This window comes from Protopterus annectens, chromosome 2.part0 (genome assembly GCF_019279795.1).
Source record: "Protopterus annectens isolate FY-2018-M chromosome 2.part0, PAN1.0, whole genome shotgun sequence".
In the NCBI taxonomy this organism is placed as follows: domain Eukaryota; kingdom Metazoa; phylum Chordata; order Ceratodontiformes; family Protopteridae; genus Protopterus; species Protopterus annectens.
Genome location: NC_056728.1, coordinates 54,644,989 through 54,717,077, shown reverse-complemented (window position 1 = coordinate 54,717,077; position 72,089 = coordinate 54,644,989).

Below are 72,089 nucleotides of genomic sequence, written 5' to 3'. Positions count from 1 at the left end.
TCTTTCCCACTTACTGGGTCCCTCACCATTGGTTCCCCACCTTGCCTCCATGGACATCTGTATGCCATATGGCCCCACTGGTTGCATTCAAAACATTTAACCCTAGCTCCTGGATGTGTACCTGGACTAGTGGCTTAATCTGCTACTGGTGGATTCTGTTGGGGCAGTCTGTGCTGCCCACCATGGGTTCCTTTAGTCCCATGAGCAGTACTGGGAGTCTCCTTCCTGTGCGGGGCTGCCCTGCTGGCCAGGTATAGGTCTCCCTTCTTCCACAACTCCTCTGAAGTAGCACACTGTCTATCAGCTAACCAGATCCTCACGTCCTCAGGCAAAGTGCTAAGGGCTTGTTCCCTTACCAAAAGGTCTGCCAGCCCTTCAAAAGTGGTGACCTGACATCCACTCACCCAGCTATGAAAATAAGTGCTCAGTTCAACAACATATTCACATACATTTTCATCTGCCTTGCGTCTATGCTCACGAAACATTTTCCTGTACATTTCAGGTATTAACTTAAAACATTCTAATAAATGTCTTTTTACAGCAGTATAATCAAAACAGTCAGTGTCATTCATTTTTGCTAAAGAAGTTACAGCTTTACCATGGAGTAAGGGGGTAAGGAACCGTACCCAGAGCCTTTGGTCAACTTCATACTGTTTACATACCCGCTCAAACATATGGATGAAGCTATCAAAATTATCTCCCTCTTTAAACTGTAGAAGAAATTTACTGACCTTTTGTGCTTCTGGGGTCCAGTTACTCCCTTCCCCATTACCTCCATGACTCTGGCAAAGAGTCAGCATTTCCCTCTCATGCCTCCTCTACCGTTCATTTTCCTCAGCTTGTAGACTCCTCATTTTCTCGGCTGCTTCTAGTTCCATACACCTGGCCTCCAACTCAAGTCTCTTTAGCTCCAGCTGGATTTTTAAGTCCACTGCAGAAAGGTTGAGCTGTCCATTCTCCGAGGATATTGTATCTCCACTGTCAGTCTGATTGTCCTCCAGGCTGCTGTTTTCTGATGCAGCTGTAACCAAGGCTGCAATCAGGTCTGCTTTAGTCAGCCCCCCTAGCCTGGCACATCTCCGCCAGCTGGCTCCTTGTCAGCTTTCCATACTCTTCTGCTGACATGCTGCCTGCTCACCCTAGCACTAAGCTAACAAAAGAAATAAAACAATTGTGATCTGAATTCTGAGTATACACTGCATGGCTGTTTTAGAGTACAAAACACTTTTGAGATCACTGTAAATAATCTACAGGAATTCGCTCTACCCCACACCACTACAAGCCAATTAGTATGTGAAGTAGATCCCACCACTGCCACCACGTGTGATGACCATGCCCTGGCCCAGTAATCAAGGAGCCTCAATCCTCACCACTAACACTAGGGAGGTTGTCTCCTAGAAGAAAGGAAAGGATAACTAATACACACAATAAAGTACAATTTCCCTTAAGTGCACACAGAGACCACAGTCAGTCTGGGGCTGGTTGCTCCTTTGCTCACCAGGTTCCCAATAAGACTCCCCACTGGCACAGCTATAGGGTCCAGGTCTCAGCCTAGCCGGGCAAGCTAGAACCTCCAGTACCCTTTCTCACCAACTAGTGCTTCGTGTCCCTGCCAAGTAGTTGACACAACACACACACACTTTGAGATAAGTATTTATACAACTTCACAGACACTCCTGGGAAAGGCTGACACCGATTCTCCAGCTGTGCCCCTTTACCCAGATACAGGTAGTAATCCCTGCCACAACCCAGTTAATAATATCAGCTATTAAAAGGCCCTTAAAAGGGTGTACAATTGTTACTGTGTAATATTATAATCCAATGGTAGTATGACTAACAGTCAAGGCTTACTTTAAAGTGGCCTATTACAATAACCTCTATAAATATGCAATGTACTCTAGAGCTTATCTCTACACAAACCAGCCACAGGTAGAAGGTTTTAAAATATTTAATAATAAATAATTAAAACACAAGACAAAACTACTAAACCACAGAGATATCTAAGAGTTCAGACACACACACACAGAAACTTAAAATACAGTAGGACATGTCTGATTTCAAAGAAAAATACCTAATTAATCTTTACTAGCTTTAACTATTCCTACAAGAAATCACAGTGCTAAAACTTACATGTGAGCATAAGACAGAGTGCTGAGTTAGATGTCCAAAGTCAAAATGCCTTTCAGTCTCTTATGCAAAATAGTAGTTAAACATTACTAACAAACATGTCTCTAAGGCCCTCCCAAATCACATCATTTTTGACACTTAGGTTTTCCCAGTACTCATATTGCATCATCTTAACACCTGGTCTGAGACTTACAGCAATACAAGGCATTTCACATGTATATGCTAGCAGAAACCAGAGCAATAAAGTACCTTCCACATCTAAATTCTGGTCATAAACTTTAGCCTTAAACAATGGGCATGAAACCTTCATTCAGCCACACTGGAGCCGAATTCTAACATGAAAGGGCCACAACATCCTTCACTGGGCCAGTAGAGTGCAATGTTGTCACATATTTTGCAGTTCCACATTTCACAGTATTCTTTACACTCAAGAAACATGCCTGTATTTTACATTTATTATTAAGAAAACTTGCCTGTATTTTACATTTATTTACAAATGCCAGAATTATATATCAAATTCTATTTGTCTAGGCTGGCAGCCTTCGCCCATCTCTCCCCAGTCGTCACAGTCTGTAAAGCAATATGTTTATGACAGGAAACTTTGAGTAATAATATATGCATATATGGGAACTTTCAGTTCAAATATTGAGAAAAGTTTATTTTATATAGCTAGATATGTTCATATGCGTATATATTTTTGTATATATGATGAAACCTTGTATGATACACACTTATATGCACAAATACATTTTTTATATGTGACTTTATGCTGCTAGGGAGATGCATAGGAATCTACATGTTGTTTCAGTAAGTATAGGTAGAATTGAAGGTGTGTATCTTTTTAAATCTGAATAAATGTGAACACCATTTCAAATGAATGCAATTAAGTTGTACACATTTTGATTGGATGAGGAATACTATTTAAATGGAATGTAGGTTGAAGGATTTTTTGGTCTGAAGAAGCTCTTATGTGAAAGCGGTTACCTCCTTCATTAAAGTTTTTATTTCTTATTATATGTTCTATGGTTATATCTTTATTTGAACTGCCTGGCTCATATATTGCCATACTCATTGCTGCAATTGGAATATTATTTTTATTTGCTGGCAATATTATGTTTGTTCTTTGAGGTGTGGCCCTTTATTTTACTTATCTTCCATTACTGTCTTTTTAACATTTTCTGTCATTATTGGAGCACTTCTAGCAATCTGAATTTTACTCCCTTTTTCCTTTGTCCCTGATATTCTGCTAAATGTCCACCCTGAAATACTTTCCTTGTCAAATTCGTATCCTCATTTATATCCAAATATTGCTATTTGCACCTTGCATTTCTTAATATAACTCAATACTCTTTGCTTTTTGTCTAAAATTGTAAGGTTATTTACATTCCATGGTAATATAGACAGAGTAGCCATTATGCTGGAAATCTATTATTCCCAACTATTGTACACAACAGTTATTTTGAATGTGCATTTCCAACTTTTAGCTTATTTCCCCAGAGTAAGGTTTGGCAAGCTGATCACTTATGCAATTGCTTCCTCCCCTCTCCATTTGAACCTATATGACATATCTCAAGGCATTTGTCTTCATTGAAAACATTCAGAAAAATCCTGCTATGGAACACGAGTGCAGTTGCTTATTTGTACTTTCATAAAATTAATACAATCGGTTCCTTCAGATTTCACTTTTTTGTGACATAATACATATATCTAGGTTGGCTACTAATCCTACAGTTTAAAAAGGATAGTTTATATTGCTTTTTTTAACTCAGGCTTTCGAAAGTGTCATATTTATTTCTGCTTAGCTGATGCACCAAGTAGTAATAAAAATAACATGAATGTAAATTGATTGTTTTATTGCACTACATCAGTTTAAAATTATGTCAGAGCTTAAAATTTGCTTTATTAATATGTACTAAAGTTAGAGTTTACAGCCACAGTGGTGCAGCAGTAGCGTTGCTGCCTCACAGCAAGAGGTTCTCCTGTTCGATTCTCAGCTGGAGCGCCTTCTGTGTGGAGTCTGCATGTCCTTCCTGCAGTCAATTGGCGTTCAAAAGACATGCGTAGAATGGGCGTGCCTTCGTTGAAGGTTGGGCATGGAGCTGGCACCTCGGCATTGTAAAAATCTACTGCCAATCATTAGCGGACTGGCATTCCGTTGTGGCGACCCTAACCAGAAAAAGCCGAAAGAAGTACGCACTTAACTTACAGTTTAAGCTGCCTAAATAATATCTAATGGCAATATTGCTATAATGTGTTATTCAAGTTAGGTTTATGGTATTGCTACCGAATGACTGCTTTGTTGTATCTAAATCACATTAGAAATGCTATTTTATGTGCACTGACGTTATACAAATATAATAACTGGTGAGGTAAATCATTGTTTTACATTACTGCTTACAGATGTAAAATTATGTATTTTACAACAAACCGATATAAATTATGTTATGATTTACTCTTGTGGTGAGTATTCTCAAACCATCATACATCTCTGTTCAGCAAAAAATCTTTTACTAAACTTTATGCCAAGTCAAATGAAAAGTGCAATACTAAAATGTAATATTTTTTTTCTGGTGGGCCAAGGCACCAAAACAAAACTGCTTAAATTAACAACACAGATGGAACCACATGTTGCCACAAAGTAAAAATGTCAATGTTAATAACATTGCCATTTACCTAAAGATTAGTCACTGGAACGCTACCTTGATAGAAGCAAAAATGCATGTTTAATTTATGTGTTTCTAAACTATACATCAACAAAAACTAAAATATATCTTTTCAAAGTAAAGCATAATGGGTGTTCTGCTTATGCAAATATTACCACACTTATTACTTGTCCTCTTGTCATTGGGCCCTGAAAACATGTTGATAGTCTAAAAATGACTATTAGTATTTATTTGCTATTGTTACACCATACATTTGCCACTGAAATAAGAAGTGATTATGCCACAGTGTTGTTAAAGCTTCCATAATGACTCATCAGGTTGCAACACACACAAAAAAAGAAAACTTGTTGACCTTAACAAGTCATAAACTAATCAGATAAAAAAAATAATTGTAAGCATTTTGCAGACCCCAGCTTGTATATGCCAATTCCATGAGTACATAAACACAAAGACAAGAGATAGCTTCCAAAAGAAGGGATTGCTGCAATTGGAGCTTAGAAACTGCACCAGTAGGGATTTCCTATGGAAAACAGTGATCAGGGATTTATTTTTTGCAGTGTTGAACTTAAAGAGACATAACCTCAATCAGTTTGCACTCAAACAGCAGTAGTAGGGAAAGGGTTGTAAAATGTGGATATCTTCTTTTAGATGATGCTGCCAGTTTGCTTGCTGGCAATTCATATTATATTAAGCCTGCTAATATAAGTGATCAGAACTGTCTGCAGTTTTCAATGTCATTTTAAACTGAATTGGCTTTGATTGCTGTATGGTTGCAGTGACATCTAATTTACTAAAAAAGTCAGATGGTAAATGATGTGCTTGAGTAGGTAGTCCAGCAGTACACAGTTCATCTAAAATGTTATTACTATTTTTGCCTTCCTAAGTAAATATTTTTTGTGCTGACAGGTTTCTGTCTCTGTCATCTAAATTTTGTGTGTATCTGTTTACTAACTGATTAACTCGTCTATTTGATATCCTATCACTTTATTATCCACAACCAGGTCACTTTATAGACAAGTTTGCCAGACTGTATTTGTAATTAGACCATCCTTATTAAGTTAGACAGCTATCATGGCAAAATCACAGATATTAAAGTGGCAAATCTGCTAAGTTTTGGTTTGAGGTATCGTACGTGAAAAATTATGATTGTTAATAAGTGATAAGCTAACAGTTAATAATAACTTAACTTCAGTGTCCCCCACTCCATTATGCCCCTGACTAATTTGGATTTGTTACTATAACAAGAAATGGTTCACTTTTCAGAAAATGTTGGTTTATTTACAATTTTCAAATGACAATAATGGCAAAACAGCTGGAAACATTTCAGAGAACATTGTAGGTGACTGTGTATCCTATACCGTCTTATTTAACTATTACAACTCCAAGGTAACAGAAGTCTGGGGAAGAGAGAAAATTACTCATCTGTGAGTTGTTTTTTTCTTCTCCAATGTTGTACAACCTTAGAGTTTTTTAATAATTTGGAAATAGAGGGCCATTTCTTCCCATGTGGAGTCACACAGGGCTTATCCAAATTAAAATGCCATCAAACTAGTATAGCATGCTTTCATTTTTTTTTTGATTTAGTGAGAACTATAGTCGTTGAATTATTTTCTTTGAATTGTGCTGCCTTGTAAAATGATTTTTTTGAATTCTAATACTCGCTAATTATGCAGTGCACATACCTTTCAACCTCTTAGCACTAGAAATCTTGATAAAAGCTTAAATTAATGGGAGGATAAAAATCTGGGCACTCTACAAAAATCTGAGCAGTTGGGAGGCATGGCAGTGTGTCATTTGCATACAACTGTGACAGGACCTTATGCATTGTTATTGTCAATAGAAATGTAATGTGCATATTTTTTATACCCTGTCATATTTGTCAGCCATCAGTCTAATGACCAGTTGACCATTCGTTCCCACATAGAGGCATAATCCTCAACCCTCTGTGCCTCCCGTTAGGTGAGAGTCAGTTTCAAGTGGCCCACTGACCAGCCCATTTACCCAATAAACAAAAATGAGAAATAAGCATACTGTTTTTGATTTAAACAAGGGATCTTGAATTTTATTTATTTATTTTTTAATTATTTTTATTTATTGGGTAAATGGGATGATCAGTGCTGGCCACCTGAAACCATAGCATGAGCTAAAGACAGAGTTCCAGCAAATACAACACTATTAGAAAAATTGACTAATATATGTTCATCAGTAAACACATCGAATAAGTTGCATAGGCAAGTATTAACTACAAGTTGTAAGACAAGTTCTTACTTCACTAGATAAGAAGTAGCGAATCAAATATCAAGATAGATGCCAGCTGAATGTAGCTAACAGAGTAATATCAGATGACAACAAAAGAGAAGCAGACAAAGTTGTAACACTACAAATACTGGGATCTCATTAATGGTACATTTATACATATTTGTGCAACAGCTGTATATCTATGAATAATTACCTAAGGAAACACCAAATGCTCAAAAGACCATACAAAAAAGATTGATGTTTTTAGAGTTAATGTAAAAATAAAGGGGAAAACAATTATTTTTGAACCACTGCACCCCATACATACAAACCATGCTAATTATATATACCCATTCCCAGAATGCACGATAGTGGGGAAAGGGCAAATTCTCAGACCAGACTGTACTGTGAACTCGCACACAAAGCTGCCAACAGGCAGAAAAGTAAGACTGTTTGCTCTTCTCAGCATTTGCTCTTAGTGATTACACCCCTACGAACATGCAGACAATACATAGGTAGCAATTAATATACAGCTAATTTAGCTACCCTTTATTCCTAAATCAATTTATTTCTGAAACACATTTGTTGTGTTAGTTCTTTTGTCATGCAATATAGAGAGAGAAAATGCTGACTACAAAACGTATGACATTTAGGAGTTCTTAAACAGTCAAAGCAAGCAGTGTCAGATATAAGGTAAGGGGGGTAGTAATGCCAGCACTTTCATTTCTGTTTCATTTCTAATCAAAAATGTTCATCATTAAATCACTGTTAAAGTAGCTTAAGCTATAAACAATATATCCTGCTTAGAATCAGACTAGTCAGTCAGCTTGCAAAGCTTTAGAGCATCGTCTATGATTCTAACCATTTTACAGCTTAAGAAGAGCAGTGTAAAGTCACTGGCTAGGGCACTAACACTTCAGAACTTTATTGCCATCAAAGTTCACTCTTCCCTGTAGGCTTTGCATGATTGATGGTCACCTAGCACTCCTGCAAGGCGGGGCAAATAAGAACCCTGTTGGGGGGTACCTTTCATGTCATTATTTTCAAAGAGAAATCTTTTTCCTTTCTGCCAAAAATGTATGTTAGATGATAGAATTTGTGTTTTTAGTAGTTGTCACAACAAATTTTACCTCATATCTTACATTTTGTGGTCATGGTTCCCTATGGGAAATACCTTTCAAATAACTAATTTTTATAAGTAAAAGTTTTACTTTTCTATCAACAGTTGTGGCTAGGGGATAGGACTTGTGGTTTCGGGGTGTCATTAAAAGTTTTATGTCAAAAATTATTTTTCAGTCAGGTTGTTTACAGTTGTTACTAACCACTTATCCGACACCTTTTTTGGTAGACAGATGGCCCTGTTTCCCTATGGTGATTCCCTTCTAATTTACCATTTCTGTGAGGAGAAGTGTTACTTTTTTGCCAAAACTGTTGGTAGGCACCTGGGCTAATGTATTAGCTTTGCTTTACACAAAAAGATTTTACCTCAAATCTTGATGTCTCAGTCAAGAGGTAAGACCAACTCTTCAAGTCTCCACTAACCACTTGTTAGACACCTTTTGCAGCAAAGACATCAGCCGATGTTCATGTAACTCAATCAGTTCCTTCCCAAGCTGCAGGAAAAGAAAAGTTATCCAGGAAGCTTCAGTCTTGACTCCAGCTTCCCTTCACTTCAGCTACTGATGGTTACTCTGCTGTGGCCATCTCAAATTCCTTAGACAGCACATCACTTTGTTTTGCTCCCTGTGGTGCTGCTCCTCAGGAAGCCACAAATGATCCTGAGGCAGGCATGTCATCTGCAGCTGCTCAGCTACCATTTTCAGGTAAAATAAAATCACTATAGCTGGCATTGGAGAAGGGACCTGGCAATACTTCTTTGCCAAGCTGCTCTGAGGCACTTCATTCTCTAGTAAAAAGGACTACCCTTCAAGCCTCTCTTTTTCTGGGGAGGGGAGTCTTCCAGAAAAAGGAAACAGAAAACTAGACATTCATTTTAACCTAATCCAGATAAAGTGGATTGGCTAGGCTTTACTAAAGGTTTATTTAGAGCCTTTCAGTCAAATTTTGATCTCCCTCAATTTCTGATTCCCATTCTGGGGGGTAGGAATTAGATTTAGACTGTTTTTCTTAAGTTCCTTCTCCACAGAATGGGGACTCTGGCTCTGAGGAAAGTTATTCTTCAGATTCCCCTTCTGAAGAGCTGCCTTTTTCTGATACTATTGCTGGATTGAAGGATTTGCTTCAGCAGGAAGAAAAAGAAAATGCCAGAATCCCATCAGTGATATTATAATCTGTTACACTTGGAGTTTCTTCAGTCTACACCTCTTCCTCCTGTAGGTTTAGAGAATGCCTTCTTTGCAGCCAGCAATTTGCCTAACAAAAGGCTGCCACTTTCTAAAAAGTCTGGTAAATTATGTCAGATGCATCAAACCCACAGATTCCTTTTTTTTCAAACCCCAGGTCAGACTCTGCAGTTAGTTCTCTGTCAAAATCAGCTTCTGCCAAAATGATTAAAGCAGCTATCACTGTTCCTTCTGACAAGCTGAAAAAAGCCTTTGATAGGGTTGGGAAGAAAATTCATACTTTTAAATTAGCCTTAAGAATAATGAGTTGTCAGGCTCATATGTCTAAGTTTCTACTGTCTTCCTTTGATAATGTGAGAAAGTTAATTGTTAACCTCCCTTCTGAGACTAAACAATCTCTGAATTCCTTAATATCATCTGTGTCTCAGGCACCAAACATTCTCTGAGATGTGTTTATGTCACTGTTGATGCTGTCTCTAGAGCAGTTGCCATGGGATGAGTGATGAAAAGATTTGCCTGGTTGTATTTTCATAAATTCCCAGAGGATGTCAAAACAGTGATCCTGAATGCTTCCCTGGATAAAGAAGTGTTATTTTGTTCTTTCTTTGCTGAGGTTTGATGAAAGTTTTGATGAAAGAGGAATGTTAATGGGGGGGCAGGTAGCCAGATTTTCAACCCTCTTTGCCAGGTTCAGGTTCCTTTTTCAAGAAATGTAATACGCACTCCCAGCAAGGCACAGGTAAACAAAATTTTCAGAAAAGTGAAGGCAGAAAGGCTCAAAGAAGAAAGGAGGGTTCTCCGAAAACCAGTGGCAATCTAAGAAAAACTGACTATGTACCCTTTCATGTATTCTATGCTCCCCATCCAGGCAATTCGGTTCAGATCTTTATGGTAAAAAGAAGGGGCAACTTTTGTCAAATAGACTATGCCCAAATGGTTGTGTTAGACTATTAGCTTTCATTATTCTCACCACAACAAAACTATTCAAGGCAGGGTCAATGCTCACTCTGCTAAGGCCTTGACTTCATGAATTGCTTTTTTGGAAATAGTTGGATTACAGAAATATTCTAATAGCAGCAACTTGATCCTCTGATATACTTTTACAAAGCACTACAAGCTTGAGTTCTTCTCTATGTCTCAATTAGGTTTTGCTAGGTCCATTCTCCAGGGTCTCCTGGACCCTTCCCCTTCCACCTTCCAGTTGTTATACGCTAGGGTAATCTACCCATACAGCTTAGTCTACTGAAGCAGCAGCAGTGATCAGTATGATGAATATAGTACAGTTGTTTCAGTAAACTTACCATAATAGTTAATGTTCACTGCTGCGGTAGCAGCTCCCTTCCTCCAACCCCTTAGTTTTTTGCTATGTTATTTTGCCAGGGTGTGGACATTTATATTTATTCTCACTCCTAGTTATGTATTGTTTGAGCTCAGCCTTCCTCTCTTATTTGGAATGAAAGCTCTGAAGGGTTTGGCTTTCAAATCTGTCTTTTGAAACAGCTCAGCGGAAGCTGCCTGACACTTTAGGCACATTGGAAACTGGCTGGCTGTTATATCCCTGGCAGGATATAACCCCCATATCCCTTAGGTTACTGCAGTGATCATTTCAATATCTTCTGTTTTGGTAAATTTACTTACACAACCGTACTTTCTTCTAAACATTAAGGACTCCCCAAGGATAATTGTAGTGACCCTCTTTTGGCGCAGCAAGAGTGGCTTTCCTTTCTTTTCAGAATTGCTGAGGTTAGTTACCACAGCATGTGCAGCAGATGGGCAAATAACCTGCTACTAGAAAATCATATAAGCATATGTGGGAAAAATGTTTAGTTAATGTCAAGACAAGAACCATGACCTTTTAAGGTACACAGTCCCTTGATTTTGTAGTATTTGTGTGCGTTATTATCCTCGGGCCTTTCTTACTCTTCTATCAAGATTCACCTCTACCATCTCTGTAAATCTGCTCTTAGAGCCCCTCTCTGTATCCTACGTCAAGTTAAACAGTTTTTGAAATAGGTTTTACATATCTGACCACATAGAATGCAGGTTGGTCTTTGTTAGGATCTTAATTTTTGTATATGTACACCATTTCCTTTTGAAGCTGCTCATAAGGCTGATTTGAAGTTTTTATCTTGAAAAACAGTGTCACTCATTCCGCTGACTTCTGCAAGAAGAATATCTGAGTTACAAACCTTAATTGTGAGTCACCCCATCTTGTTTTTCACAAGATAGGGTAACTTTGAGAACAAACCCTTCATTCATTGCCAAGGTTGTTTCAGAGTTTACAGGCAGTTCATCTCACTGTTCTCTACCCAGAACCCAAAATTAACGGAGAAATATTTTTGCACACATTGGATGTCCACAGGCATCTCATATACAACACTGACAGGTCATAAAACTTAAAGATTTTTGATAAACTGTTAAGTTTGTATAAAAGTAAGAAAATAGGAAAATAAGTGTCAAAGCAGACAATTTCTAAATGGTTGTTCATGTTATTGGTTTCTAGTTCTGTCAACATAACAAGACACTTCCAGGCAAAGTCAGGGTACATCCTGCCAGGGCCCTGGCTACTTATGTGCCTTTTAGGAAAGGGGGGGGGGTGTGGACTCTATAAATATACTAGAGGCAACAACTTGGTCATCTGTACACACCTTTTCCAAGCACTACAAAATATATTTCTTCTATACCTCCACAGCAGGTTTGCATCTTCCTTTTCCCTTTCTTCCTAAGCTCTAGCATTCTTTCCATATAAATTAGGCTACTGCAGCAGTGATTTAATGATGACATAGTGTGACTGCTTAAGTAAAACTTCCATAACAGTAGATGTTCGAATAGATCACTGTTATAGTACATTCTTGCTGTTTATGCAATGGTGTGGGATTTTTATTATTACTGTTCTGATTTGACATAGTTCTAGCCTCCCTCTTCTGAGACAAGAAAGCTTTGAAGATGTTTGAAGAGGTTACTTTGGTTATATCCTTGCCTAGGATATGGCCACTTGCCAGCTTTCAAAGTTATAGGACACCTTCTACCTTCCTAAACTGACATTGTCTTGAATAAAGTCATATAAAATGCAGTTTGAGTACCAAAACCTTCAGAGATTTCTTGCCATTGAAGTGCTGTGCCTCAATTTGTTTTGGGGAACTGACAGTTGGCTAGATATCCTTTTAGGGCTGCACAGGTAATTTATTTATTATTTATTTATTTAATATTTGTTTACCAGGAAAGTCTAACTGGGACAGAGCCCATTTTCAGCGGAGGCCTGGGGTGAAATGCTCCAAATGCATGTCTTTGGAATTTAGGAGGAAGCTAGACAACCCAGAGGAAACCCACGCAAATGCAGGGAAGACATGCAGACCCCAGACAAAAAGCACCCCAGCCAAGAATCAAACCAGAGAACCTCTTCCTGTGAGGCGACAATGCTAACAGCTGCACCACTGTGCTGCCCAAGTGAGTACCTTTCTGGGAAAAACTTTCCACTATATCATTTTCCTGACAGAAAAAAAATGAAAAAATGTGATTTTCTGTAAACATTTTAATTTTATGCTCGATTTTTTTTTTGGACTATCGCATTTGCTGAAAAGATATTTACTGATGTTTACTGCTGCCATGCCTTTGTGAAAAAATGTGTAAAAATCCATTTGCTTTGTGGGGTTTTTCTACAGCTTTGTGTAGAATAAGTTTGAGTGAAGCAAGATATTGTGATTTTGTGGACTTATAGTAAGTTTTACCTCACTACCTTCATTTTCCTGTCAGAAGATTTACAAACTCACTCATACTCCACTATGCACTTGTGAGGCTTTTTTCTTGACTTAAACATGGAGTAGCTGTCAGTCACTGTGGTTCTTGCTTCTCCCATCTGCAAGAACAAGAAAGTTACTAAGGAGTCTTTAGGTAACCAGCTGGCTCCATCACTGCCTTACCCATCAATAGGGGACTCTGCTGTGACTAAAACTATAATCCTTGAGCAACTCATGTCTTGCTCCTGGTCCCTTTGGTATAGCTTCTCAGGAAGCCACTAAAGACTGGGACATTGATACATCCTTTCCTGCTTTTGGATTGCTGACTTGCTGGTCTCTGGAGAAGGAGCTGATGAGGGCATACCCCTTTACTGGAGTAAAGTGCCTGAGTCATGGATTAGTGTTTCTGTCCTGGGTCAGTCCCCTTGTAGAGATTATCCCAGAAAAAAAGGAGAAACTTAAAAATGTTTCTCCTGTATCTTTATCAGTGGACAGGGAATATTTGCTAGGTTTCACTAAAGTATTACTCTCTCCTTTTAATGTGTTAAATCCTGTTTCCTCACAGCCTTCTATTAGAAAAAGAAAAATATTTCCTTCACAGCCTAATAATAATTCCCAGTCAGATGAGCAGGGAGGGGACAGGAGGAGAGGAGTGTGATTCTTCACTTACTTTTCCTCAAGTTGAAGATTCTGATTCTGAGGAAAGTGTTTCTTCAAATTTCCTTCCAGAATAATTATCTTTTTCTAAGATGATAAACAAAATGAAAGATTGATTTTAGTGGGAACAGAATGAAATCTATATCTCCCAGCAAAAATATTACAGTTTGTTAAAAGTGGATTTTACACCAGTTGTAGCTGTTCCTCCTGTGTTATCTGCCTTTGAGGATATTTTCTTTAACATGGTGCAGTATGTCTGACAGCCGCCCCCTGTCTCCCAAAATTCCTATAGCTTATATAAAGTATCTCAGACACAAACTTTTTTTATGTTAATCCCACATGAAATCCTGTGTTGATCTCTTTGTCTATGTCTTATAGTGCTATACATATTGTGAATGTTATCCCCATTCCCTCTAACAAGGATGGGGAAGCTTTTGACAAATTTGGGAAGAATGTTTATTCTTCTGCTACATTAACTTTCAGAATTTTGAACAGACAGGCTTGCATGTTAAAATTTTTACTGGCTTTATTTGAGAAAATGAGAAAATTAACAGTTTACTTTCCCTTTTCAGAGGTTAAAAACTTCTTTGAATTCCTTAATTGTGTCTGCTTCTCAGGTAACCAAACATTACTTATGGTGGTCTTATGACTGCTAATGCTGTATACAGAGCTGCAGATAGCGGTTCATTTATGAGAAAATGTGTTTGCTTGGTTATGTTCTCAAAACTTGCCAGATTGTATTCTAACAAACATAATTTCAAAATACAGTGTCAAGGAGACTCAAAGAAGAAAGGGGATCCTCCCAGAGCAAATAACTGTCCAAAAAATCTGAATGACTATTTCACCTTCGACCCCCCCCCCCCCAATAATTCAACAAATCTTTCCCTCAGTCTAGGCTTTCATCTTCCTCTGAGACATCATATTATCTCAGACAAATGGGTTCTGAGTGTTATCCAACAAGAATACAGATGGCAGTGGAAATATCTTTCCTCGTTTCAGTGAATTCCTCTTTGCCCTACAAACCGGACATCACTGTTTCCTCCTAATTTAGAGCAAATGTTGACTCAGAGGGCAGTAGAATGTGTTTCCTAATCTCAGATGGTCAGTGTTATTTACTCATGGATTTTTCTTGTGGCAAAGAAAGATGGGGTTTGAAGACCACTCCTAGATCTCTCATTTCTGAATCTTTTCATCAAGAATCCAAAATTCAAAATGCAAGGACTGCACCTGTTTTTTCCAAGATTGTCAGTATCTTGCTTACATTATCAGTTGCTGGCTATCTCACCCTTTGGTATATCCACTGCACCAAGGATATTTTCAAAGTGCTCGGCCCCAGTAATTGCTTACTGCAGGCTTCAAGGCATTTACATTTCTCTATATTTGGATGACTGTCTTATATTTGAAGACACTTTTTCCAGTTGCCAGGATTCCATGACATGAGTCATGAAACTTTTCATCAGTCTGGAGTTTTAACTGAACGTGTAGAAATCATTGCTCATTCCCTCCCGTTCATTATTTTTTTTCTGGGGTCTTCTGGATTTGTTGCTAGGCAGACTTTTTCTTCCATTAGATAAAGCAGAACATTGTAAGGAAATCTTCCTGAATTTCTCCAGCCAGTCTTTGGCTTCTCTAGGGAATTTCGTAGGATTCTGGATTTCATGGTTTCTAAGATTATCATGATTTCCATAACCAGACTTCACATGAGAAGAACTCAGTGGTACCTCAGATCAGTTTGGATTCAGCACCAACACCCTTTATCTTTTCACATACCAGTTCTGTGGGTTGTTAGAAGGGAGCTACTGTAATGGGTGGACCAGCTATCTCACAACCCTGGTCTGCCCTTCTGCCTTGCAGCCCCCCCATCTGTCACAACAGATGCTTCAGACTTTGCCTGGGGGGGGGTAGTTTCAAAAGGGGTAGAAGAGCAAGGTCTGCAGAAATGTTAGCAGCAATCAATGATTCAAAGACATTAAATAATCTCTGGTCTCTAGGACCTATGCAGGTTATCATAGATAATACCACAGTGATGCGGTACTTAAGTAAGGGAGTGCCAGATCTTAGCCCTTTGCAAACATATTAGCATTGCCTTGGAGACAGCAACTCAGCATAGTTTGATTCTTTGAGCTTCATAGATCCTGTTATAGCAAAATACTTTGGCAGACAAGCTGAACAGGACCAAGGCAGACTCTCACAAATGGAAATTATACCAGGGAGTCTTCAAAGAATTGATCCAGCTTTGTGGAACACTTCAATTGTGGGGAATGCCTCTTTCAAAACAGACAGTTAAAGCAATTCTGCTCCAGGATTCTTTGCTAACAGGCCTGGAAGATAGATGCTTTTTCATTCCCAGGGACAGGGATATTCCTTATGCTATTCTGCTCTTTCCAGTGATGCACATTGTCCTCCTAAAGATTCTGAGATGCTCTCCAAAGATATAGATGGTTGTTCCCTTTTTGACCAGATAACAGTGCCTCTCCATTCTTTTGAATTTGGCCAAGGCAACTACCATAAGCAAGTATGTGAATTTAATAAAGAAAATATATAAGGATGATTATTCAGCAAAATATTTGGGACAAAGGAAAAAAAGAGGAAAAAAGATAATAATGGTAGATTTGTAGTAGTAAAAGGCTACTGCCAAAGGAGGAGGATTATGCTAGCATGTATTTATATTCCACCTAAAACTGTTACACTGGAGTTTAAGAAAATTCTGAGAGAAATAATTAGCTTTCAACAGAAAACATTACTTTTAGGTGGACTGGAATTTGATTTGCAACAATAAAGATGTATCTGCTGGACCTTGAAGGAAAAATATAACAAAACAGGGTAGATCTTTGAAGAAATTTATGAAAATATTTTGTATGAAAGATGTGAATTCATTAACACATGCCCAGGGAGAACTTTCATATTATTCCCCATGGTACAAAAACTGGGCTAGGCTAGACAGAAATTATATTTCACAGGAACATGTCCATTTAACTGAAAGTTTTGATACACATCCAATAACTATTTCGGATCATGTGCCGTTAACTAAATTAAAAATGTAGGGTATTGAAATAAAAATGAGACACTGGCACTTCCCCACTTGTCTATTAAACAGAGAGGAATTTAAAGAATGGGTAGTACAAGCTATTCTGCAGTTATTAGAGAAGACAGAAATGTCTTCAGAAAATATAGCTATGGAGTGGGATAAATGAAAGTGGAGTTTAAAAATAGGGTTGAAATAAAATAAAAAGACATATGGCTAAGAAGTAACAAGAATTATTTAGACGGACTGATAAAAGTATTGCGAAATAGGGGGAATCCCGCAGAATAAAAAGAGGCACAACTGCAGTGTGCTAAAGAAAAAATAAGGGACTACCTCGATAATATGCGTGAGTTTAGAAAGATTGCTATTAAGCAATTGTTTTTGATAAAACTCCAGAGCACAAAAGCTTTAAGCACAATGGCTCAGGCAACAGAAAGTAGAAATAGTTGTTGCCAAACTTAGAGAGCCTATAACAGGAAAATAACTAGAGATCCTGTAAAGGTATTAGATATATTTTGGAAATTTTATGAAAATCTGTATAAAGTAGACAAATATGGAAATCAATAAAAAGTATAAATGAAAATGTTTATGGGAGATTTAAATATGTCAAGGTTAGAGGTAGATGGTCCTCAGTTACTAACATGGTAGGAGGTGATGAGATAAAAAATGGTGATATTTAACCAATCTACAGGAAAATCTCCAGGAATAGAGGGTATTCCTGTGGAAGTTTGGAATCTAGGCGGGAAGAAAGACCTGGAAGGTTTTGTTTAACAATATCGTAAAATGGGAAACACCAACATCCTGGAAAAAAGCTGTAATACCTAAAGATGGTAAAGGCCCATCAAATCCAGCATAATATAGGCCCATTTTTATTCTAATCCATGATTATAAAGTGTTTATGTTTATAGTTGCTAAAAAATGGGAAAGGTGATTCCAAAATTTTATACATATGGATCAATGTGGTTTTGTAGGAGGGAGGCAAACATTTGACAACATTAACAGAGTAATGATGATCCAGAGGGAAGGAGAATGTAAGAAAATACCATTGTTTGCTGGGTCTTGATGCACAGAAAGCACTCGACAGAGTATACTGGGATATCAGGAGTAGGGCAGTGGAAGAATTTCATTCCCTGATGAAGTAATAAGGTTAATTAAGAGGATATATGTGGGGTCAGAGACAAGAATTAAAGTGTGTGGGGTACCTCTCTAATAAGTTCTGTTTTTTGTACATGGAAACCAGGCAGGGGTGCCCTCTTTCTCCTTTGTTATTTGTGCTATACTTAGAACCATTGGAAAGAAAATAAGGGACTCTGAAATTCTAGAATATAATTGCTATGGTAATCAAGAGAAGTTGCCCTTATTTACAGATGATATTAGTTTATGCCTAATAAAAACAGAAAAGGCTATCTCAGTGTTGTGGAACATTTTGAGACAGTTTCAAGTCTTTTGGGAATACAAAATTAATGAAGATAAAACAAAGCAATAGCTGTAAACTATGTACCTACACGCAAATTGGTTCAGCAATACCTATATTTATGGGGACGTGACAAAATGAAGCAGTTTGGAGTATGGATTAAAAAGAAGTCTGGTTATGGCAGCAAAGATATGTCAGAAGAGACTAAACAAAAAATAATAGCTGAGAAACTGAAAACTCTTGTTTATAGATATGGATAGGAAGATACAAGCAGTGAAGCATGTTTAGGCCCTTTAATTTTATATATACTGGTCAGGTATATTTTCTTACCCAGAGGAGAAGTTGTGGACAATAATTAATAAAGAGTTTAAGGAATATATTTGTGTGATTAAGAGTGTAAGATTTAAGTGTGATAAGTTCATCCTTCCTGTAGACCAGGATGGATTACCTGATTTGAAAGGATATTTTAAAGCTACACAGTTATGGCTCTTATAAATTACACAAGGCAGAAGGCAATTATTCAAAATACAAAAGGATGATAATGAAACAGAAGGGAAGTTCAAGAAATAAAAAAAGAGTGGAGTTTTGCTTCAGATAGCATTAATTAGCTGCATTTCTCACACACTGCGCCAGTTTGTTTAATTGGTAGGTGGCTGTCATTACACATGAAACAATTACTACATTGTCTCAGGATGCCCATTTCAACCAAGCTGGCTACAGAGGCAGTTGGAAAATGCAAATCCATGGATGTCCTCCAAGGATGCATCTGCAGTCATCACATATGGGTTGTCCTGCCTCAGGCAGCCCTTCGGTCGGCCAGATTCCAAAGTCTGGGTCCGGCGTCGGCTGATGTCGCACTTTCCCCGACGTCAGAGCGCCTGGGGTATAAAAGCATCAGCCGAGGCCATCTTCCCCAGTCTTTCTTGCCGCGTGGTGCCCGAAGCAGAAGCAGTTCGCAAGTGCCGGTCGGCCAGCTCCAGTAATTCAACTACCGAAGACTTCAAAAAGCTAAGTACCCTGTTGGGGACTCTTTCTTGCCTCAGCCGATGTCAGATAAAGTTAATAATTGTTTAACTTGTGGGAAACAAATACCTCATAAGGATTTCCACTCTTACTGCCTCCCCTGCCTAGGCCCAGACCACGACGTCCCGGCCTGTTCAGACTGTGCTTCCTTCAACCGACGCACTCTTAGACGTCGGGCGGAGTTTGCAGAGGAATTTTTTGGGGCTAGTTTTTCGTATAAGATGCCATCGGAGACTCTGACTTCTCATTTAGTTAAGAAACGAAAGGACAAGGACCGACACGCGGGCAGCGGTTTCGCTGAAACCACGGCCAGGCCTACGAGTGTCTCGGTCTCGCTGAAACCGAGTCCTTGGTACTTCCAATCGAAACCGCTCAACCGACTACCTCGGTCCCGGAGGCCCGGCTGAGTCGGTTATTGAATTTCCAACAGAAACTGGTGTCCTGGAACCTTCCGACACCATTCCTTTAGACAAATCTACACCAGCACATGGTGCAGCCAGGCCTCCTGCATCCATGTCCATTAAGGCATTCTCCAGGGCTAAAGCTGCTAAACTCTCAAAAGCTTTGCCTCCCAAGGTTATCCCTCAGGGACCCTCTACTGGTTCACAGATTCTAAGCTTAGCAGAGGATCTTATCTCCTTAATTAGGGGCTCTCAACCTCATCTGGACAGGGGCTCTCAACCTCCTCCAGACAAAAGGCCCAGGGTTGAGCCCTCTGATCCCCACTCCTCAGATGAGGCTTCTGATGGCTCTATTCTCTTGGACCACCAGGAGGAGGGTTTTTCGGCCTACGAGGATTCTGATGCAGAGGAATCTATTCCCTCGGCAAGGGCGCCCGCAGGCAGGTGCAAGGGGGTGCACTTGCACCCCCCTGGAATCGGCTAGATAATTTCAAAAAAAGTTTTTTTTTTTTTTTTTTTTTCGTGCGTTCTTCTTTAAGAAGAAAGAAGTCCGTGCTAATAGTCCAGTCGCAGGCGTGCTGACATCATCGCTCTCATTTAGAAGTTGGTGAGCGGGAACTCACACAGATGGGTTTACGAGCGGGACCTGAAACGCAATAGCAAACGGGAGTACAGATGGGTTTACAAGCGGGATCTGAAATGGAATAGCAGTCGGGAGTAAACGGACAGAACACTTTCAGGTAAGCGGGATCTGAAACGGAATAGCAAGCGGGAGTAAACGGACAGAACACTTTCAGGTGTGTGTGTGTGTGTGTGTGTGTGTGTGTGTGTGTGTGTGTGTGTGTGTGTGTGCGCGTGCGTGTTTGTGTGTAGAAGTTTTTAACCCTTTTGTTTGAATCTTTAATGAAGAAATAGACTGTTTCACTTGTATGAGTCAGTCTCATAATTGTACGTTATGAAACTTCAATCCTCATACACACGCAGAAGTTGCAGGTTAAAAAGGCATTCACAGTATACCTTAGTAGTTGAGTCTCCCATTTTTTTCTTTTGGTAAGCAGGTAGATCCCATGAGGCTTATGGCCTGTCTTCAGATTACTCCCAAGACTGAATTTGTACTGACTAGGAAAATGTAGTCAAAATGCCAAAGTGATTTCCTCAGTGTTACAGGAGAGGTATATATAACTACGCTTCCCTCTGAAGAGGAAATCTTGTGGAAATAGCAATGGCAAATGATTTTTGATGAGCAACATTCCTATGACTTAAGTTGTAACAGACAACACACTATTGACACTAGATGACCTGATGGACTCACTAGCAGATATCTAGGACTCAAAAAAGTTCATAGAAGGAGATCCAGAGAAATTGGAAAAGACACAGCTGGTGTTGCAAATCAAACCTGTGGACTTTAATGATATAGAGATAACCAAAGGGAAAAAAATGAGATACAAAAGGAACAGTTTTTTTTTATTCAAACTGAAGATTGGTGTGTGTGTGTGTGTGTGTGTGTGTGTGAAATGCCCCAGGTGTACATGGTGGTGGGTAGAGAATAAGGCTTGAACCCTGTACCTTGGGCTCAAGTGGCAAGAGCGTGAATTCCCTACCCACCACCATTTGTAAAAATGTTGCAGGATTTTCCCTCATACTTTTTCTGTTCCTCAAAATCTGTGGTTTCTGCATTTGTGTCCTTGTTGCCTGGCAGCTACATGTTCTCTGGTTTTATTCTTGGCTGTCTGGAGTGTTTCTCCCTGGGCCTCTGCTAAAAATTAGCTTTTTTTTTTTCAAAGTCAGACTTTCCTGGTTAACAAAAGTTAAAAAAATGGACACACTTCAATATCAGACTTCATATTCTTCAGAAAGTGCATGGTAACAAAAGCTTTTATTCTAGCTTATTCTAGCAATTTTCTAAGTGTACAAGATGGATATTTGAAATGTATCCTTGTGTTTGGGACTGTATTCCCCCCATTATTGGCTTCGTCCAGGTTTTGTGCTAGGGTTGAGAGTTATGGTAAGAACTGAATTCACTGAATATGTTTGGGGGCTGTATTCACCCAGTATTGGCTTTGTTTAGGTAGTGTTTGGGACTGTATTCCCCCCATTGTTGGCTTCATCCAGGTTTTGTGCTAGGGTTGAGAGTTATGGTAAGAACTGAATTCATTGAATATGTTTGGGGGCTGTATTCACCCAGTATTGGCTTTGTTCAGGTATTTATTGGCTTCATCCAGGTTTTTTGCTAATGTTGAGAGCTATGGTAAGAACTGATTTCACTGAATATGTTTGGGGGCTATATTTTCCCATTACTGGCTTTGTCCGGGTGTTATTTGCTAAGAGGTTGAGAGCTATGGTGAGAAGTGAATTCACTGAATGTTTGGTGGTTGTAGTCACCCATTATTGGCTTTGTTCAGGTATTTTGTGCTAAGAGGTTGACAGCTGTGCTATGGTGAGAACTGAATTCACTAAATGGTAGCTATTTAAGTTTCAGTCTTCCTCTTTCACAAAACAGTTGATTTGGTGTAGTGGTATGTTGCTCTGACTGTTTTGCACGGGGTCTCCTGGGTTCAAGATGTGGCAGTGAAATGTATGGTGGTAACGCAGCATTTTATTCTAGCAACTTTCAAACATTATACAAGCAATGTTTAAAATGTGTCCCTGGTTTTGGCCTTTTGTCGCCCCACCCCAATAAATTTTGGCTTTTTCCAGATTTCTTGTGCTGAAAAGTTCAGAGATACAGCTGAGTGTCGAGTAGATTTTACAAGGAGCTGAGAGCTGCAGGGGAGCAAAAGTTTAGTGCTGCTTATGTTTAGTCTGCTTGCATTGCTAATAGCACAACAGATAGTGTACTTGCTTTAGATGCTGAAGGCTGTGGGTTCTACTCCCACAGTAGGTAAATGCATTGCTGATGCTGTATTGTGTTGTAAAGGGGGTGGATGCTGCAGTCTTTTTGGCAAAGATACCTAGTAACTATGAACCTGTTAACAGTTTGCTATCCATTCCCTATTGCGGTATTACTAGCTTTTCATTTTTTTATTGCATGCAACAAAAGCAATTTATTCTTCAAGGGTAACAGGCACTTTTTGTAGATTAAACAATGACATATAAAGTGTTTGCTAGCAGCAACCTCTTTATTAGTTACAAATTTTTTCAATGTGGAGTTTACTACTTCAGAGATTGTGTATATTTTTTACTGATACTGGTGGACTTGTAGAATTTTATGATGGAAATGTTCTGAATTGGGCAGTTTTGTCATTGGTGGATGCTTTTTGTTTCATTGTATACTGGAAAAATGTTCAAAACAATAAATTTAAAATGCCCTCTAACAACTGTACTGTATTGTACTAGGAATATAATGTAATACAGTCAGGAAGGTGTATCAAAGAGCATGTGTATGTTATGTTCGAGGGGCCTATGATTTTGAAGACAGCCCAGAGTTAATATTTGCCATTGGCAAAATGTATTTTCTCTGAAAGTGGGTTTCAGTGCTGTTTCAATGCATGTGAGTTTCAAGAGCAGAGAAGTTTTAATGTTAGTCTATTTTCATTGTGAGACTGCATTGCTTTAACAGATAGATGTATTAGGGTCTGTGCTGTAAAATGCAAAATAAATCTTTCAAATGAAATCCTAAATCATTGCAGAAGTAAAGCAGTATGCACATTAGTGTTTATGATAAATGGGGCAAAACAACCAAGGAATGGGACATTGGAATGGCTGCAGGGGGGAGGCTCCATTTGACCATGATTTTGTGAGGGGGGGTAGCAAACTCAGACAGCCCTGGTTGAACTATACCTCTCAGTTGTCCATATCTTTGCAGAATGAATAGATATTTGCTGCTTATTTTTGGTTTGTTCCTCAAATTTGTGGTTTTCTAGCAAATCATTTAGGAATGAAGCCATTAAATGACAGACATTGAGTTTCAGATGTCATAACCTTCAGAAAAATACATGCTAATGCAAGACTGTCTTTAAGTTTATACAAGAGCAATTTTTAGTAGTGTTTGTATGTTCCCCAATATATTTGGCCTTGTTCAGATTTCCTGCATTAAGAGGTTGAGAGGTACATGCAAATCACTTTGTAGATTAGGAATATCCAAACATCTCAATTGTCCCCAATTCTGGCTCAAAATGTTGCTCTCCCCTAATAATCCCTCCTCTAAAATGGCAATTTTGGAAGAAAATGTGGAGGGTTTACAATTATATATAACTGTAATGATCACTTATAGATTACCTTTATTTCAGAAATGCATGTGGATGCTCTTTGTTAGCTGCTTCAAGTTAACTGCTAATATTAAAAAGGTGTCCCTTTTTTGGCAGGTATTTTTGCATCACATTTTGGTCCATTTTTCATAAAATTGTGGTTTTCTGGCAAATTAGTGGCAAGTCATTAAAGACTGAAGTTAGAAAATAATGGCAGACATTTGAGTTTCAGATTTCATACCCTTCAGAAAAATTGTACTAATGCAAGATCTACCTGTTCTATTTAAGTTATAAGAGCAATATTTAAAAATTGGCCTTATTTTTGGGCTTGTGTCCCACTTCTAGTTCTATGTATGGCTTTGTCCAGATTTCTTGCTCTGAAGTTGAGAGGTATGAGTGTCAGATCCATCACTGTCAGCCAGAGACATTTCAAATTGTGACATACTTATTGCACCCCACTCCCCATTGTAGTGGCTCTGGATGTGTCCATGGAAGGCAAGGAGCAGTTATGCAGTGTAAGTGTGCAGAGTATTCCCCCATCCAAAGTAGATCACAAATACAACCGTGGCTTTTCATCTGTCCTTGATTTTGCAAAATGTTCTGGTTTTCTATCAGATTTTTATACTGTTGATTTATGCTTCTTATTCAGGAACTGTATGCTGTCACAGTGCCCTGTTGCTCTGTTTAAGTAGCCATGGTTTAATGAACATCAGGTAAGCTTGTCGGAGATTGTAAGATGCAAGTAAGCTTTAGTAAGCTTGTCGGACATTGTAAGATGCAAGTAAGCTTTAGTAAGTATATTGTTAAAGAATTACCAGCATTGAAAGCCTTTTCGTTGTTGCCATGCAGAGAATATTTACATGACTAGATAATGTATAAGCCTTGGGTATTGAAATGCATATGACAGTATTTTATTTATTTATTTTATTTGCAGTTGGTTTGCCAGGATAGTCCATTGGGCCAAATGAACCCATTTTCAATGGAGTCCTGGGGAGAAAAGCTCCAAAACCAAGTAGGTTATTAATAGATATACAAATTATACAATTACACAGAAGTTAATCATACAAGAAATAACAATTTGCAAATAATACAACAAAAACTAGAGTGAGTACAATCTAGTGATGAAATTAATAGGTAATATAGACTAAAGGGAAATTTAGCACAAAAGCACTGAGAAATAACATATTTGGAAGCATTTCATGACAATACTGATTAATAATAACATATTAGGAAGCAATGCACAAAAGTACTGAGAAGTAATAACGTATTAGGGAAGCAATACTTAGGAAGTGTGGCCTAGTATATTCTTTCCGATTATTGTAGGAATAATAATATGTATGAGTTAGGGTGGGTAATTAGGAAAGTTTCAGGAGGAAACAGAGGAAGAAAGAAGATGGAGTTTGCAAGTGTTAGTTATGTGGGGTGGGAGCAAGAGCATTCCCACTGGGATACTAGATGTGAGTGAAGAGATCTTTTAAATATAAAATGGTTGGGGGTGGTGCGAATGGAAGGTGGTAGGGAGTTCCAAAGGCATGCAAGGCCATAAGACAGAAGATTTTTGCCTGGGGGATGAGTTGGTTTATATACTTCTAATATATTTTGATTGTTGGACCTTAATACTCTAGCAGGAAGGTGCATTTTAAAGGCTGATGAAAGGGAGGGACAAAGGGAGGGGTTGAAAATGAGCTTATGTGCAAGATTTAGTTGAGTATATGTGAGATAACTGGGTAGCTCTAGCCATTTTAGTTTTTGGAGAGAGGAACAGTGGTGGGTGGAGGACTTGTGGTTGGTAGCGAACTTGGCAAGTTTGTTGTAGCAAGAGGAAAGTTGTGTTTTTAGAGAGGTCTGTAGATTAGTTAGGAGTGGAGCTCCATAGAGGAGGGAGGGGATAAGAAATGAGGTAGAGGGTGATTTTGGTAGCAGGTGTAAGGTAACGATTTTGTCGGTAAAGCATAGCTAGTTTTTGATGGGTTTTCTTGATATTTAACTGTAGGTGGGAGTTGAATTTGAGCTGGTTATCAATTTGGACCCCAAGTAACTTGGTCTCAGACACCAGTTCCAGGGGTAGATTATTTTGTCTAGAGATGTGGAATGTCTTTATATTGAAAGAAGTTGCCTTAGAGGGGGTGAATAACATTAATTTGGTTTTAGAGGCATTGAGTGCTAGGTGATTCCTTTTCATCCATTGCTCAGTTGTTGTAAAAGCATCTTGAGTCAGTTTTAGGAGTGAGGGGATAGAAGTGGCAGCGCAGATAATAGCAGAATCATCGGCATATTGGATGATGTCTGAGAATGGGATAGAGTTGCGGAAATAATTTATAAATATATTGAAGAGAAGGGGACCCAGTATAGAGCCCGGGGGTACCCCAGTAGGAGTATTTAGAAATTAGGAGGTGGCCTTTTTCCATTTGACTGCTTGAGATCTGTTAGATAAGTAGCTGGAGAACCAGTTCAAGGAGGAGGGAGATAGGTAAAGTTTAGTTAGTAGCAGGCTGTGAGAGAGTGTCAAAGGCCTTAGAGAGGTCGAGTAGTAGGGTAGAAACAATTTGGCCAGAGTCGCGGGCTTTATTTACAGTTTCAAGGAAGGAGAGGAGGGCGGTCATAGTGCTATGATGTGGTCTGAATCCATGTGTGGGAGTTAGTAGGTGATTATCTAAGAGATGTGGAAGGAGTTGTAGTTGGATACACTTTTCTAGGAGTTTAGAGATGGGGACAGAATAGCGATGGGCTGAAATTAGTAACATTGTTGTTGTTGCCACCTTTATGTAGAGGTATGATAAAGGCCCTTTTCCAGACTTGGGGTACTATACATTCTTGGATAAAGCGGTTGATTAAAATGCTAATAGGGTAAGCGATTGCTTCAGCAGCTTTGCTAAGAAAGTAAGAATTGATGTTATCAGGAGCATTGGTGCATGGCTTCAGTTTCGTAAGGAGTTTCTTTATAGTAGAAGTGGGTATAGGTTTAAATGAGAAAAAAGGAGTGTGAAGAGGGAGAATTAGGGGCAGATGAAGCTGAAGTAGTAGGAGAAGGAGGAGTGGAGGGATGGGAGTTAGTAGATGGGAATGAGGAAGTAGTAGCAGAGTAGGGTAGAGAGATGGTTGGGGATGGTAAGGGAGTTTTGGAGAATGTAGTGGTGTTAGAGAAAGATGACGTTAATTTGGAAATGGATTCAATGAAAAGAGTTAAATTGGGTAGCCAAGTCTTGGTCAGGAGCGTTTGGGTCTGGGGTAGGGGTGTCTGGTTTGCTGGCGTTAAGTAGAGTAGAAATACCTTTCCAAAATTTCTGAGGGTTTGATTTTATTATTGTTTTGAAGTGTGGAAAAGTAGTTTTGTCGGTCGAAGATTATGAGCTTTTTTACCTTATTTCAAAGTATTTTATATTCATTGTAATAAAAGGACAGGATTACAGTATTTTCAGAAGCTCATTACATTTTATTGCAGACCAGTGTCTTATACCAGTGTCTCTGTGTTAGTACACTTGTAGTTGGGTGGCTTTAATGGTATATGGTAAATAAGCATTGCTACCTTACTTAAAAGCCAAGCCCTGCAACAACTAGCTCCACACTGAAGTCAAAACACAATAGCTCTGGTGGGTAAATGTACTCTGTAGTAATCAAAAAAGGCAAGTGTTTCAAATAACTACAGCTTATGTGCAAACACAATAGGTAGTGATGAAACAATGCTCTGCTAAAAATGCTTTAATGCTCCACATTGCTGAGCTGCAGATCAGTTATCACTGGCTACCAGGATTTCACCCACTTCAGCTCAAGCACGGTGCTGTTCAGTGCAACCTTCCCAGAACTAATTCAAGTCTGACCAGAATTATTTGGTGTGTGTATAAGAGGGAGGTAGCATACCCCTCAGCTGTCCTGATTTTTGCCCCATATTCCTCCTAAAAAGGATTGAAGTTGCTAAATGAGACATTTCAGTTTTAGATGTCATGTCATTTAGAAAAATGCATACTAACACAAATCCTGTTACTCTTGCAATTTTCTAAGTTTCTGAGAGCCATATTTATAATCTGTCCCTATTTATTTTAGGCTTTGTCCAGATTTCTTGCACTAAGGTTGAGGCCTTGAGGGGTGTGGTATGTTTGTGAGAGAAAGTGAAATGCCCAAGTTAGAGTTAGCAGGTGGAATTTATTTTCAAGTGAATTTTCAAGGAACTGTGAGTTTTAAGGGAAGCTAAGTTCACTGCTGCTCATGCCAAGTCTATTTACAATGTGCAACTGTTTTGTTTAGTAAATGGTATCTCTATTGTGGTATAAAGTTTTAAAGCTATGTTAGTAGCACCACAAGTAGAATACTTGCATCTTAATGTAAAGGCTTGAGGTTCTATTCCTACAGCATATACATTTGTATGCTGCAGTCCTCAGGATGTCCTCCTTTGGATGAGATGCCTAATAGCTATGAACCTGTTTCAGCTTGTCATCCATTTTCTATTGCAATATACCAGCTTACCATTTTTTTAATTTAACATAGGCAATTTATTCTTTGACGGCAGCAGGCACTGAATTTGTAGATGAAACACTGAAATATACAGTTGTTTTCTAGCAACAACATCTTCATTAGTTTCAGATATCTTTAATGTGGAATTATTCAGATTACTTTTACTTCAGCAGAGACACTCAAGTGTTGCTGTATAATACAAGGGATATAATTCAATTATATATTATAATTAATACAATCAGGTAAATCAAATAACTTTTGCATGGCCCTAACGTGTGCAAGGAGCCTATTGCTTGAAAACAGTTCAAAGGTAAATAACCTGCCACTGGCCAGATGCATTTTCTTTGAATGTGGGTTTCAATGCTGTTTCATTGAATGTGAGTTTCAAAAGTAGAGAAGCTTTAATGCCAAGTCTGTTTTCATTGTAAGACTATTGCTTTGTTTAGGTTTAGTAAATGTCTCAGTGTTTGGGCTATAATGTTTGAAATAAAAGTTGTAAATTAAATCCAACTGCCTGTAATCATTGTAGAACTAAAGCATAAAACAGTATGCACACAGATTTGAACAGTGTCTACAGTAAATGGGGAGAAATAGCCAAGTAATGGGACACTGGAATGGCTGTGTGGGTGGGGCTTGGGGTGGGTGGACTTGGGCGGGGCTGTGGCAGGGGGCGGGGTGAGCTATGTGGGTGGGGCTCTGGGTTTGCACCCCCCCCTGCAAAAAATCCTGTGGGCTCCCTTGTCCCTCGGCCTCCCCTCCTGAAGAGTTTTCCTTTGGGGAGACACTACACACCATGAGAGAGCATTTCCAATGGCAGGGCCAGGAATTCTCTGATTCCAGGAAAAGATTAAGGACCTTTTTACATTTGCCTCAGCATAGACCTTTAGCTATTCCTCCTGTTTTGAATGTCTTTGATGATGTGTACTCTGACTCTAGCACAATTCCTGATTCTCTCCCTCCGGCTCCTGCCAAACCCAATAGGTACTACAGGGTCCCGGACTCACATCTTTACCTTTACAAGGTCCACTCTGCTGATCCAGAAACTATTTCCCAGGGCCCTAAAGGGGTTGCAGCTGCCACTGCTAAAAATCCTCTCCCCTCTGAAAGGGAGTCCAGTGCTTTAGAGAGATGGGGTAAAAAAAGTGTATACTTCTGCTACTCTTTCTATGAGGGCATTAAATTTTCAATTTCATATGATACAGTACCAAGAGTTTTTGTTAGATGAATTGCATAAAAAACTGTCTTCACCTGACCCCCTAGACCGCAAGTCATTTCAGGATCTGGTACATAACTCACAACAGGTTAGCAACCATTTCTTGCAATGTGGTTATGATGCATTGGAAGCTTCATGTAGGTCAGCTATGACTGGCGCAGTCATACGTAGGCATGCTTGGCTGAAGGAACAATCTCTGCCAGACCATGTTAAAGCAAAGCTGCTGGATGCCCCTCTGGAGAAGCAAAAGTTATTTGGCTCCACGGCTCAGGAGGTCCTAAAGAAATTTGAAGAAAAGGCAAAATCCGTACAAACAGTCAAATATTTTCTCCAAGTACAACCACCAAGATTCAGCAGGAATTGGCCTTCCAAGAATTGGTCCTTTCCAGACACAGAGAGGTTTCAGAGAGGCAAGAACAGGCATGCCAGAGGTAGAGGGCAAGCTAGAGGCTCCTACAGAGGACGTCAATGGCAGCCTCCCAACCACAGAGGTAATGCAGGACCTTCAACTGCTGCACAAGGACAGGCTCAATGACTTTACTTTGACACCGCCAACCAGGGCTCAGTTGGAAGCACCTTTGGGTGGAAAGCTTTCTTTATTCTCAGAAAATTGGCACAGTATTACAAGGGACAAATGGACACTACAAATAATAGACAAAGGATACAGGTTCCATTTCCACACATTACCAAAAAGAAAGGGCATGCCAGACCTGCCACCGAATCAAAGGGCAGAGGCTTTGAAACAAATTTCCAGCTTAATGCAAATGAAAGCTATAGAAAAGGTTCCTCTCTCAGAACAAGGCCAAGGATTTTATTCCAGACTATTCCTTGTTCCAAGAAAAGAAAAACAATGGAGGCCTATTCTCGACTTGTCCGCACTGAATACTTATCTCATTGTGCCAAAGTTCAAAATGCTGACTCTACAGCAGCTCCTTCCCATGCTGGGCAAGGGGTCTTGGCTGGTAACTCTAGACCTCAAGGAGGCATACCTGCATGTCCCTATCAGACAAAGTTGCAGAAGACACCTCAGATTTCTTGCAGGGTCAGAGCATTATCAATTCTCAGCATTGCCCTTTGGCTTATCTACTGCGCCCAGAGTATTCATGAAATGCCTGGCATCAGTAATTGCACACTGCAGACTTCAGGGGATTCAAATACACCCATATCTGGACGACTGCCTTATACAAGCGGACAGCCAACAAACTTTGGTAAAACACTTGAATTATGCCATCCACCTACTTCAGGCCTTGGGATATACAGTCAACTTTCACAAATCAAGACTTGTTCCATCCCAAAGAATAACCTTTCTGGGTGAAGATCTAGATACAACCACCCAAATGGCCTTCCTCACAGAAGAAAAACAAAATCAACTACCAGATTACTTCAAAAATCTGACAAGACAAACCCAGCTGACTGCATGGGAAATCCTGCAGGCCCTGGGTTACATGGCTTCTTGCATCCTTCTGATTCCGCAAGCAAGACTACATATGAGGAAACTACAATGGTACCTAAGGTGTTTATGGACTCAGCACAGTCACAGCCTGGAAACTTTGATACCACTCATTCCATGCCTTCAAAAGGAATTTCTGTGGTGGGCTCAAGCAAGCCAGTCAAACAGGGGTCTGCCTTTCAGCAAACCAATAGCCAGCCAAACCATTACAACAGACGCTTCAGACCACGGATGGGGAGCGCACATGGAGGGCAGATGCATTCAAGATCTATGGTCACAAAAAGAGCTACACATGCACATAAACCAAAAGGAAATGCTGGCAGTGATACATGCAGTCGAAGCCTTCAAACCCTTTCTGCATCATGGCCATCTGCTAATAAGGACAGACAACACCACGGTTATGTGGTACATAAACAAGCAAGGAGGCACCCATTCCTATCCTCTTTGCAGGCTGGCAATGAATCTATGGGAACTTTCCTTGAAGCTCAATATACAGCTACAATCCCAGTTTGTGCCAGGGAAAGACAATATACTGGCGGACAGCTTAAGCAGAAATATCATGGATGCACACGAATGGATGCTGCACCCAGACATCTTTCTACGGATAACACAATCATGGGGGAGGCCGGACTTAGATCTTTTTGCCTCCCCCCACAATCATCAACTGAAGAAATTCTGCTCAAGGACATACCACCCACAAGCATGGAAAGTGGACGCCCTCTCTTTCAGCTGGAGAACTCTAACAGTGTATGCATTTCCACCTCTCCCATTAATGACCAAGGTTTTACTGAAGATCAGGACAGAGCAGCCGAAAGTGATTCTGATAGCCCCGGACTGGCCAAGACAGCACTGGTACCCACTGTTAAAGAGCCTGTCATGCATGAAACCATGGCCTCTTCCTCTATGGCCACTTCTACTGACACAGCACAATTACAAAACTCTGCATTCCAACCTGAAAACCTTGCAACTAACAGCCTGGAAAATACCTTGACTCCTCCTCAGGACAAGCTATACCAGAGAGTGAAAGATATTATTATGGAAGCTCGCTGGCCTTCCACAAGAAAGGCATATTCAGCAAAATGGAAAAGATTTCACAATTGGAGCACCACAAAGGGCCTAGATGCGACAGTGATGAACATGGCACATATCCTGGAATACTTGGCAGAAATGTTCCACAATGGTCTGTCTTACTCTTCCATTAAAATTCATGCATCAGCAATTTCAGCAGAGTACAATACTGATCCACCTGTCTTCTCTCATCCTCTCCTAAGACAGTTTCTAAGAGGAATCAAAAACATCAATCCTCCAAGGAAACCACCTCTACCTACTTGGGACCTTAACTTTGTGTTGGAAAAACTAACACTGCCTCCCTTTGAACCAGCAGCATCTGCAGAACTACAGTTCCTGTCTTGGAAGACTGCTTTCCTTCTGGCCATAACCTCAGCAAGAAGAGTATCTGAGTTACAGGCTCTTATGGCAGTACAGCCATTTTTTATCATCTCATCAAGACAGAGTTTCATTGAGAACCAATCCTACATTTATGCCAAAGGTGGTATCCAGGGTTTCATTAAATCAAGCTATTCACTTGCCTACCTTCTTTCCAAATCCACAAAACAAAGGGGAGAAACTTCTGCACACCCTGGACATACACAGACAGTTGCGCTACTACTTGGACAGAACTAAAGGTTACAGAAAAACTGACCAGCTGTTGGTAGCATATGCTGCTGGTACACAAGGAAAAGCAATTTCCAAACAGACAATTTCAAAATGGATAGGGAATTGCATTTGGTTTTGTTACTCCTTTCATGGAAAAACTGTGCCAGCTAACATTAGACCTCATTCCACGAGAGCCACAGCCACCTCCACAGCCTTCTTAAGAGGGGTGGCTACCAAGGACATTTTAGAAGCTGCTACATGGAGCTCCGTGCATACATTTGCCAAGCATTACAATTTACCTTTATATTCCAGATCCAGAGCAGGCTTTGCTACGGCAGTCCTGCAGGGCATTTTAGCTACACCATCCTTTACATAGTTCCTCCACCCCCAGATTGGCTATGGTATTCTACTCATATGTGATGACTGCAGATGCATCCTTGAAGGACATAGTACAGTTTTGTACCTACCATAAATGTAGATGTCCGATAGGTATGCATCTGCAGTCAGGTTTACCCTCCCTCCTTCCCCTCTGTGGTATTTCTTGGGTACTTACCCCTCTTATAGCTAGCTGGGGTGATCTATTATGGTGTATTTGTTTTTATATTATTGTGCATGTTTGGATTTTTAAATGCATCTCTCCAAATTTAGCCTTCCTTAGAGGGCACCTGGCATCTGGGGCAAGAAAAACTGAGGAAGATGGCGTCGGCTGATGCCTTTATACCCCAGGCGCTCTGACGTCGAGGAAAGTGTGAGATCAGCCGACGCCGGACCCTGACTTTGGAATCCGGCTGACCGAAGGGCTGCCTGAGGCAGGACAACCCATATGTGATGACTGCAGATGCATACCTATCGGAAATCTACATTTATGGTAGGTACAAAACTGTACTTTTCAGGTGCTTACTAAAATGGGATGAATGAAGTAGTGCCTACGAGGTTTGTAATTGGCTGTTTGATAGTGGAGATAGTGCTGGTCTCTGCCCAACTGTTTGCATCTAGAAATCAGTGATCCTTAGCTGCCTGTCTTTTCAGGAGCAAAAGAATGGTATTACTCTCAAGCTTCTTCCTGAGGAGGAGTAGTATTAATCCAGATGATGCTGTGTGCAGTACATTTGCTATAGTCTTCTCTTGGTATATACCCTGGATAGAACCTGCAGCAGATGGATGTAATAGACAGCCAGGCTACACAAAGACCCTGAAAAGGTTCTCATCAAATCTGCAACCAGACAACACAGTGAAATCCCATAAACACTGCCCAGTCAGAGACCATCAGGAATGACTGTCCCTCTGATCCCTCTCTCACCAGAAGCAAAAAAGTAAGATCAATCCCAAACTGGCTCCAAAAAGCAATTTTTAGGCTTTCTGGTAATTGGTAATCTCTTCAAAGGAAGGAAACAATGTTCCCCTGCTCTTTGTCTCACCAGGAGGAAAACAGAAGCACTGTTCCCAAGCTGATTTCCAAGAAGCAGTTTTTAGGCTCTCCAGTGAATGGAACTATTACAATGAAGGGGCTTATTTTATATTTATTCCAGTCTGTCTTGGTGAGGAAAGGGCTTAGTATGATAATAATGTACTTTGATCATTGTGTTATGCAGCACTGAGGTGCAATGGATAATTAGACCTGTGCAGTATGTCTTCCAGTACTGAAGCACAGTAGGATTTAGAATCTCTACATTTTGTCAATCAGCGCTAAAGGGCATTAGGGACCCCTTATATTGAGTCATGCAGTACTGACAGTGTAACCTTAAAAACTGTGTCAAATAGAATTGCCGTGCTATAGATACTGGAATCTATGCATTGTGTCATGTGGCAGCAGGATGCAATGGGGATCTTGCACTGTATATTTATGCTGTACTGGAGTATTAGGGAGACCCTCTGCAGCACTGAGATGCAGTGGCTGCTAGGAGCTGTACAGTGTGTCATATGACAGAACCGTGTATTGACTGTTGTGACCCAATAAGCTGCACTGTAGTGTAATGAGTGGACTGCATTGTATTATAAAACACTGAAACATGGTGAGTGTTGAAATTGAGTGCATTTTGCCATGCACCATTGAAGTGCAATGTTGCTGGTATCCTGTGTATTGTGACATAACTCAATGCAGTGCAGTAAATGTTTTTATCCAAAGCATCATGACATTTAGCTGCTGTGATACTGCGGTACGAATCATTTGGGTGGGAGGGTTGCTGGTCCACCATATTGTGCTGTGTAGCACAGGGCTGTTAAGGGACCTTGTGCATTATGTCATGCATCACAGAAGAGCACATGCTGATTCAGTTTTCTGCTGTTTTATTGTACATCATAGCTATACAGTGGAGCCTGTGCATTTTACCCTGTAGCTTTGAGTTTTGCCAGCTTCTTGGATCTCTGTTTTGTGGCACATGACACTAAGATTCAGTGTCTGCTGAGATGTTGAGTCTTGTATTTCACCACCATTTTGACAGTGGATATTGAGATCCTGTGTATTGCTCCATATGACAGAAACCAAGTTAGACCACCTTGTAAATCAAACAGAGTGACTTGACACTCTTGGGAGCTGAAAATATAATTTTTACAATTGTTTCCATCATCTCCCAACCCCTGCTCAATGTAGCCTTGGACTTTTGATCAAGTGCCAGCTTTAAGGTATGCTTAAGATTTTTATCTGGTTGACTAGTTACTGTGATGACTTTCAGGTTCCTTTTGTAAAAATGTAGTTGTAAAACCTCAGATAGTATAAAGGGAGGACTGGTGGTGATGTGAAAGTGGATTCATGTGACTTTAAATTTATATACACATGAGAGCTAGAGTGAAAACAGTATGCAAATTTGTACAGACCTCTGAGAAACATAATATTATGATGGGTAGAACTTTAACCAAAATCCTATTTAGTTCCATGACTGTGACTCCGATAATCTGATTCATGGATGCTACACAAACTGTTCTGGCTTTAGCCTTCATTAAAAAATGGACCTGCCTCTACATTGGGATTCCAGCACTATACAGGGTAGCAGTCATTTCAGTTTTGCACTCATTCACTGTATCAAAAATTTTACATCAGTGTGAGCAGTGAGTTTATTCACATCCTAGGGCTGTATCTGCTGAATGAAACTTGTCATCCCCAGAGGTACAAGTGACAAAAGAATGGATTGGCACCTCACAGGCTTCAACTTCAAGCAAAATGAAAGAAGTGTCATATATCTTTAGACTGTGTAAGTCCAGTTTTCCCATCTGCAGTCAGAAAGCCACTCAGAGTGAATAGATTTACTTAACTTCTAATCTCGTGTGCCTTGAAGGAAGAGGGGAAAATGTTTCATAAACATATAAAATATTTTAAAATCACACTCAGCAGTGCTTTGACGTTATTGATTCAACTGAAGTTGTTTTATTCACAGTGGCAGAAAAAGAAAGTGAAAACCATAGGGATGATTTTTTTTGTTTACCGTGTGGCATTAACATTGCCCAGGGCAGAAGATAGAGAACAGCTTTTGGCAATAAAAGTAATTACTGAAATACAATTTAACTGCACACATATAGAAGTACAGATTAGAAGCTTGAGTTATACCTTGAGAGTGTGTGTATATATATATTCCCCCATTGTTTATGGCTTTGTCCAGATTTCTTGTTCTAAGAGGTTGGCCTCTTACCTCAACATATGTTTTTATATATTTTTGATGTAAAATGCTTCCTTCAACACTATTAACATATAGTACAAGTTTGAAACATTAGCTGGAATAACTATTTTACATCAAAAACATATAAAATAATATAGTACTTAAAAAAAGTAAGTAAAACACAACAATTTTACAGAGATCCCATTCTCTAAGCACAATATTGCCCTCCAGAGTCTGCATAAATGTGTAATTAACACCCTTCCAGGAGTGTAGAGACCTGGGTGGGTGTTAATTATGTATTAACACACACCCTGTCAGGCATTATTGCTTGTGTGTCATACATACCATAACATTCATGCAGTATGGAAACAAAAGAGTTGACAACTTGGTCTACTCTGTAGACTGGCTAGGTGTCTCACAGAGGAGCCCTAGCTATATGCGGCCAGCACTACTCGTCTTCTTAGACCATTCTGCAGAAAAGTTAACTATGGCTGAAACTTTGCTTCCTAATCATAGGATGCTGTTACAGACCACTGTAACAACATGCTGGGACAGAGAAATAAAGTGCAAGATTTGCTGCGGCATTCAATGGTTACAACTAAAACTACTGTGTGCTGACCCCCCCCCCCCCGATGAATGTGCTTACAGTAAAGAATATGCTACTTTCAGATTTGTGTGGCACATAGGATGCCTTATAATGAACTGAGCTGACATCGGTCGCAAATGATATCTTTGTATACCCCTTAATAGAAAATTCAGTTTTCTAGTCTGTAAGGATCTCTCTGCTCACCTCTCTCATCACAAACAGAAAAGATCACTGTAGGCAAAAATCAAAAACTGAAACAGTACTAATTTTATGAACTTTAATTGTACCCTGACTTAGGAATTTGATACATTCCTGTTGTGGTATATAAAAAAAAAAAAATAAGAATACTGCCTTCAAGGTCACTGTATCTACTAAGGTAGGACTGCTTTGTCAGAGATGCCCATAAATGTGGTTTCTTCACTCCTTTGAGGCTAAATTAAAATGATTGTGTAACTTATTCACAAGAATCTTTGCTGTCACTTAGTAAAGACACTTGCCTAACCTTTTTACTTTTTATTCATGTTAAGCAAGTGAGTGAACTAATGCATCTTGGAAAGTAAGTGAACTGGTCTGTCTTAGACCTGGACTGAAAAGCAAGGGTAAATTCAGTGTACATGGTTTATAGTAGCCAGTCAACCAGAATGCTTTTTTGGATGTGGCAGAAAAGTGGAGTATCAGGAGAAAACCCACCCAGAGACAGGGAGCTCATGCAGACTGCACATACACATGGACCAAAGGTCAAGATTGAACCACATACCTGGGTGCTCTGAGACAGAGAGCTTATCCTCTGAGCCACCATGCTGTTTTACCCTGTTAACTATAGGCTCACCCACCCAACACTGCAGGTAGGCTACTGTTATATGCTATAAACTTTTAATTTCTGACTTTTCCCAGTCAAAGCCTTCTCAGTTCTGTGTTTGCTGCACCCACTCTCCTTCCTCTGTTCTACAGTGTAATATGTACCACGTTCTGCTTCCCTTTTGGATCATAGCTGTGTTCTCACCAGTCATACAAATAGCACAGCATAACCGAACCAGACATTATGTAAAACTGATATGCATTTTCATCTCTAAATAACATGACTGTACTTGCAGCAGACAGTGCTAGTATTCAGTAAAAAACAAAAACAGCTAGTCGTGTAATATTTCTAGGGATAATGCCTCTGGTTTGTTGTTTATTATATTTTGCCATATAAATTTTCCATCAAATCATTGTTATGACTACAACCTCTTTTGAGCAGCAACCTTGAGCCCAAATCCAGGAGCCTTCCAAGTGTATTTTTTTCATTTGCTGATCTCATTTCCAAAACAGAGAATAACTTTTTGGTGTTACACATAAATCAGCTAGAAAATGAAAAGGTTTTTTAACTCTTCTGCACGTTATTTCAATTTATCTACCAATAGAAGGAGCTAATCTACTGCAGCCTGTTTGGCAGTTATTCTAGTGAAAGTAGGCTACTTACTGCTGTTTCTAAGTCAATGATTACTCAAGGTTCAGGGAGAGCTGTTACTGATTGGTTGTTATTGTTGCACTGGTGGAAAGGGAACATTGCTTGTACCCCCCTTAGCTCCTCAGTTACTTCTGAAACCCCTAAACACTGACATAAATGTTGTATACAAGTAGCCACTACCGTTGTATGAACTTGATCTCTCTCAGCCCCTGCTGAAGTCTTTTATATATATATATATATATATATATATATATATATATATATATATATATATATGTGTATGTATGTAAAGAGTGAGAGAGAGAGAGACAGAGAATTGAGTTAAATGTCGCCCTCCTCTTAATTCTGATATATATATATATATATATATATATATATATATATATATATAGAGAGAGAGAGAGAGAGAGAGAGAGAGAGAGAGAGAGAGAGAGCTTATATAAAGAATTATAAAGGAAGCACTGGATACTGTGGAGGGTCAGCATACCAGTCCCCTGACCATTGTGAACTTCTGATCAACCCAATAAGCTCTGTCTGTGAGAGGTGAAATTACCTAGCAAGTATGGAGGCTTTCTCTCCCTCTCCAAAACTACTGAACATTGTGAGCATCACACACACACACACACACACACACACACACACACACACACACACACACACACACACACACACACACACACACACACACACACACACTATCACTCAAATCAGTGCAACTTTAATCTACAGTTGACACTAGACTTCTATGTATTCATGCCATTAAAAATTCCTACCAAAGTCTCCAAGAACTATTACAGTTAGGTATCGGCATAATCTCATCAGTTTGTCTGCTTCACATATACCTTCTTGAGCAAGTCATTAACAGCAAAACACCCTTAAATCTAGTACTCAAAACACCAGCTTCTAGCAAAAGTATTTTAGTGACTGTTTATACAATTGTCAGACACATTGATTCCACACTCTCTTTACCTAACAAACTCTCCAGTCTTGAGGTGCTTCTGCATCTGGAGTATGTTCAGGTATGTGTAGTTACTGATGCAGAGTCATGGTTTAACTGTAAGGATGGCACTCGTTCTAAAGCCAGGTTTTGTACACATCATGCTTTGAGGCCTAGTGGGAACTGCACTGATGTCTCCATATTCGTCAGGGACCCTGCTCATGTAGCATGATACCAAGAAAACGCAATACAGAGTTCTTGAAACTTCTAACTTAGTTTGTTACCAATCCCCCTCTAGGCCCTAAGATGATCATGAGCAATTCCTAGCAGCACTTAATGAAATTTCTATAAGTAATCCAATTGTAATCCTTGGTGAGTGCATTCATCCCTCCATAGGTTGCAGCTCCTACACCTCCGAAGTGAGATATGCTCAGAGTTTCTTGGAATGAGTAGACCAAATCTGTCTGTCTCAAATTATCTGTAAACCCAAACAGCCATGATCTGGCCCTCCCTAACACAGCATCTATTTGTTCCGTTCCCTCATTCTTCCTGTCACCAGTTAAGTCAGATCACCATCTTGTGACATTTTACTCTCAGAATTTCCATTCCCTCCGTAACCAATGCCTCCCATTATTAAAGACTTCAGAAAGGTGAACCTTATAAAAATGATGTAATAAAATTTCTAAATTCACCCAAGACATTACCAAAGTTAGACCTGAATCTTCTGCTAAATCTGCTAATAATTTGTATGCACATTTGAACAGATGTACTGATTATTTCCTACTAAAGAGAACTATAATGGCAAATTTAGAAAATAAACCCCCTTGGTGGTCAGTTAAAATAAACAAATTACATAACAAAGAGAAACAAACTCCTGAAAACATGCAGTAACACCACAACGCATCATTCTGAGAATAGTGTAAAGGATATCACCAAAAACCGAAAAGAACTGTAAGGGCTAGCAAGACTGCCCATAAAAGGGCACTAGCATCCAAGGCAAAAGATTGCTACAAATCTTTCTGTAGCCATCCTAACTAAGAAATAACACTCAACATTGCTCTGAGTTTCTTCGTGATGGGACCCCTCATCACTTTTTTACCAAACTGTTAATTTAACAGGTTAGCAATTACATCACTAATTTACAATTACGTACCTATGGTAATACATCAGTATTAGAGCTGGAACCTGGAATGATGTAATCACTCCCTCCCCTTCTATGAATATTAATGGAGTAAAAGCAGCTTGCGATGCTGAATATACCCCAGGGATTACTCAGTGCTCACACTCAACAGAGGCACAGCAAAATAATGGGTATTCCCCATACTAAAAAGGGGGGGGCGCGTAAAAAAAAAAACTATGGGCTAGGCTGTGCCCTGCCCTCGAGATAGCCTGCCTATGAACCTATGAACCTATGAACCTACATTTAGTCTTCCGCGTTCGAAAAGAATATTTAAAACTTAATAATTTTTAAAAGCTTCAAATGTACTTTTCTTTTTGCACAGGAAAGTGTTTGCAAGCATAAAGACAAATGCAAACACTTTTTGTTTTAAAAGAAAAGCACGTTTTACCCCTTTAAACATGATCTTTAAGAGCGGAACTGTTAATATCAGTGCAAATATTGGCATTCATCCAGCAGCTGAGAAGAATTGCAACTGGATCCACAAAAGAAAGAAAGAAAATAAAAGTAAAGACAGAGACCAGCTCAGAAGAAAGAAAAATGTAAAAAATCTATAATTATAACAACAAATACTGGGAGTATACAGAACAAACATATGGTAGTCATCCATCTGGTACATGACAGGTAAATGAAATGTAAAAAGCTAACCAGAAGACAAAGGGCTAAAACTGTCTGCTTAATACAGTTTGCTGCATATATATGATGGTTCATAAAATCCCCAATGATGAGATACAGAGAAATGCAGCTGGTTCATCCCGATCAGAAAAAAATGCACATGTGACAAGCTGTAAACATTTTGGGATGAGAGAAAGTTATGAAATCATGACATATCAAAGCAACGATGATGAAACAAAAATGATATGGAACAGTGATACTTAAGTATTTCCAGTGTTCATCAGAATGATTAGGTTAATAAAAAAGACATGAGTATATTTTATATTTTTCTTGATATTAGTGACTTAAGATAAACTACAGAAGGTAGCTACAAAGTCGGTATGAAAGATAGCAGTCTGTGCCAACACCTATGATTCTGGAACTCATCATACAAAGGCTGTAACAATTGTGCAGGCAAGAAATGAAGACATATAGCTTTAGGATTCAAAACTGCACTACTGAACACAGGGGGATCATGATATACCTGACACAAGGATAATATAAGCAAATTAGAAGGAATGTGATATGCAAATTAAAAATAATGCATTTAAAACTAACGCTTGGTTCATGACAACATTTTGGGTAGCAAAATAGTGAAAAAATACCAGATAGGTAGTGAAAACGTGCATTGGATATTAATGGACGCAAGAAAGCCTGCTACTAGAAAATCATATATTAGCAAATGGAAAAGGTTTTCTAATTGGTACCAGCAACATAATCAGCACCCATTCAGGACTAGTGTTCCATAGTTTTGTGATATTTGTGTGAGCTACTATCCTTTGACCTTTCTTACTCCTACATCAAGGTTCATTTATCAGCCATTTCTTCATGTCTGCCCATGGATCCCCCTCTTTCAATGCATTCTTATGTCAGAATGTTTTTGAAAGGAGTTGTTCATAAAAGTCCTCCCAGAAACTAGCAACTCCTCCTTTGGAATTTAATTTTGTGCTAGAGAGGCTAATATGTGTTCCATTTGAACGAGCTCATCAGGCTGACCTGAGGTTCTTAACATGGAAAACTTTTTTACTGATTGCTCTGACCTCTCCAAAAAAAGTAGTTGCAAGATCTCGTGGTGAGTTAACCCTATCTCATTTTCCCAGAGACAGTGTTTCTTTGAGAACTAATCCTTCTTTTGTGCCTAAAGTGGTGTCCGAGTTTACTTTAAGCCAAGCTATCCATCTCCCTGTTTTTTTTCCATGAACCTAAAAATAAAGCAGCAGGGATGCGCCATAGCTTAGATGTCTGCAGACAACTCAGGTACTATTTTGAAATAACTAAATCTTTAATATCTTCAGATTTTATGTGAAAGGAAGAAAAAGGGAAAGCCTGTGTCAAAATGGACCATTTCCAAATGGTTGTCTCAGACTATTACCTTTTGTTATTGTCACCACAGCAAAACTAATTCAGGCACGGTCAAGGTTCACCCTAACATGGCCTTGGATTCATCTGTGTTTTTTGGATAACGCTGGATTCTGAAGGCATTCTAGAAGCAGCAAACTGGTGCTCTGTACATACTTTTACAAGCTGGATTCCTGCTCTAGGCCTCATTCTCTAGGGGGGTCCTGGACCCTTCTCCTTCCACCTCCCAAATGTTGTAAGCTAGAATAATCTATCCATATAGCTAAGGCTTCCACAGCAGTGATCATTATGATGAACATGGTACAGTTGAGTAAATAAACTTACCATGACAGTAGAGCATTGAATGATCACTCCCTTCATCCCTTCTGTTTCTTGCTATGTTGTTTTGCCAAGGTGTGGACATTTATATGTATTTTTACTCCTAGCTATATCTTATCAGAGCTCAGCCTCACTCTTTCTCAATTGGCATGAAAGCACTGAAGGGCTTGGTTGTCAAACCTGAGTTTCTAGGCAGTTGTTGAATGGTTTGAGTAGGTGGAAGATGCCCTGTAGCTTTGAAAGCTGACAGGCTGTTATATCCCTGGCAGGATATTACCCAGATAGCTAAGGTTACTGCGTTCAAACATCTGAATTTTCTTCTTTGAAAGAAACTTACTTATCAGAAATGTGTGCCTGGAAACTCTTTCATTGTGAGAAGAAGATGAATGGGCAATAGCATTAGTTGGCATAATCAGCAAAACTATCTTTAAGAATCATCCCAAAAGAATACATATTATGTGTGTCCAAGTCATCAGCAAAACAAAACAAAATGCACAACACCTGGGGAATAAAATCCACCAACTAAAGCCCTTTAATAGAGATTAAATACTTTTGTCCTGTATTAAAGACAGATTTCTTCAGATTAGCAGTCGGGTCTGTGCATTCTTTTTAAATGGTAACCTTCTGAAGCCACCCTAACATCTCCCATGCACTTTCCCAAATGTATTCACATCTCCAGATTTCACTTTCTTTCATCCATTGATTTCTTAAGTTTACCATAGCAGGCACTGTAGCCACCTCACCAGATATGTCTATAAGTAAAACCTACCGTTCCATTTTCACTCTAACCTACACTCTACCATGATATTGAAGACTTCCTAATTTTCCTTTCTTCTTCGTTTTCTCTAAACAAGTCTTCACACTTCAGAATCTCAGTTTTCAGTTGTTGTTGTCTTTCAGCTTTTCCCGGTTAGGGGTCGCCACAGTGGAACTCCGGTCCGCTAATGATTGACAGTTGATTTTCATGAACGCCGAGGTGCCAGCTCAACGTTCAACCTTCAACAAAGGCACGCCCATTTACGCATGTCTTTCGAATGCCCACCCAACCGTGGGGAGGACATGCAGACCCCACACAGAAGGCACTCCCCGCACTCCAGCCGGGAATTGAACGGGAGAACCTCTTGCTGTGAGGCAACAACTCTACCACTTTCAGTCATTTGTAAAATAACCAATCTCCATTATCATTCTAAAATTTTCTTCTAATTTCTTTCATCTCCTGCCACTTCTTGCTGTCCTCATCTTTTAAATACCCCAGTCATTGCACTCCCACCATTTCTCATGACCTCATTATATTTTCTGTTCTCTCGCTATCCCTCTGTATGTCTTGTACTTTCAGTTATTTTCAACTTCTCTCTCAGATCACACATTCCATGTTCTTTACTCCCCATTTTGTCTGTACCTTTCAATACTGATATAGTCCCTTATATCGTCCACACAGTATTAATAGCCACAGTTTATCTTCTTAAATCAGGAGATCCCCAGCCTCCCATTTTAATCTCTGTCCTCAGCCTGTCTTTTGCAAAATAACATTTCCCCGTCCAAATAAATAAATCACATATTTTCTGTATCTGTCCTACCACCTTCTCCTGCAGGCACTCTTGTATATGCCATTCAGACATATTACATGCAGCAAAACAAATGTCCTCACTATGTCAGATGTTCATCATATTGATCACTGCTGCAGTACCTATATGGGTTATATCTTGACAAGGATATAACAGCTGACCAGCTTCCAGAGCTTCATGGCATCTTCTACATGTCCAAACTGTCAAGCAGCTCGAGCAGAGCTGACAAAAAAGACAAGGTTGGTTGCAAAACCCTTCAGAGCTTTACTGCTGTCAAAGAGTATGCTCTGATGGCTGGCTTGTGCTTTCATTTGCTGGGCAGATAATTTCCCTTTGGGGGAAAAAAACTTCCATTTTCTTAATTTTGTTGATGTTATATTAATTCACTCTTCAGGACAGTTATTTTAAAGCTAAGAATGTTTTGTTTTAATAGATTTCCTCAAGACTATAACTTTTAAAAGGAGCACCCATTTTTTTCCTGTCAGTATAAAAGAAATGCAAAGTAACTGTGGACATTTTTTCTGTGGAGAAATTGAGTTTATTTTTATTTTGTGGGGCTGGCACAGTGTTTTAAAGCAATTTTTTCTGTTTTTTTTTTTTGTCAGAGAAGTAACTTTCAGGGACTTACTTACATTACTGGCAATTTCTACTTGTCTTCCTCAGAAAGGAGGCACTATTTTAGGCTTGACTATGGAACAGACTACCAGTCCCATGGCCGATCCTTCTTCCAAAAACAAAAAGAAAAAAATTAAGCAAATAGCTTTTACCATCATTTGTTGTACCTCAGACCACTCATCTTTTACCTCAGATCCCTCTGTTGTAGCAACTGCAGCCACTATGGACCTGGGGGGTTAGGCATGTCCTCTGTGGCTGCTAGTGTTCCTTCAATGGGCAAGGGAGAGCCACTCTTGTTGGTCCTGTAAGAGTGAACAGGGATGGATTCCCCCACTGTATCAGAATGCTGTGCCCATCCCAGAGGAAGCAGCTGCTGGCATTTATAATATGGCTCTATTTTTCCAGTCAAAAAGAAACAGAAAACCAAGCATGTATCTTCTCCTGCTCAAATCTCTAAGGATAGGAGTAGTTTACTGGGTCTGGCTCATGGTTTCATTCAGGCTGCTGATTATTCTTTTAAAGTAGTTTCCTGGTAAAAGAATGAGGGATTCATCTTTACCTGAAGATATTCAAGATTCTGAAGCTGAACAGGAAGATGCAGGGATGGATACAGTATTTTTTTCTGATTCAGATTCATAGGAGAGCTTAGTTTCTGATTCTCCCTGTGAAGGTTTCTCTTTCTCTGAGACTATTGCAAGAATGTGCCAGTGTTTTCATTAGGAAAACAAATAGATTTCTCAGTCCCTCAGGATATGCTGTGATTTGTTACAGAAGGATTTTCCAGAACCTACGCCCATTCTTCCTGTGCTGTCTGCTTTAGAGGATGTGTGTGTGCTACTACCTGAAATTTTCCTGATAGTCAACCAGCTACCCCTAAAAAGTCAGATAAAGTTACTCAGTCTTTTTAATTTTTTTTACACTATTTCCCAGACTTGACCCAGCAGCTGTAGCTTCAGTTGATTGCACTGCTGCTAAGCAATTAGTTAATTCCCATCTTGCTCTTTCTGAACAGGATGGAAAGCTTATTGATAAAAAAGTGTATACTTCTGCAAGTTTGATTTTCAGTACTTTGAATTGTCAGGCTTGTGTTAAAATTTGTTATGAGAAATTGTGAAAGTATGAGGAATGTTTGTTTTTTTCCCCTGCAATTTCTTTTTGTGAGGAAAAATCTTCTTTAAATAACATAGTTTCTTCTATTGCCAAGTCACTGCTCATTGTTTACACTGTATGTATGACTCTTTTGATACTTCTTCCAGGGCTAAGGCCACTGGTACTGCTTTGAGGAGGTTTGCATGGCTGTATTCTCAGGAACCTCCCAGATGATGTTAAAAATTAGATTTTAAATTCCCCCTTGGAGGGAGATGTAGTGTTTGGTCCCTCTGCTGCATGGTAATGAAAGAGTGTGATGAAGAGGCAAGCTTAAACTGGGAATCTCAAAAGAATTTTCAACCCTGCTTTTCCAAATTGTTAGAGGAATGTTTTATTTCCTTATTCAGTTTTAGAAAAAAAAACAGACTAAACAGATTCAACAAATTTCAGTTAAACAGATGATTAAGAAGAAATGGCAAGGAGGTTCCAAAGAGAAGTCCTGCACCTGCCCAAACCAAAGACAGTCCAGCAAGTCTGAATGATTACTCAATGGATCTTATGACCCTCCCACTCTGAAACCTTTTTCTTCCAGAAAGTCTAAATCTCCATATTTCTGTTTGTCAGCAGATTGTTTCAGACAAATGAGTCCTGAAAATCATTCATCAGGATTACCGATGGCAGTGTGAAGCAATTCCTTCTTTCCAGAGGGTTATTTCTTATCCTCTAGATCACACTCTGTTGTTTTCACTTGTTCTTTATCACATGCTGTCTTAAGGAGTGATAGAACCAGTTCATCATTCCAAGATGGGGAATGATATTTATTCAAGGATGTTCCTAATGCCAAAGGAAAGACAATTCTTTAGGACCTGTTCTGAATCTTTCTTTCTTAAACCTGTTTGTAATAGTGCCCAAATTCAAAATGATGTCACTTCACAACCTGTTAACTCTTCCTTTTTTAATTTTCTGGTAACACTAGACTTAAAAGATGCTGATCATCACATCCCTATTCATCCAGACTTCAGATATTTATTAAGATTTTATGTATCTGAATCACATTATCTATCAGTTCTTCCTTATCCTTTGGACTATCCACTGCACCAAGAGTGTTCACAAAGTGTCTAGTTCCAGTTGTAGCTCATTGCAGGCTGCAGAGTATCCATATTTTTGCATATTTAGATGGCTAGCTTTTCCTTGCTGAGTCTTTTTCAATGTGTCAGGAATGGGTGAGAGATCTCTTACACAAGCTGGAATTCCAAGAGAGCAATCAAATGTCTTTCTTGACTCCATCACACAGGACTGTGTTCCTGGTATGGCAAATAGATACCTCAGTTCAAAGAGCTTTTCTTACACAGAAAAAAATAAATATTTATTTAAATCTGTTTCTTTGGTTTTCTACTCATATACTTCAGTCACTTTGAGAGGAATACCTCAGGATTTTGGATCTAATGGCATCTATTATTCTCATAATACTCCTATCAAGACTCCAAATGAGAAAGGTGCAGTGGTATCTGAAATCTCTTTGGTCCCAGCACTAACACTCTTTATATTTTCAAATCCTAGTGAATGAGTTTGTCAGAAATCTTTTGGTGGAGACAACAGATATCCTTAAATCCAGGACTCCCCTTCTCCCTCGCAGCTCCAAAGCAGTCAGTCACCACAGGTGCTTTAGACTTTGCCTGGGGAGCAGTTTCAGTAGGGACAAATGTGCAGGGGGTGTGAGACACCAAGAACAGATGCAAGCGCTTAAATATCTAGAAGATGCTTGCCCTGACCAAGGCACTCAACTCTTTGAACCATTTTGGTCCTTAGGACCTCCTCAAGTGGTTACAAACAATACCACAGCCATATGGTACATCAACAGGTAAGGAGGAACCAGGTTGTACTCCCTTGAGACTAGCCATGTTAGCTTGGGATATAGCGTCACAGCACAGTCTCACTGTACAGGCAGCTTACATTCCAAAAGAGCAAAACTGTTTGGCAGACAAGCTGAACAGGACCAGGGCAGACCCTCATGAATTGAAACTAGATTGGGGATCTTCCAATGATTTGATCTGTCTGTGGGGAGTTCCTCAGGTAGTCCTCTTTGCCTCCTACTTGAACAATCATCTGGCACAATTCTGTTCTAGGACTCCATGCAAGAAGGCCTGGAAAACAGATGCCTTTTCTTTTCCTTGGACAGTAATGTTTCTGTATGGTTTTCCACTAATATCCAGGGTACTTCTGAAATTCAGAAGGAATCCCCAGAGATCATTGTGGTGACTCTCTTCTGACCCAAGAAACCATGGTTCTCCCTTTGTTTGGAAATTGCCAGGGGCACTTACCACAAGCTTCCTCACAGACTGGATCTACCACACAAGCACAGGAATGTTTGATGCACCTGACATCCGTTATCTTCAATTGACTGCCTGGATGACAGGGTCTTAATTCCTTTTAGGCACCTGTTTACTGAAGATGTGCAGGAGATATCGTATATCTAAAGCTACTGAACAGTTATCAAATGATGAGCATAGTACAGTTATGTAAGTAAACTTACCATCACAATAGATGTTCAAATGATCACTGTGTAGCTGCTTCCTCCTTCCATCTTACTTGTTTTTGATTATTTTTTCTTGTTCAGAGGTGAAAGCTGATTTTTATTTACCTAGCAATGTCCTTTTTCAGGGCTCTTTCTTTTAGTAGCCATGAAAGCTCTGAAGGGTTTGACATCAAAACCACTGATTTTCTCCAGCTCTGTCAATGATCTGGGAATCTGGAAGGTGCCTTTAAGCTTTGGACATCGGTTGTATTGTATGCAGAACATAACCCATATACCTAAAGCTACTGAGCAGTGATCATTCAAACATCTACTCTTATGGTAAGTTTACTTACACAACTGTACTTTGTCCCCTGCCTTCCCTCCTTTTAGGTATCTTATAGCCTCAATAATGTTTCCTTTGCCTATCTCAATCTTATTTATTTATTTAACATTTGTTGACCGGGAAGTCTGACAAGGACAAAGACTATTTTCAGGGAAGGCTTGGGGAGAAGTGCTCCAGACGCATGTCTCTGAAATGTGGGAGAAAACCGGAGTACCCAGAGGAAACCCATGCAAATGCACGGAGGACATGCAGACTCTGCACAGAAGTCATCCCAGTCAAGAATTGAACCACAAAACCTCTTGCTGTGAGGTGACAACGTTAACCATTGCACACCTGTGCCACCCATTTTGTTCCTTTCATCGTTACAGACAGCAGGTCTTGATAATTGCAACTAAATGCCTCTCTAATATCCTTAATACAGTTTCCCTACTCACTGTGTATTTGTAGTTTCTTCAATTCATCTCTTAGCTGTCTGATTCTGTATTCTCTAATTAACAACTTCAGCTCCATTTCCCTTTTGATCCACCACCTTGTCCCTCTCTCTGTCATTGTTATATTCATTTGGCACAAACTAACCTTTCCACTTCCATTTTTATCATCTCCTGCACCAGTTCCTCTTTACTGTTTCCTTCTACCTCTTCTAACTCACCACTATGCAGCCTAGTCTCTCTTTTAACCTACACATTTCTTATTCCATCTCTCTTCTCATTTTCCCTTCGTTCCAAAAAATGTCACTGCCCAGCCTGTTTTTATTTTATTCCACTGTCCCACTCTTATCCCCCATCTATTCACATCATTTTGTACTATAAACAGGGCTGCCATATCCTACATCCATCATATACCCTTCCCCTTCAACCTGTGCCCTGGAGTACACATCTAATCTCCCCTACCCACATCATCTCATGTCCACTCCATTCTGATCATTGCATGCTCTGATATACTATATTCTGTACAGCTCTCTTTAGTAAACTCACCTACCATTTCTGAATCCACCAATAACTTGTTCATCCTACTTGCTTGCTGTTTCTCATGTTTGGAAAAAGTGAAACCACTACCATGTGGTCTCATTCCTGGACATACATCCAACAGCTTTAATTTCCTCATTCTCTCCTCCAACACTTTTTGACTATGTCTATGAAACTCTATAATCCCAAATCATCTACTTTTACTAGAATTAAGGACCACATTAAAATTGCTCTTTTATTACAATCATTCCTCCCTTTCAGCATTTCAGTCTGTCCTATCCAATCTTTAAACACCATAGGGTTATCTGAGTTTGGACCAAAGTAAGAGCTTATAACAATTTTTCTCCATCCTTATGTGACGACCTACCACTGGACCAGTAATCAAGGAGCCTCAATCCTCACCACTGGCAACAGTGGGGGACATACACCAAGAGGATGACAAGGTACAGGCACAGTATTTCCAGATGCAGCTCTCTGCATCAAGTGCAATTTCCCTTACGAGCACACAGAGACCACAGTCAGTCCGGGGCTGGTTTCTCCCTCTTTCTTTAGTTCCCCAATAAGACTCCCCACTGGCACAGCTACAGAGTTGAGATCTCAGCTGAGTGGCCAAGCCAAGACCTCCAGCACCCTCTCTGTCCAACAAGTGCATTGTGTCCCTGCCCAAGTAGCTGACACAAACACACTCTTTGAGGTTTGATTTACACACACACACACACACACACACACACACACACACACACACACACACCTGGGAAAGGATGGCGCAGGTTTACTAGCTATGCCCCCTTTTGCCCAGACTATAAGTTAGTTATCACTGCCACCAGCCAACTCCTTATCAGCTGCTTTAAGGCGCTTGACAAAGGGTGTCCAGTCTTACAGTGTAATGTTAACTATTAATACAAATGGTAGGTTGACCAAGAGCAAGGCTGTTAGGAATGGCCTACACAGGGTCACCAAATAAATATGCAAGAACTCTCAGAACTTAAATATCTCTACACAGATCAGCCGCAATGAAAGGTTTAAATATATTCAATAATAAATAATAAAAAAACAAAACAATACTCTCTCTCTCTCTCTCTCTCTATATATATATATATATATATATATATATATATATATATATATATATATGTGTGTGTGTGTGTGTGTGTGTGTGTGTGTGTGTGTGTATATATATATATATATATATATATATATATATATATATATATATATATATATATATATATATATATATATATATATATATATATATATATATATATATATATATATATATATATATATATATATATTCACACTGACATCAGAGTTCAGAATCACAGGAAATATTTAAAACAACATTGCAGGACAGTCTCAACTAAGCTTCATTATATTCCTGACTGAATCTAAGAGAATTATTATACCCTAGTTAACTTACTTAAGAGCAAGGCAAATGTGGTGACTGGATCTTCTAGTTGTTGTCAGGTCAAAGAGAGAATACAGACTGCTGTGTCTCTCTAAAAGACTTCTTAAATTATTTTCTCAAATATTACTGCTGGGATAGCTTGCAGAATGGCATCATTTCTTGTCATCTGACTCTATCCCAGGTGAAACCCCCACTGCTGGAAGCTAGCAGTATTTAGCATCTACCTGTGAAAATACATAGACCTCAGATCTTTGTCAGATGCTGGAAGTCATATAACAATTAATTAGTTCACTCCGAAGACAAAACAGAAAGCTTCTCAGCACAGATCTGTGTCTCTTGGTGCCATGAAGTAATTTAATTTCAGCTATTTTTCTGAAGTTAACCTCCTCTATTCCAGTTTCCACTGTTAAACTATATACATTTAAACAGTTACAATAGTGCATTTACATTTCTGTTCTCTTCCAGCAGGGCACACTGTGGATACATTTCAAGCACAAGTACTCTACAAAATATCTTCTCAACACAAATGTCTGTACAAACCTAGCTTGATATACACATAGGTTCATAGGTTGATACTAGGCTATCTGCCCTAGGGCACTTATAAGCCTAGCCAGAGTGTATTTGGCTTTCACCACCCTTTTAGATTAGTTGACTGTGTCTCTGTATAGTAGGTCACAGAAAGTAGCCATATTAAGGTTAGTTCACTGTACCTCTGTCTAGCAAGGACACAGAAGAGATCCCAGGGGTAAATGTATGGTCTGCCATCCACTCGTCAAGATTTCTCTTGAATAGGGTCAGTGAGGGGCTCTGCCTAATATGGATTGGGATTTTGTTTCAGAGTGAGGGGAGCCTCTGGGATATGAATCTGTCCCTCCAGCATGTCCTGTTTATTTCTGTGCTGAGGTTCAAGTCCCTGGAGTGTGTAGCATACATACATACATTTCTAATATATCTGTAACACAACCATCTTATATAACTCATGTTGATATTCACAAATGACATATAATTATTTACAAAATTCCAGATAGCTCTGCTGGCAGCATCTCCCTCATCATACCTTACATTATCTGCCTACTACCCACTTACCTTCATTGTGTTTTATCACCTCTCTCGCCATCCATTTCTCCTTTTCCTTTCCAAAAATGCCAACCCCCTGGCATTTTACCTCCCATAATATAACCACTAGCTCATCATACTAAACCCTAGTTCTCAAATGTCTTAGTTTTCCTTACAATAAGCTTCAGTTCATGGATAAAAGCAATGTAAATTTCCTCTCTAATTAATTTACCTAAATTCTGTCTCTATATATGATTATTCACCTAATCAGCATTCCATGTCCCTACCTGATAATGCCCCCCCCCTCGTTTTCACCCTCCTACTGCTCCTCTGAAGCTAGGCCACTGGCCAAGCCAACAGTTCAGTCTGTACTCCCCTCAGCAGAATATAGTATTGGTCACTATTGCTGTACAGCCACATCCCCTCAGATGACCAAACCTGTCTCTTCTCATCAGTACCCCTCAAGTCCTTAGTTCCCTCTCATTCCTGTCATAGTTCTTGAACTGTTTATATTTGTATTTAGAAAATCTCACATTCCAACACTTTTTGCCTTATTCATTCCAACTTCAAATTCCCCTCTACTCTAGCACCAGTCAAAAAATTCCCTTCTATAACTGTTATTTTCCTGCTGTGCACCTTGTACCATATTCCAGGTATTGACAAAGTAAAAATTCGACAAACCTGCTGAACAAACAAAGACCAACTGAAGGAAAACAAGTAAACAGTGATAATACTTCAAACCAAAAGGCAAAAAGGCACAAAAAGTTGCTAGATAAAATAGCTTAATTATTTATTTGTAAAAATAATAAAATAAACATGTGAGCACTTTCATTTAACAAATGTAGACTTCATCAGACCCTCCCTTTTATCAGTTGTTCAATTCTTCCCCTAAAACAAATATCTATTCCCTTAATTAAATAAAATGAATAAGTATGTAGTCAATACTACTCACTTCAGTTATTTTATCTAATAGTACATTTCAGATGTTTAAAAAGTTAATTTGCTAATATTAATCTTTCAGCCTTGTTTACATATTTAATTTAATTTAGTGGAGGATTTCTTAAATGAATACTCAAGACTTCAATTTTCATCTGTTTCTCCTCCATTTTGACAGATTTTTCACACACTACTCTTTATCAACTCTGACCATGCACATTAATTTCCTTTGACAATACAATAATAAGCAATGCAAAGATTAACCATACACCTTTGTACCAACCTACCAAATAGTAATCCATACCAAATTAATATTCATTCAATTAACAGAGATCACTCCAGGCAGTAGATACTTTTCCAGGAGAGTCCTCCAAATGTATCCTCAACCCAGTTTTGTCTTAATATTAGTCCCTTATGATCTACCACTGCAAATAAAAGTATAACCAATCTTTATTCCTCAGCACTTTCACTCTTACCTAGCAACCTTCTTTGGGTGGCTTGCCAAATTATGCTCCTTAGCTTCCCCTACTTACAGATGTAGAACTGTCATATCCTTTGATAAACCTTCCACATAATGTAATATCTAATCCCCTTTCTCTTCCATCCTTTACTTTCTGAATCCTCCTGATCCAGCACTTTATCCTTATTCTTCAGAAGTATACAAATCTGACCCAGTAATGTACCATCAAAGGCAGTGGTATAGGCATCAACCCCCTTTTTCCAATTTTGTGCATGAGGTCAGGGTGTCACAGCAACAGCAGTGACCATCACCTTGAACCAATGTTCTCACCACCAGGTGGCTAACCCTGAGACCAAACTACTCTTAAATCATGACTTAGACTTGAGTACTACGATTAAGTACCATTCTGTGTTGCAGCATACGTGACCCTCTGCCATCCTGTTCAGTCCTATTTGGAAAGGATATAAATTCTTGTATTTGCAAGATAAAAAGGAAACAAGTGCAAACAAAATGAAGCAAAGATTGTACTTATAAATGCTTGAAGTCTAAATAATGAAATACTTTAGAGAAGGATGTTGAACTCTATATTGTCACAGCAACCTGGTTCAGTGACATCTCTGCTATTCCACGTAGGAACTTAGGAACAGTCTTAGGCAAGTGATCACATGATCACAGGGACCATAATATGCCTAGTCATATATACCTTTATGCACACATTTAACAGTTCTTGACACCTGTTACAAGCACTTAATAGTGCTCCCCTCCCAAAGCAAGCAGGATTGTATATGATAATACTGGTGTAAATTGATGTGGGTCCATCCAGTCATTATGACTATAACTTTAAAGGCAGACAAAGTAAAAAACACCAAAAGGCTGCTCTTCCAAATTTAATACAATTCAAAGAACAACACGTAAAACTGTAGTGTTTTGGCTGTATAGCCTTCAAGGAGTATAAAAAAACAAAAAATCACTACTTAGACAGCCAGAACCAAAGTACTCTTTAATGTAAACAGCATTAACTCCACAGTTAAGTGCTTTCGTATTATCCAGACTTCTTCAGAACTGTGGAGAACCAAACAAAGAAGCAAGTTATAACAGAGAGTGAACTTCTCACACCCCCACCTACTGGTCCTGGTTTTGGTCTGAGTTTTACTTTGATTCTTTACGTCAAGGAGTATAAACTTACAGACATAAGCAACTATATATATATATATATATATATATATATATACATATACATATATATATATATATATATATATATATACATATATATATATATATATATATATATATATATATATATATGAATAAAATAATCAGCTAATTAAATAAGTAATCAATAGTTAAATCAGATACCTCCAGTTATATTCAGTGTTAAGACCCCAAGGAATTAAAGTGCCATACTTTAAAATAAAAATAGACTCTTTATATAGCTTATTTTTAAGTACTGTATCATCACAATATTCTATTTATTTATTTTATTTATTTATTTATTTGCAGTTTGTTAACCGTGAAAGTCCATTGTCCATATTGAGCCCGTTTTCAATGGAGGCCCAGGGAGAAAAGCTCCAAGCACATTCAAAATTATTTTACCAGATAAGAAAGTATACACAAAAAATTGAGCAGTTAGTACAAAAAAACAAATGATATTGGCAGTTAATACAATTATAGGAGAGGAAGCTCCGTGTATACTACAACATTTGTTGGCAGTTAATACAGTTATAGGAGAAAGCTGCAAGATACATTCACATTTATTGGCAGTTAATACAGTTATAGGAGAAAACTGCAAGATACATTCACATTTATTGGCAGTTAATACAATGGAGATTAACTGTGAGAAAGGAAATAGGAGAAATTTAGGAGGGATGTGAGCAGGAACATTACCAGGTGGAGGGTAGATAAGAGTGTAGAAGGGACTTAAAGGCAGAATGATTTTGGGTGGTCCAAATATGGGGAGGAAGTGAGTTCCATTTTTGTGCAAGAGAGAAGGCTAATAGAGATTGGCCTGGAGTGCGAAGAGGTTTGTGCAGTTCAAGTAGGTTCTGATTGGTGGATCTAAGAGAATGGCCAGGATGGTGAATTGCGAGAGTGGAGGATAATGAAGGGAAATTGGGAAGGATTGAAAATGAGTTTATGGGCAGTGGAGAGTTGAATGAAAGAGAGATGATTAGGGAGTTCTAACCAATTCAGTGAATGTAAGGAAATGCAGTGGTGAGAGGAAGATTTGGAATTTGTAGCAAACTTGGAAATGTTATTGTAGCAGGATGCCAGCTTAGCCTTGATGGTACTTTGAAGGTTGGTGAGAATTGGAGCTCCATAAAGGAGAGAGGGGAGGAGGTAAGAGGTGGAGAGGGTTAGCCTGGATGAGGTGGTTAGTTAGCGGTTATGGCGGTAAAGCATACCTAGCTTTTGGTGGGTTTTCTTGATGCTGGCTTGAATGTGTATATCAAATTTTAGTTATTCATCAATAAAGACTCCGAGAAGCTTGGTTTGAGGGACTAGTCCAATGGGGATCATGTTTTGGCTTTTTATAATGAAGGACTTTTTGTCAATTGTATAGTTCTTGGCAGGGGAGAAAATCCTAAGCTTAGTTTTAGTTGCATTAAGGGCTAAATGGTTATTTAGCATCCAGGTCTCAGTGCAACTAAAAGCAGCTTGAGTTAGTTGCATAGGTTTGGAGGGAGAATCAGCTGAGCAGATGATAGTAGAGTCATCTGCATATTGAACAAGTTTAGCATTTGGGATACAATGGTGGAAGTCATTAATGAAGATATTAAATAGTAAAGGGCCTAAGATAGACCCTTGGGGCACTCATGTGAGGGTATCAAGAAAAGAGAAGGTGGAGTTGTTCCATTCAACTGACTGTTGCCTGTTTGAAAGGTAACTGGAAAACCAATTTATAGTTGGAGGAGAGAGGTTAAGGTGTGAGAGCTTTGATAGTAATAGGTTATGGAAAATGGTATCGAAGGCTTTAGATAAGTCTAAGAACAGAGAGGATACAACATTGCCAGAGTCTCAGGCATGGTTGACAATGTCGAGGAAAGATAAGAGGGCTGAGGAGATACTATGGTGGGGTCTAAAACCATGTTGTTTAGGCAAAAGGAGGTTATTGTGTAGGAGGAAGGAAAGAAGTTGTTGGTGAATACATTTTTCAAGTATTTTTGAGATACTGGAGAGTATGGCTATGGGGCGGAAGTTAGGGATGTCATTGTTATTGCCTCCCTTATGTAAGGGGATGATGAATGCCTTTTTCCAAGGGAGGGGTACATAAGATTCCTGGATGGAGCAGTTGATGAGAATACAAATGGGGTAGGCTATGCCATCAGCAGCTAATTTTTAATGGGGCATTAGAACAAGGTTTTAATTTAGTGAGAAGTTTTTTAATAGCGTTGATAGGGACAGGTTTGAGGGAGAAAAAAGGGAGGATGGTAGGGTTGTTGGTGGTGGAAGAGGGGTTTGTGTAGAGAGGAACTGAGGTGGGAGGGAGGAGGGAGGAATTTGTGGTAGTGGAAGAGGGTTTGGTGGAGAGTGGGGCAGAAGAGGTTGATGGGCTAGCAGGGAAAGAATTGGTAAGTTTGGATATAGAGTCAATAAAAAAGGAGTTAAAGTTGGTGGCTATGGTATGGTCAGGAGTAAAAGGGTCAGGACACGGGTTATCTTTTCTGCCAGGTTTGAAGAGGGCTGTAATACTACTCCAGAATTTCTTAGGGTTAGATTTATAGTTGTTCTGGAGTTTTGAGTAGTAGGATCTGCGATTGGAGTGAATATACTGTTTTACTGTATTGTGCAGTTGTTTATATTGGTTAAGAGACTGTGGGGTTTTGAGTTTTTGGTAGAGTTTCCAGAGTATGTCACGAGTGCATAAGATTGATGGTATCTTTAGAGAGCCATGGGGCTATTTTGGATTTCATTCTTTTGGTTCTGGGAGGTGCACAGGTATTTAGTAAGTTAGTGAATACAGTATTAAAGTGTTGACAGCATCATCCAGGGGAAGAGTTTTCAAAGGGCTCCAATTTATTAGTTTTAAGGTATCAGAGAAGGATTGAGGGTTAAAGTTACTAAGGGTGTGTGTTGTAATGTAATTTTGCAGTAAGTGTAGTGGAGATGGGGAGCAGGTTGCAAAGGCAGGAAGATGGTCACTAATGGAGTCGGGCAAAATACTACTTTCAGAGATATTGTCTGGGTGGGAGACTAGTATCCAGTCCAGAACAGTGCCGGAGGAGGTATCTTTGTTGGGTCGTGTAGGAGTGTTGATTAACTGAGAGAAGCCATATAGGTTTAAGGTATGGGAAGTAGATTTTAAGTATATTTTAAATATATTTGTTCCCGTATACAAGGGAAGCTTCATTCAGGTATAAAAAAAACTTTCACTCTGCTTGTGTAGGTTGTATAGGTTTATCAGGGGATAGAAAATTCACAGACCGTACACATTACATGTGCACACGTGCACACACACACACACACACACACACACACACACACAAACACGTATAATGCATTTCTGTGCATGTGTGTATGTATAATGCATATTTGTGTGTGTGTGTGTGTGTGTGTGTGTGTGTGTGTGTGTGTGTGTGTGTGTGTGTGTGTGTGTGTGTCTGTGTGTGTGTGTGTGTATACATATATATCTATACCTATCTATATCTATATTTCTGCATATCTATCTGCATCATCAGCATTCCTATAAATTCAAGAATGCAGTAGTTTAAAAGCCCTGGGTTAAGGTAGAATTCTCAAACATCTCATTCTACAAATGATCCCTTAGAAAGTATTGCTTTTTGTGCTCACAGAATAATAGCTCATTTTCGTAGTGCCCTCCCCTTCTATCAGATATGACTGTTCTAAGTAGCGTACAATTCAAAGGCATGTTCCTCCTGTGAGTATGCCTGTCACTTCACTATGACAGTATCATTATATTTTCCTTTTATGCCATACATCTGCTCAGGCAGCATTTTCTTCCAATTTTCTCCTAGTTTTTCAAACATAAAATAATCCATCAAAAATATATGTCTACATATAAAGCATCAAAGTGTCACAGGTTGCAAAACTGAATCCCATAAAAGCCTACCTCTTACAAGATATCTAAAACAATCTCCTTGCATAATAAGCCTGTACATGGAGCAGTTCATACATTTAGAAGGTTCCCACAGGAGCTTCCATTTAAAATCCATTTTCTTTCTAACAGCATTGCCAGTAGTAAGATCCTTTAGTTTTTTGCCTCATTTGTTAATTAATATTGGCTTTTCAGAGATAAGAAGAAAAAGCCTTTTTTTAATATTCTTAAATCATGCCAGTGCTTTTTAGTAACTGTCACTGTACATGAATCATCGTGATGCTGGAAAATGTAATTATAAGTGATTTTCACACTTCATAATTTCTTCAACATCATCCCCAGTAGAAGCAAACTTATTACATCCTATGCCGATATCCAGAATAGGTTTTCCTTGTCCATGAATCCCTTCATTCTAGGTTTTATCCTCCTCGCCTGTTAAAAAAGCCTTACTGCAAATCCCATCTTTCCGTAGAAATAGTGCTTTCTTATTATTTGCTAGTATTTATAGAAATATTTGATAATTCACCATGTAGAATATTAGCAATGTGTGTCAGAAGAAAATTAGAAAATTAAACGTGTTTTAATGTATGCACTTTTGTAAAATAATTTGGAGTTTACAAATACATATAAATACACACACACACACACACACACACACACACACACACACACACACACACACACACACACACACACATGTATTGACTTGAAACTGGAGACACTGATATGTGCCAACATCAGCTTAAAAGGTCTGAGGGTAGTCTGGTAACACTTCAATGATTTTAATGCCAGGTGTTTATTTTATTTATTTATTATTTATTTATATTTGTTCACCAGGATGGTGCACTGATCTCAGTGGGCCATTTGCAGGCATAGCTGGGGTAATGTATTGTAAGTGTAATGTTGCAGATTTTTGGAAATACTCTGGGCAGGATTCAATATGGCTTGCACGGAGTCTAAGAGTAGTGTAAGACTCCATGCAGCCATAGCGATCCAGGAACAGCCTGTAGGGGCGTGGAAGAGAGCTCCTAAAACGGCTCTTACACGGACAGGGTGTGGATATGCTAATTACCTCACTTGCAGCCGAAAGGCATGCAAATGAGGTAATTTAGCGATCCAGGAAGCAGAAACCTGTCCGTGTAAGAGCCGTGTTATCTGCAGAAATGTACTCAGTTGACAACTGAGTACCGTTCTGCAAATAACACAATGGAGCCTTGTCAGCTCCAAATAAAGGTTGCATATGTTCCAGGCAGCATGCCAATGGCCAAATATGTGGCCACTGGCAACGTACCCCGATGCAAACGGGCTGCGCTATAAAAAAACAGAAAAATAATGGGTTTTATGCAAAGCATGAATTTACAATGTAAGAGAATAGCAGGCTGAAACCAACATGGCCACCGAGTAGGGGTTGCTAAGGGGGGAAACTGAGTGTAAGACATGTAACTAAGCATTAGTAGGCAATCCAATGTAAATGAGTGGTAGGATAGTGAATCGCACTGTTACATAGCAAATGAGCACATTCCCTGGAGTGTAGAAGTAGGATAAGGGGGAGTAACAGCGTAGGAGATAGGTGACATCACAGGGGGATATGTATGAAAGAAATGAAGCTCATTGGAGCACAGTGGCATGTGAAAGATGTCAGTCATACATCATGGAAAGAGGAATGTCAACAAGTAGGTATGGGAAAGCCAAGAAATGGAAGGTGTACACTATGGATAACACCAAAGTTTCTTGATGGGCGTGCATGCGCACATGTGTGCACTGGGAGGCGCGAGTAAGATGGAGTGCGCGCGTGTAAGCGTGAGTCCGCGCGTTTAAGCTGGAGTAAGCAAGTAGGAGCCTGTTTAAAGATCTGTAAGCGTGTTTGCGCTGGTGTGCACGCGGTTTAACCCGAATAAGCAGATTCTAGTCCGTCTAAGCATGTGTGCACACGTGTTGGCCGCTGTGAGCATGTTTGTACTTGTATGCTCATCGCTCCTCCCTGAGGAAACAGAAAGGAAAAAGGAAGCAGAAGAAATAGTAGGAAGCTAGCAGGGAATACTGGCAGAGCTAGCAGGTGAAAACAATCAGAAGCATTCAATTACACAAGCAGAACAGTAGCCCAGCCCAGTACTTAAAACTCTGCAAACAACAGTGCAGTATGTTTCTCTCAAGAGACACTGCAACAGAGAAGTAAGCTATTAGAAGTGAAAACTGACCACAAATGCTAGGGGCTGCCATAGCTGTTATAAGGAGACATATGCAACATGCTGAGGGTGGTGACTATGCAAATGCTGCCAGACAACCCACAGTGAGGAGACGGAGAAGAGTGTACAGGCCCAGGGTCACCTACCAGGGGTTACATGAGCTGGAGATAGTGGAGCGCTATAGAGTGGACAGAGACCTCCTACAGCAAATTGTTGAGCTGTGCAGGCCATGCCTCACACACAGAACCAACAGAGGGGAACCCATCCCAGTGGAAACCAAGGTATGTGTTGGCCTAAGAATACTAGCAACAGGTACCTTCCAGAGACCAACTGGTGATATGATGGGATATCACATGCATCAGCATCCAGGGTACTGCACCAGTTCCTGGATGCCATGTCAGCACATGTCGGTGAACATGTATATTTCCACAATTCCTGTGAGGTATTGGCCAGCAATATGCGTCTCTTCCAGCAAACAGCGGAATACCCTGAGGTAGTGGGTGCAATAGACTGCAGGCATATACGCATCAAAGCACCAGCTGGTGAGCGGGGTAGGGCCTACATTAACCGCAAGGGCTTCCCCTCCATCAACTGCCAGGTCATGTGTGATGCCCAGGGCATAATAATGAATGTGTGTGCTGGCTGCCCTGGAAGCTACCATGATTCCCATATCTGGCATTTGACGCAGCTGTACCAGACATTTGCCACTGGGGACATCCCACATGGTCACTTAGTGGGGGATGCCGGCTACGCACTGGAGCCGTGGCTGATGACACCCATCAGAAATGCACACACACCTGAACAAGAACGCCATAATGAGGCACATGCACAAACACGAAATGTAATCGAGCGTGTGTTTGGGTTGCTCAAGTCACAGTTCCGGTGCCTGGACACATCTGGTGGAGCCTTGTGGTACTCACCAACTACATGTACCCAAATTGTCATGGTATGTGCTATGCTACATAATATGATTCTGCGAAAACAGCTGCAGCAGGACCAGCATAGGGCTGGGCCAAACAGCCCCCCACCATTGCCAAGGCCATCACAGGCAGAGCGTGACTCGGAGGAGGAACAACCTGAGCCTGCCCCAGTAGGCAGAAGGAGGTGTGCCCAGTATGCCTTGGCCTTGGCAAAGAGGCAATGCATAGCACATACACTGGCTCAGTAGGAACCCTGGAAATGATACCTCTCTCTGACTCACACATATAGTAAAAGGGATTGCCTAAGTTGACACAACCTGCTTTCAAACATGTACAGGGAGTGTAGTATGTGCATCCAACATAGACAGCCCTGCAGCACCACCTGAGGCATGATTGCCATGTGTTAAGCAATGTAACACCATGTAGTATATGCAAACTTGATGACCCTGATTAACATCCTACCTTCACCAAGCATGATGCCACAATATGAAGACAAGATGATCAATTACAATAATTGGCTTAAGTATTGCTGTTAGTCAAAGGGGATCCAATGCCTGTCAGCCTGGGATGACATGCTGAGCAAGACACGATGCTTCACCTGCTATGGATGGCTTGCACCTATCACCCCTGGCTTTTCGATACTGGCAAAGGCTGTTGTCACCCCCACTGTGCCTTGAATTGGTAAGGCTCAAAACCCTAACCCACCTCCATAGGCATCACAAGGGATAAGAACCTAGAAGTAATGCTACCCAATGCCAGAAGTCTAAACTGCAAGATGCATGCAGTCCAAACTCTCCTCAGCATGGAGAATGTTGATATCTGTTCTGTAACAGTAACCTGGGTCAAGGCTCACAAGAACACCCTAACACTACCAGGTTGCACCTCATACCATGCTTTACAGCCCCAAAACATGGAACAAACTACAAAAGGAGGGTGACTATCAATAATTGTCAAGGATAACCACACCCCCAGGTTGGTGCCACAGCAAGAAGCAGCATAGACTATCCACGGGCAAGTAACAGTGGCTAAAACTGCCTCCCAGTTAGTAGCCTGCTACAGACCACCCTCCTAACTCCACGAACCACACTTGGCCTACTTCAGAACACATGAAAATATCAAGGTCTCTCCAAACAACATTATATTGGGTGGCTGAAAATACTCAAACATAGACTGGGAGCATGATTCTAGCTCCAACACCCTAGGCCAAAGGTTCCTAGAATTCATAAACCAAAATGCTATGGAACAACTAACCACTCCCACAAGAGGGGTAAGCATACTGGATGTGATAATCAGCAACATGGGTACTCTATGCCCAAGATGAGAAGTGTATCCCTCACTGGTAAGATCAGACCATAGAGTAATCTCACTGGATATTCACATCCTGACTCCAGTCCCTGGGCAGAAAACCATAGTGAAAAACATGTGTAAAGCAAATGTTGGACTCCTCCAAACTGAGGTGGAATCCATTAAAGGTCTTGTGCCTGTGGAAGATATGGGCCAGACCTCAGAACCCTTTATAAATGCATTCTATGAACACATTCAGGAATGCATGGATTATGCAATCCCAAATAAAACCAAGACCCAATCCCATACACACAGGCATCTGGCCTGGTGGACCCCAGCCATTAGCAAACCATGCAAAAGAAGGAGGAAGCTATTACATGATAGAGCAAAACCCAAAATGGGAAGTAATCAATGATCAGTATCATGGCAAAATAATATGGCCACACATAAAATCCTCTAAGGCCAGCTACAACATGTTGAATCTGGTAATCTTGAGCCAATGTTACACCTGCCTCATGTACACAGACAACCCCCTCCTCCCCCCAACAAATACAAATATATGTGAGAGATGCAACTATTTAGCTAAACTGGAGGCTGAGCTCTCTGAACTCAGTACTGGCAAAACCAGTTAGGAGGAGAAGGTAACCACACACACCACAAGCCCAGTCTCACATAGACCTATCACAACTGCAAACCAAACACATAAACACACAAAAACATTCCCGGAGGCTCTAATTAAAAATCTACCAAAACAACAGAGGCCTCCAAAGCAGGCACCCAAGCAACCACTACCTCAAAACATAGCACATGCAACACATAGTTCACAAAGTCAGTGTGCCAAACAGTCACAGCCCTTAAGGCCAAACAACATGCCTGATACACTTGTAATAGGTGACTCCATAGTCAGACACACTGATGTCCCGCTCACCAGACTGAACAAGGAAAAGGTTACAGTAACCTGCCTGTCGGGCGCTAGAATCCGCCACATAACACAAGCACTCAGGTCACTTCAAAGCAAGTACAAATATGACTCAGTCATTGTCCATGCCGGTGTGAATGACCTGAGACGTACCTCCCTGGACTACATGAAAAGAGACATAGAGGAGCTCTCTGATTATGTAGCCCAGGCCGGTATGACCCTGACCCTGAGCAGCATCTTACCCTCACCAAGAATGATGCCACAGTACAAACACAGAATGATCAACTTTAACAATTGGCTCAATTACTGGTGTCATTCTAAGGGGATCCAATGTCTGTCTGCTCGGGATGACATGCTTGACAAGCCACGCTGCTTCGCAAGGGATGGCTCGCACCTGTCACCCCTGGGCTTCTGGATATTGGCCAAGGCTCTTGCCACCTCCATAGTGCCTTTTTTAGGCAAGGCTCAATAGTCAAACACACCTCCTTAGAAAACACTAAGAACAAGAAACTAAGGGTAATGCTGCTAAATGCCAGAAGTCTAAACCTCAAAATGCACGCACTCAAATCTCTCCTCAGTATGGAGAACATCGATATCTGTGCAGTGACAGAAACCTGGTTCAAGGCTGCATAGAGCACCCCAGCACTACCAGGTTATACCTCATACCATGCTCTTTGGCCCCAAAACCCGGACCGAATCACAAAAGGAGGGGGAGTATCTATATTTATCAAGGATACCCACACCTCCAGGTTAGTAGTGTTGCACGAAGCATCAGAAACCATCCATGTGCAACTAACAGTGGGCAAAACTCTATTTCAGTTTATAGTATGCTACAGACCACCGTCTCAAAATCAGGAATCCCACTTGGCTTTCCTGAAAACACTGGAGAACATGAAGATCTCTCCAAACACCATTATATTGGGTGACTTCAACTACCCTAACATTGACTGGGAGCATTACTCAAGCCCCAACACCCTTTCCCAAAGGTTCCTGGAATTTATAAACTCAAATGCTATGGAATGGAACAACTGGTCAAAATTCCCACAAGAGGGGAAAACATACTGGACCTGATCATCACCAACATGGGGACCCTATGCTCCACACCAGAGGTACTCCCCTCATTGGTAAGATCAGACCACAAATTAATTTCACTGGATATCCAAAACCCGACCCCACCCCCAGCCCAGAAAACTACAGTAAAGAACTTCTCTAAAGCAAACTTCCCACTTCTCAAACCCGAAGTGGAAACCTTCAAGGCCCCAGGATTGCTGGAAACTATGGCACAAACCACGGAATCCTATGGACAATGCTATCCCAAACAAAACCAATACCCAAGCGTCCAAAGGCAGGCGTCCAGTCTGGTGGACCCCAGCCATAAATAAGTTGTACAACAGAAGGAGGTAGCTACTACATGATACAGCAAAATCCCTAAAAGGGAAGGCATATCTGATCAGTACTAGCAAAATATTACGATCCCTCATAAAATCCTCCAAGGCCAGTTTCGAAAGAAAAATTGCACAGGACACAAAAGACAATCGCAAGGCCTTCTTTAGCTATGTTAGGAACCTGGGATGCAACTCCCAGGTATGTTCAGAGTTGATTCTAAATGACAAAAAATACACTGAACCCACAGACATTGCCAACATCCTGGCAGACAGGTTCACTGCAAACTTCTCCCCCCCTTCCCCCCCTAAAGAGCAAATATCTATCCCAGAAGAGTGCAGCCTCCCAAGCATCTCAGATGCCCAGGTGAAGACTGCCCTTTCCAAGGCAAAAAACACTGCCTCAATGGGACCAGACGGTGTCCCGGGTTGCGTACTACACGAACTCCAAGAAGAACCAAACCCACACGTAAAAATGCTGTACAATCTTAGCCTCACTACAGGATATGTACCCAAAGAATGGCGTACAGCAACAGTGGTCCCACTCCACAAAGGTGGTGCCTCAACAGACCCTGGTAACTATCGCACCATAAGCCTGACTAGCCTTATCTGCAAAGCCATGGAGAGGATCATCATGGAACTCATACACAAAGACATTGGGGACCTACAGACATTGCATCCTACTCAGTTTGGCTTTGTCAAGGGCAGATCCTGCCTCTTGAACCAGGTCGACTTCTTCAAAACAGTCACCAAGGCCATAGATGAAGGGAAGGTAGTCCACATGGCCTATCTGGACCTCGCAAAGGCATTTAACACAATACCACACTCAGGCATCATAGATAAGCTATCCAGCTTAAACATAAACCCCTATGTCACAAGATGGGTGGCTAACTGGCTCAAAGACAGAACCCACAGAGTCTGAATTGCCAGAGTCATGTCTGACTAGAAACTGGTCACAAGTGGTGTCCCACAGGGCTCGGTCCTGGGACCTCTCTTGTTCGGCATTTATTTTTCCGAGGTGCAAGCAAACATAGGAGGATTGTGGCTGAAAAAGTTTGCAGATGACAGCAAACTGGGTGCCATAATTGATACTCCAGCGGTCACAAGCATCCTTCAGAAAGGCCTCATAGAAATGGATAACTGGTGCCAGAGCCATGGCCTTAAACTGAACGGCAAAAAATGTACAGTCATACCCTTTGGGAAAAACAAGGTACCCACAAATTACCACATAGGTGGTAATCCATTAAGTATGGAAGAAGTAATCAGGGACCTAGGGACACAAGTTGACAGTAACCTCTCATTTGACACTCACATTGCCAAGGTGGCTAGGAAGACCTTCTATATTGGCCACCTTATCATGAAAGCATTCACATCTAGATCAAGAGAGGTCATTGTGCCCCTATACTCTTCTCTTATCAGGCCCATAATGGAGTACAATGCCCCATTTGAGATGTACCTTACCCGACACCTGCAGCAGTTAGAAAGACCCAAAAGTACCTCACCAAGATGATAAAGGGTCTCAAACATTTGTCATATGCTGCCCGGCTGAAGAAACTCCAGCTCTATTCAGTCACATACCACCTACTCAGAGGCGATCTATGCCTGACGTACAAGGCCATGTCCAATCCGGAATTAATGGACATGCTCCACCTCAGAAAATCAAAATCCATCAGAGCCACAAGAGCGAGAGATTTGAACCTCAACACAGAAATAAATAAGATGTGCTGGAGGGAGAGATTCATAACCCAGAGGCTCCCTACACTCTGGAACAGAATCCCAGTCCATGTTAGGCAGAGGCCCTCACTTACTCTCTTCAAGAGAAATATTGACGAGTGGATGGGAGATTGTAGGTTTACACCAGGGGTCATCTCTGTGTCACTACTAGACAGAGGCACAGTAAACTAAACCCTAAATGGGCATAATATTCACATTCCAAGGGGTGGCGAAAGCCACACACTCTGGCTAGGCTTATAAATGCCCTAGGGCAGATAGCCTAGTATGAACCTATGGACCTATGAAGATACAAATTGTACAGGACACTAAGGATAATCACAAGGCTTTCTTAACTGATGCTAGGAACCTTGGTGGAAATTCACAGATATGCTCAGAATTACTCCAAAATTACAAACAATACACCAAACCCACACACATTGCCAACATCCAACCTGACAGGTTCAGTGCAAAATCCCCCCCCCCCACCAAAATGCCAAATATCTATACCAGCAGAGTGCTAGCCCCCTGACATTGCAGATGCTGAGGTAACAGCCAGCATCTCCAAAGCAAAACACACAGCATCAATGGTACCAGATGGTGTCCTGGGCTGCGTCCAACATGAACTCCAAGAAGAATGGAACACCAAATAAAACTACTGCTCAATCTCAGCCTTACCACAGGATATGTACCCAAAGAGCAGTGTACAGCAACAGTGGTCCCTCTCCACAAAGGTGGTGCCTGAATGGATACTGCAAACTATCACCCCAGAATCCTGACTAGCTTGGTCTGCAAAGCTATGGAAAGGATCATCATGGACCTCAGAAATAAAGATATTGGGGACCTACAGACACTGGACCCTACCCAGTGTGGCTTTCTTAAGGGCAGATCCTGCCCCTTAAACATGTTTGATTCATTTGAAACAGTCACCAAGGCCATTGATGAGGGGAACGTGGTCCACACAGCCTATCTGGACCTTGCAAAAGCCTTCCATACAATACCCCACTTGTTCATTATAGATAAGCTCACCAGCTTAAATATAAACCCCTATTCAAGTAGATGGGTTGCAAACCAGCTCAAGGACAGAACTGACATGGTCAGAAATGCTGCAGCCATGTCAGACTACAAACCAGCTACAACTGGCATCCCACAAGGCTCAGTCCTGGGACCTCCCTTGTTTGGTATATATTTCCCAGAGGTACAGGCCAACATGGAAGGACTGTGTCTGAACAAGTTTGCAGATTACTACAAACTGGGCACCATATCTGACCCTCCAGCTGACACAAGCATCCTACAAAACAGCTTCATAGAAACAGACAACTGGTGCCAGAGCCATGTCATCAAGCTAAATGTAGAAAAGTGTATAGTCATCCCCTCTGGAAAAACAGTAAGTGCCCACCAATTACCACATAGGTGTTAACCCATTAAGTACTTTCGAAGTAATAAGAGACCTGGGGACACAAGTTGATAGAAATCTTGCATTTGACAACCATGTGGCTGTAGTGGTTAGAGAAACATATCATATACCCACCTAATCATGAAGGTATTTACATCTAGATCAGGGGAGGTCACCGTGCCTCTTCAGTCATCCTTCATCAGCCTCACAATTGAGTACAATGGCCCTTGTGGGATGTATCTTAGCAGACACCTCCAGCAACTGGAAAGACCCCAAAAGTACCTCACCAGGAGGATCAAAGGGCTCTAACAGATGCCATGTGTTGCCTGATTAAACAAACTGCAGCTCCACACAGTGCCATACTGCCTGCCCAGAGGCAATCTGTGCCTGATGTATAAAGCCATGTCCAAGCTGGAATCAATGCACATGCTGCACCTTGTAAAATCTGAATGCCAGTGAGCTATGCACATGAGAGACCTGAACCTCAGCACTGACATAAATAGGACATGCTGTAGTGATTGATCCATAACCCAGAAGCTCCCTCCACTCTTCAGTAAACTCCCAGTCCAGGTTAGCCAGAGAGTCCCTCACTGACTCTCTTCAAGAGGAATCTTGATGAGTGGATGGGAGATGGTAGGTTTACCCTGTGTATCACTTTTATGTCACGGGTAGACAGAGGCACTGTATACTAACCTTGTAAAATGTCATGGCAAACTCCAGTTAAAATGTGTGTTGAAGGACAAACACACTGACTAGCATTAGAAATGGCCTAGGGCACATAGCTAGTGTTTGTCAATGTCCACCCAAGTTGCAGAATACACTACTAATGTTGGACAAGCCTGGTTTAAGTAGTCCATAGCCGAACAAAATGCAACATGGTCATATTTGCACAACTGGCCCTTAACCAGTCTGGTGTGCTCAGTATGAATATTTAAAGCAGTGATAGGATTGAAACCCAGGATACTGTCCACCACAGTGAAAGTACTGAACCAGTACACTATACGATATTACAGTGTTTGGTCAGTATGAAAGAATGTTGACAACTATATGCAAACTATCCCATGGAAACCCTGCAGGCACAGCATAATCCCTGTTGGGTTCAGACACAAAGCAGTTGGGCAGTAAGAACACAACATGACTTCCAACACACAACTATAAATGTGAAATATTGTTGAAGTTCACACACAACCACAAATGTGGTGGACCTCAGATCTCAACATATGGAAAGCTCACACTGGGCATGCTCGCACACTTTGATAACTGAGACATATGTCAGGCAACAAGCCATGGAAAGCCTGAACTGGGCATGCTCACACACTTAGGCCATGTCTCAGTATAGCAGTTGGCCACACATATCTGGCATTTGTATGTGTTAAGCCAGGAAACTCCCACAATACAGCAATCTGCCCAGTGCATACAGTTAAATGACAACAGAGACATAAGTAATATCGTGGATCCCTCTCATATTCAAACATCTTCCACAGATACACAAGTTGTTCATAGAAACAGGGAAAGCTGTGGCAATAAAGACCTCCAAACAGTTTATCAGCAACAAATATTGTGCATCTGAAACTTAAACATATGGGTGTAGAGGTCAATACTAGGCTGTTTGCCCTAGGGAATACATAAGCTTAGCCAGAGTGTATTTGGTGTCTGCCTCCCCAGTACAGTAGGCTACTGTGCCTCTGTAAAGTAGGTCACAGAAGGCACCATTTAAGGCTAGTGTGCTGTGCCTCCGTCAAGCAGGGACACAGTGGAGATCCCAGGGGTTAAATTTACAACGTCACATCCATGTGGCTGGAGTTTGCTGAAAGAGGGTTGGCGAGGAGTTATAACATTATTTGGGATTCAATTCCAGACTGAGGGCAGCCTTATCTGCAATGTCTGGACAATTTCGCTGTCAACACTTGCAAGGGATGATTTTGAGGGATTGAAGTGTCTTGCCAATACTGTTCAGAGATGTCCTCCCTCTGTGGGATATTGCTCTGTAATGTATTAGCTCCCTCCTTCTGTTGTACAGCTTATATATGACTGGTGTAAACCAGACAGGTCTCCTGTTGTGGAGGGGTTAGAGTGTGTGCAGTTTTTGGCAACTGGAAGAACACACTACATGATGTACATTCCTCTTTCGAAAGACTGATGATGTCAGCACCCTATAAGTACAGCAGGAGAAGGAAAACCTCCCAGTAATGCGAATAGCGACCTCTGCTAATGTGTCTCTCTCTCCAGTGTCATAACATAGTTAGTTAGGGGTTTGAATCCTACAAATGCCATGTGTGTTTTTGTCACACAGTTTGTCAATGTGTGGTGGGTGTTGCTTTTATTATTGTATGACATATATTATAGCAGTAATTTCAATGCACACATGAGGTATGTGTGTGCCACATAGAGATATGTACCTGTGACCTTAAATAGTTCCTATGTGTGAAGCCTGCCTCATGTGAATACATGGAATTTGCATTACACAACTCTTTCACTGTGGTTTTCTATGCAGAGGCTGGGGTTGGTATGTGAATATAGTGAGATTACTCTATGGTGTCATCTTACCAGTGAGGAATACACTTCTGGTCTGGTGCATAGAGTCCACATGTTGGTGATGATCAGGTGCAGTATGTTTTCCCCTCTTGTGGGAGTGGTAACAAGCTGTTCCATAGCATTTGAGTGTATGGATTCTAGGAACCTTTCGCCTAGGGTGTTGGAGGTACAGTAATGCTCCCAGTCTATGTGTGGGTAGATGCAGCTGCCCAATATAATGTTGTTTGGAGACACCTTCATATATTCATGTGTTCTTAAGTAGGCCAAGTGGGTTACCTGTGTTTAGGAGGGTGGTCTGTAGCAGGCTATGAACTGTAAGTCAGTTTAACACACTGTTAGTTGCACGTGGATAGTCTGTGATGGTTCATGCTGTGGCAACAACCTGGGGGTGTGGGTATCCTTGACATTTATTGAGAGTCACCCTCCTTTCATAGTTAGTTCCGTGTTTTGGGGCTGTCAAGCATGGTATGAGGTGTAACCTGGTAGTGGTAGGGTGCTCTTGGGAGCCTTGAACCTGTTTTCTATTACTGCACAGATATCAACATTCTCCATGCTGAGTAGAGTTTGGACTGCATGCATCTTGAGGTTTACATGTCCGGCATTGAGTATCATTACTTCCATTTTCTTATCCCCTGTGCTACCTATGTCGGTGGGTTTGTGTTTTCAGCCTTACCACCAGAATGCAAAGATGTGCAGACATTACACTTTTGTAATTAATAGTGGTGTATAAAAAACTACAATGACAATCACACTGTTAATGCATCAGGCATGCTGGGATATACCCACAATGATATCATTACACTGTACTGTTAACAACATAGGTTCATAGGTTCATACTAGGCTATCTGCCCTAGGGCATTTATAAGCCTAGCCAGAGTGTGTTTGGCTTTTGCCACCCATTTTTAATTAATTTTGCTATGCCCTTTTTCGAGGTTAGTATACTGTGCCTCTGTCTAACAGTGACACAGAAGTGATACCCGGGGTAAACCTACGATCTCCCATCCACTCATCAAGATTCCTCTTGCAGAGAGTCAATGAGGGACTCTGCCTAACCCAGACTGGGATTTCATTCCAGAGTGAAGGGAGCCTCTGGGTTATGAATCTGTGCCTCCAGCATGTCCTATTTATTTCA